The sequence below is a fragment of the Tasmannia lanceolata genome, unplaced genomic scaffold (genome assembly GCF_043159265.1).
Source record: "Tasmannia lanceolata isolate RefF3 unplaced genomic scaffold, GAP_Taslan_0.1 ptg000011l, whole genome shotgun sequence".
In the NCBI taxonomy this organism is placed as follows: Eukaryota; Viridiplantae; Streptophyta; class Magnoliopsida; order Canellales; family Winteraceae; genus Tasmannia; species Tasmannia lanceolata.
Genome location: NW_027518688.1, coordinates 1527919 through 1600007, shown reverse-complemented (window position 1 = coordinate 1600007; position 72089 = coordinate 1527919). Strand labels below are relative to the sequence as shown.

Here is a 72089-nt window from a genome sequence, read left to right as displayed (position 1 = left end):
GCATGCAACCCATCGCTGTATCCGTGATATACAAGTACAACAACAACGGCTGGCCTGGAATGACAGGTGATAGAACAGGGGGTAAGGATAGGCACTGCTTAACTTTTTCAAAGGCCTCCTGACATTCTGCATTCCACTTCTTCGAGGAATTGTTCTTCAGAAGCTTGAAAATGGGTTCACACGTCATCGTTACATGTGCTATGAACCGTCTCAGTTACTGAACTTTTCCAAGAAAACCTCGGATCTGCTTTTCTGTCTTAGGCGGCTCCATTTCTTGAATCGCCTTTATTTTTTGTGGGTCCACCTCTATTCCTCTTTCGTTGACCATAAACCCCAAGAGTTTTCCTGATGTAACGCTAAATACACATTTACTCGGGTTCAGGTGAAGCTGATACTTCTTGTCCACCCAAAGAACTTTCTTAGGGCAACAGTGTGTTCAGGCCGAGTCTTCCCCTTTACGATCATGTCATCTACGTAAACCTCGACCTCTTTGTGAATTATATCATGAAGAAGAGTCGTAGCGGCTCTCTGATATGTAGCACCGTCATTTTTCAAACCAAACGGCATCACCCTATAGCAATAAGTACCCCACTAAGTAATAAACATTGTCTTCATCATGTCTTCAGGTGCCATCTTAATCTGATTGTAACCTGAGAACCCATCCATAAAGGATAAAAGAGCATGCCCAACAGTGTTATCCACCAGGAGATCAATGTTTGGAAGAGGGAAGTCATCTTTAGGACTTACCTTGTTCAGGTCTCCAAAATCAACACACATTCTGACTTTCCCATCCTTCTTGGGCACCGCTACTATGTTTGCGAGCCATTCAGGATATTCCACCACTTGGCAGAAATCATCGTTTCTTTCCGTACTAAAATCTACGGTAACGTGTGCACCCATGGCATCATTTGCTCATAAAATGAAATAAAGTCCTCGGCAGTATTCAATTCCTAGGTTTGGAGCACACATTGAACAATCATTAAGGGGATTGACTTAAACATGGTAATCTAACTAGAAAGTTCTCTCTTTCGGCATTATGATTTGGCAAATGAAAGGTAACAATGGATAAATTTTGGGGTGGAGCATGACGTCTCCACAATTTAAGTTCTGCGTTTTAGTTCAAAACTTTCCACACCAAAATGCAGCAAATTGAACGGATTTATTTATTTTTAACAGAAAATTTAAAATTCACCGACCCCTCAGAGGGATGCAGCAAATTAAATTGATGGGTAAAACAGTTTGCATACCTTCCCTCCTAGGTCCCAAAACACAAGTTTCGTGTTCGATGCTTCAATACGACCAATGTTAAGCCCAACTGTTGGAATAATACGATCAGGGGGGAGACCGTCCAAGTTTGAGTACAATGCCTTCAACTTCTCCAACAATGTCTACAGTTTTGGAGATGTCAAAATGAGTACACATGAAGTAACATAGTGGCAAAACATATTTAATAGGGTAATCTATCACAGCAAAGCCATAAGAATATATAATTTCTTTTTTAAAATCTTTCTTGGTAATCCCCATTCAATTTGCAACAGCCTTCAAATCTTTGAGATTGCTGCATGCAGAGTCTCTTATCAATAAACTTTGCAAAAAGATATTTTTGACACCTAGCCTTGGAAGGCTCAAGCTTTTAATAGCAGCCATGCAGCCTATACTACAAATTATGAAACCCTGAGAAACTAGATTACTCCTTAAATTTCTCAACCAAACCTCAAATTACATCCTTATTTTATATGCCCACATTGATCCCAATATATACTCTCAGGACTCTAAATCATACAGAACAAGTTGCGTTGTGTACCTTTCATATAGCAACCTCTTGATGTCGAGGTGTACCATTACGATGATCTGCCTTATGAGTAGGAGATGAGAGATGAGAGATTTAACAATTTTAAACTTGATTCATACTCGTAATGCTGGCCCCAACTAGTTTGGGAAAAAGGCTTAGTTGAGTTGAGTTGTTTTCATACTTGTAATATTTATAGTTGGTATTTGGTAATATGAATGATGAGTTTTATTGATGTTTTGCATTACATTTGATATTAATTAGGCCCATCAAGAGCCAATTTCATGTCTATGGTAGATGTCTTAAGTAGTAATATGTATCGTTTTATTAAATTTGGTTGATATAATGGTTTTATGTATCGTTTTATTAAATTTGGTTGATATAATGGTTTTTATATTTTTCAATATATATATATATATATATTATTATTTTTTAATTATTAAAACATTCATCGGTCGTAGTGTCTTTTACGAAACAGTATGTTCCATTCTAGTGAGTAAAACAAAACGCCCACCGAAACAGTATTTATAATCATAACTAAGGTGTGGAAACTCAAGAAGGCGATTTATGAGATCAAATAGGACCCCAAAGTGTGGTTTTACAAATTTCATCAGGTGCTTAGACACAGTGGGTATGTGAGAAGCAAATATGACAATTCTTTGTTTGTTAAGCATACACGGTCTGGGCTTGTATAGGTTTTGGCATATGTTGACATCATTATCATAGGAAGCAATAGTGTTGGCATACAGAGTCGAAAACAACTAGAGAGAATCCTTTGACATGAAGGCATTGGGACATCTGCTAATTCCTTTGGGTAGAAATGGAGGGATCCAAAGATGGGATGTGATTGTCCCAAAGAAAGCATACACTAGATTTACTTGATTGGTTCTGCATAATGAGTTGCAAACCTATGGATATCTTTGCTGTTATAATAAAAAACTCAGTGCCAAAAAAAAAAAAACAAGGTTAAGGATCCACATACTTATCAAAGCTTAGTGGGACTTCTGCAATACCTTATTCTCATCAGTCCAAACATTACGTACACTGTGAATCAAGTCTGTCAGTACTTAAACACTACAAAGCTAGTGAAAGATATGAGAGTAAAGATATGTGGAAACTTACCATTCAAAAAAAAAAAAGATATGTGGAAACTTAGATACAGATTGAATTGGGAACCCTGACACACACGGGTCAAATACTGCATATTGATGAATCATTCTGATCTACAGATTGAGTTGGGAACCCTGACACACACAGGTCAAACAATGCATATTGATGAATCATTCCGATCTCATGTAGTACTAAAAAACAAAAGACAATGGCTCGATCAAGTAATGGTAACAACTACTGCAGAGTTTACATGGTTGAGACGCCTTCTATAGGAGCTCCATCTCATGTCAGATGCCCACGTCTTGTATTGTGACAGCTAAAGGTCCATCAAATTGTCACAAAATCTAGTCTTCCATGCTATGACTCAGCATGTCAAGATCGACAATCACTTTATTCATTAGAAGGTAGAGAGAGGTGATGTCTCTCCTAATTTGGTACAAGTCAGGAACAAACTGTATATGTTTTTACCGAATGGCAAACAATATACCACCATCGCCATCTAGTATAGAAGCTTAGCACATCTTAAGGATCATGTTAGCTTGAGGTGGTAGTGTTAGAAGTGGTCATGCTATTTTTCAGAGGTATTTTAGTCATTTTGACTTGGGGTGCAACTTGGGTCGATTTTCGGGAATTCATGTTGAGCTTTTACCTTAAAATAGGGTAAGGTTCAGGTTGATTCCAATTCATTTTTTAGCAAAAGCTCAAACAGACCCGACCCAAGTTGGACCCCTAATTTTGATGCACCCCATTCAAATATGACTTGTAATATGGATTATTGATTAATGAAGATAGAATTGAATTTACACTCCTTCAAAATGTCATATCTTCTCTCATCTCTATCTAAATTCTTCATATTAAAGATAGTTTTTACACTTTCATATGGATTTCTCCCAATGGCTTTCTCCAATGTCGAGCGATTGAGGCCGCAATGGGAGATCCTCTCTAAAATTTAGAGCAGCAAGGTTCAGACTTTATCCGGTGAGTCTGGCTGTATTCATTGTTTGTCTATGGGTTCAGTTTGTATAAGTAACGTATATTCAAAACCAACCAATTGGTCTTCTCTTCTTACCCTTTTCTTTGTCAGCACTTTCTTGATGATATTGTTGAAATGGTTCATCCCAAATGGATGGGGGTATGGGATGGTTTGTGGGGACTTTTTGGTTTGTAAAAATAAGAAATTTGCATATGTTTATTGAAAAATTGGACTTTGAAGTTTCAATGTTTTAAAAAAAGATGTATGGATGATGGGATTCTCAACAATGTCGAGCAGTTTAATTTTGAGGCATATCTAGGATTCCATGATGTCACACAGATACCACAACAAGAAACAAAGGGCCAGCAGTCTTACATGCACACAGGTAAAATGGAGGGATAAAGAACCCACAGACAATATGCATGTATTCCATTTCAAAAAAAAAAAAAAACATAACAGATCTGTGAGAATAGGCAAGCATGCTACCATGTCTGTATGCACAGGTAAAATGAAGGTCTAAAGAGCACAGCCAGTAGATACATATCTGACATAATACAGATGTCAAAATTGCAAATAAAACCAAATAAGAATGAAATAAAAATTCTAACACTTCTGACCAAAGGAATACTATGATATACAGAAAGTTTATGGATTGCATGACAAGAAAGTTAACTGAAGTAGAATTCAACACATAAATTCAAAGAACTAAGTAGAATTGCAATATAAAACTAAATAAGTAATGCATGGAGATTTGAGAGAGAAAGTAAAAGAAAAAAATAGAAAGCAGATTACTGTTTTTCCAGCTTTGTCGATTCCAAGAATAAGAACATGGAACTCTGTCTTACTGACAAGATACTTCCAAAGTCCATAAAACAATGAGAACCTTTCTTTGGCGTTTTTGTGTTCTTCTGTTATTGCTTTCTCCACTATGATCTTCAAGATGCAACATACAAGCCCTTAATAACGTGTGCCTTGATATGCTTGTGATTATAATTCCAACATCCTGGACCTCGAAAAAGAATGATTTAAGGGTCTGAAGTAAGAGATAACATAACCCCACCCCCCCCACACACACATATCATACATCTAAACAAAGAGAAGTAGTAGATTAGAATATTGCCTAGCACTGCTTTAATCAAAGTGATCCTAGCCTCGAGAGAGATCAGGTTTCACTTCCAAGATAACCTTTTCTCCATCCTCTCAATGATCGGATCCCACATCCTTCTCTTCGGCCTCCCTTCGCCCAAGGCAATCCCAAATAATTGGTGGGGAACTGCTCTACCGTGTACCCAAGCAATGCCACTAGTTTTTTCCCAGAGTAACTGCTCATTTTTCTGGTACTGGCTCAAAAAAGCACATTTGTTAAACCAAGTGTCCTACATCCATCAAATGTTTTCATGTGAAATTTAATTGTGATGTTTTTCATAGTATTAGTTCATGCCCCTAAGTACTGAAAAAAACATGTTTCCTCCACTTTTTTGCTTCTGGGAAAAAAAATAAAAGATGGTTCATGCTTACCCACCAATATAAGAGACTGTCTTGGAAGAAAGATGACCCCTCTCCTGGTTCAGACTTTAGGGTATCTAGACTGTGAAAGACATCAATCTCGATTTCTTCCAATCGCTGAGAGAATTTCTTGAACTAGGGAAAAGAGAAAAAACGTAAGAATTAAAGGAAGAAGGAAAAGAATAGGAAAAAACTGCAATAGTTATAAAGTCCTTGCATGGTCATGAAAATCAAAGGTTTCTGAGAGCATACGACGAAGCGCTTGTGGCTGGGACAAGTGTTGAGAGATTTGACCTGTCAAAAAGAACAAAAATATCATCTTACAACATAGCCCACTGTCATGTGTAACAAGATAACGGTTTAAGGTTATGGCCGAATATTTTCAATTTCGTCAGAAATTCATAGCCCACTGTCAAGTGCATAGTGGTCATTGTTAAAGGTTTCGGCCAAATCTTTGGGCCCTGTTTGGTTGCACAAATGCTTGGCATTCATTGGAATTTCAAATGCCAATGAATGTTGATTCCTTGTTTACTTGCCAATATTACATTGAAAATCTACTTAACTCCCCAACATGTTTTAGACATCATTATTACTTTTTTTCCATGCCCCCGTCCCCTCTTCTACTAATCTTCCAACCAAATTCTATCAAAATGGTAACATGCTAGTAGAAGAATAGTGGATAAGGTCTTATCTTTTCTCTCTTTCTCTCTCCTCACTATTCTTCTAGACATATCAAATGCTTGTCTCCTCCCTTTTGACATATCAAAAAGAGAGTTTAGGACCCAAAGTTAACCTACCGATTGGGAATCCCGTGTGCGGACGGGCTTACCGATGAATGTTGTAAATGACGCGTGCTGAGTGGACATGCTTCTGGTTCGACGAAAAAGGTGTTTGCCGTGTTAAAATGGGTTTTCGGGTGGTGGTGGTTTCGTCTCTTATCAATGCATTCGGTCGTCCACATCTCTTCCGATTGGACTCTGATTTGCACGCGGTCAGGTCCGTTGGATCCTTTGTGTCCAGGGCTTTCCAAAAAAATAGAAATAGGGTGCTTTCGGGAGATAGGGTGTCTTTCAGGGTGCCTAAAAGAGAGTTTCGGGCCTTAGGTTAACCTACCAATTGAATTGTCGTATGCATATGGGCTTACCGGTTTGTGCCATAAAAGGCGGGTGCTGTGTGGAAACAGGCTTGTCTGTAGTTTTTGAAATGGCTCTCAGAAATCGTTTGGTACCCTAAAGAGAGATTTGAGAGAAACACAACTGGTGCTCTGGATCTCATCATAAGGTTTTTTCTCGCGTCACCTATCATTAAAACTACCTTGACAAAATTGGGTGTCTACAGATGCCCCTCTTTGGTAGAGGGTGAAAGGCACCTAAATGCCAAAGTAAGGAGACAACAAAATTTTGTAAATGGAGACTAATGATAAGCTTGCAAGACTCACATCGGATCATAAGGTGTGCAGCCCTCACCGAGGAACCTTATTGTCAAGTCACTGAGTGGAAACCTCTCGCCGACAGGGTTTTGAAAAGACGACCGTTAGAATGAGCCCTGTGATGGATGTCATTACTAATAGCCGGGAGAGCCATCGGAAGTCAGGATCAGGACACCTGAATTGGGGAGACCTCTGGGTCATCGAAAGTCAGATACATGACACCTGACTTGGGGAGGGACCTCGGGGGATGTCATTTTGACATCCAGTGCGGACACTGATAACATGAATGCCAAATTGGCACCTGGTGAATGAAGTGATAGATCGTACACATGATCTTGATTTGATATTATGTTTTAAACAGTGCTTGATTTTGACGAGATACCGTGTACAAACGAACTTGCTCGGGCTTTGATTTGATTTGCAGGATCACTGCATGGATTTGACTTATCTTGATTTGGAGGGTTAACACGGTGAAACAGACTTGCCCCAGAGAACTAATACATCGAAAGAGGTTGGTTCAGATTAGATACCGTGTTCCAGATGGGTTTAGTCTGGTTTGGAGGGCTACAGTGTGGTAACGGGTTGACCCTGGAGAGCTAACGTGTCGAAAAGGGTTCGCTCAGATTTAGATACAGTGTTCAAGACGGGTTTAGTCTGGTTTGGAGGGCTACCATGTAGTGACAGGTTGACCTTGGAGAGCTAACGCGTCAAAACGTGTTCGCTCAGATTTAGATACCGTGTTCAAGACAGGTTTAGTCTGGTAAGGGGTGTCCCCTGCCGTAGATAAGATTTTTGATATCGAAATACCAAGGTTTTCCATCTCAACGTGCGGCTGCTATCTGAATCATGTGTACGTGTGCTGGGACGACATGTCATTTTATCGCCAAAGGACAGACCTTGACCCCAACTGGGATATCAACCATGGATGCAAGGGTGGCTAGCGCATCAGCGAACCTGTTTCTCAGTCTAGAGACGTAGGTGAAGCTGATGTTGTGGAAACTCTTCATCAGGCTGATAAGGTAAGTGTGATATGGAATCAACCTATCTTCTTTAGTGAGCCATTTTCCATTTGTTTGACAGATGATTAACAGAGACTCTCCGTATACATGGAGGTCTTGTACCTCCAAGGATAGAGCTGCTTCCAGACCGGCTATTCAAGCTTCGTACTCAGCCACATTCTTGGTGCAGTCAAAGTCTAATTTGATAGAGATCGGTATGTGCTCATCTCAAGGTGAAACAAGGACAATGCCGATCCCTTTGCCTTTCGAGTTGGATGCTCCATCAAAGTACATGGTCCAAGTAGTAAAACTAGGCACATCTCTGATCGTCATGATTCTTTTGTCTGGAAACTCACAGCTTAGTTCCGCATCTTCAGTGGGTGCATCAGCTAACTGCTCTGGAATGATTCTGCCTTTAACTAACTTCTGGGAGACATACGTGATGTCAAATTCTGACAACAACAACAACAACCAACGTGCGGTTCTGCCAATCAGGGCTGGTTTCTCGAAGAGATACTTCACCGGATCCATATGAGAGACGAGATAGATTCTTTGCGATAGCAAGTAGTGTCTAAACCTTTGAGTGGCCCACACCAATGCTAAATAGGTTTTCTCTAGTTGAGTGTAATTCAGTTTATAATCTAACATCTTCTTACTGAGATAATAAACTTGCATTTCTTTTCTTGTCTCTGGATCTTCTTGCACCAACATACATCCAAGGGACGTTTCCGTGTTTGAAAGATACAGGAGGAGTGGTCATCCTGCGACTGCTGGTGACAGGACTGGAGGTGATACCAGACAATCTTTGATCTTTTCAAATGCTTGCTGACATTTAGGGTTCCACTGTTTGGACACATTTTTCCTCAGAAGCTTGAAGATTGGCTCGCACGTACTGGTAAGTTGAGTGATGAAACGGCGTAAGTACTGAACTTTTCCCAAGAATCCTTTGACTTCTTTTTTTGTTTGCAGAGACAGCATGTCCTAGATTGCTTTGACTTTGACAGGGTCAACCTCGATTCCGCTATGGCTGACAAGGAAACGTAGTAATTTTCCTGAGGTGACTCCGAAAACGCACTTGTTAGGGTTTAGCCGGAGTTTGTAATTTGCTATCCTTATGAAGAATTTCCTCAGGATGCGGGTGTGATCTGATCAATCCTTGGCTTTGACAATCATGTCATCAACATATACCTTCACTTCCTTGTGAATTAGGTCGTGTAAGAGGGTAGTTGCGGCCCTTTGATATGTTGCACTAGGATTTTTTAGACCAAATGGCATCACTCTGTAGCAATAGGTTCCCCATTGCATAGTGAATGCTGTGTTGGCCTTGTCTTCTAGAGCCATCATTGAGTCAGAATTAGAAGAAGAGTCTGACTCAGAGGATGAGAAACCTGTATCTGAAGGGATAGCTGTAGTGACGAGTGGGACGAAGGTTTCTGTCCATTTGGAGAGCTCTCAATTGACAGCATCGGTAATCATACTCTGAGGAGAGAATAATGGAATAAATTCCTTGATCATGCAGACTGCCAGAGGGTCTTCTTGGAACATTGATCGCATCAGTACCGGTTCAAGGTAATCTGCCCAATCAAAATTCAAAGTCTCTGCACGCTTGTACTGCTTTCGCCTCCAAATATCATCTTCTTCACCTAGCCAACCCGTAGCAAAGAAAATCTGAAAATCAGGGACTCTCTCGCCTGTGATGGGATGTGTAGATCATTCTGAAAAATCATAGCAAAGGAATTCTTCTTCTTCTCGTCAAAATTGACCATTTAGAGTTTGCTCGATTTATGGCATGGCATGACCTCACCAGCTTTTCTGTATGATCTTCTTCGGGCAAAATTGACGTACATGGGTTGTTCTTCCGGATACGTGTTGTGATAGCCTAAATTGGTTGTATCGACGTTAGAAGAAAGCTGCAGATCGTCAAATTGGACTACCCCTTGTTGATATCGTCCTAATCCCATCCCGGGATGTATCCGTTAATTTTGAGCATAGTGGACACACAGGATTGATATCGTGAGGGAGGGGAACCAATTCTTTCTTAGCTTGCTCCCATCTGATATGGGTGACATCGAGGTGGAACCCATTGAGGTAGATACAACCTTCGGCTGACTTGCCATGGGGATCAGATAAGATAGCACCTACTTCTAAGTCTTCGTCGCCTCGAACTGTTATTACTCGGCTACCCTTCATGAATTTGAGCTTCTGATGCAGAGAAGAGGGGACAACTCCCACTTTGTGAAGCTAAGGTCGTCCTAATAGCAAATTGAAGGATGACTTGATATCAAGTACTTGAAATTCAACATCAAATGTTTCACCGGCCATAAAGATGGCAGTAGACAGAGTTCCAATTGCATCTCGTCGGGAATTATCATAGGCCATGATGCCTTGATCAGATGGGGTGAAGTCACTAGGACCGAAACCAATTGTTGTGGCCATGCTCAGTGGACAGATGTTCAAGGCCGAACCATTGTCCATGAGTAAGGCAGGTACCTTCTTCTGATTACAGAACACAGTAACAAGGAGAGGCTTGGAATGGTTCTTTCCTTTAAGGGTTAGATCTTGATCTAAAAATGAGAGAGCCGTAGAGGCTCTGACTACTGCAACCAGATTAGTGAGCTGCTCGAGTTTAGTGTCCTTTGACACTTGAGAAGTCTGCAAGCTTTTGAGGAGGACCTCTCTGTGCTTAAGGGAAACCATCAACAGCCCCCATAATGAGATATCTGCCTGAGTCTTGTTGAGGTGTTTGATGATGTTTGGATCCTCCTGATCAACTTCTGTGCTAACGACCTTTCATTTGACAGTGTCGACCTTGTCGTCTGTCCTGAGCTCTTGGGGTTTGTAATTCCTACCACCCCTGGTGAGATCTCCTACTTCTGAGGTCCCATGGCTACTACTTTTAAGATCTTCTAATGACAAGACGAAAGGAGTTTCGTCTATTCCAGCCTCAACTAAGTCCAGGACATAAGGTTCTTCGTCGAAGTCTGCACAAATGGCAAGTGGGTATGGGTCCTCTTCCCCGATTTCTCGTATGTAATTATTATTATCGGTTTCCCACGGATAGGGTTCGATAGTGGAAATTAGGGACGAAAAATCGATTTGTGGAGATTCGGTGAAGATGGCACTGGTAGTAGGAGACAAAGGATTATGATTCGAGAGACGATTGGTATTGATGTTTGGCCCAAACGGGAGGATGAACTTTTTTTGTCTAGAAGGTCTTGGATAGCATATTTCAGAGCGAGACATCTATCAGTTTGGTGTCCCTTACCTTGATGGTACTCACAGTATTCTCTATTGTTCTGTATTCTGGGTAGAGGATTGGGAGGTGGACGGGGTGCAAGAAGAAATATTTTCTTGGCTTGAAGAAGCAATTTCATGATAGTGGTGGGCGTAGCAGGTAAGGGAGTGAATTCCCTAGGGATTTTGTTCACAAAAGAAAGTATTGGGGGAGTATTGCCTTACTGCCACATAAATTGAGTTTTAGAAATTTCTCGAGCTGGCTTGGCCTCATTGACTTCTTTGGACACAGGAGGCTTCTTAGGTTGAGTGGTTTTGGAGTCGGGGAAGGCTTTGCTGAGCCAACCACGAGCTAGAGAGTCCTCGATTTTGTTTCCAGTATCGATGAAGTGTCTAAGACTGGTGAAACTCTGAATGGCCATGGGACACTGGAAAGACAAAGTCAGGTTCTGCTGAATCATGTCGATCTGCTCTTCCTCAGTAGGCCGCTTGAGCATTTTAGCTGTCTTATGACACCAACGTTTCACAAAATCTGAGAAGGATTCTATGGGTTCTTGTCTGGTGGTCTGAAGATCTCGACGAGAGGTTTCAGTGCCATCTTCGTAGGAGAACTGCTTAATGAATTCATTCATAATCCGCTCCCAACCCATAGTCAGTAGTTCAGGTAAACTCAAAAGCCATTTCTGTGTGACACCTTTTAAGGACATCTGGAATACAAGGGCTAATTGATCTGGGGACAAACCCTGCGATCGAAGCATACTTTCAAATACAGTGAGATGGTTCCGAGGAAAACCAGTCCCATCATACTTGTTGATATCAGGCCATTTGAAGCTGGCTGGAAGCTGTACATCAGGAAATAAAGAGACATCTCGGAAGGTGAACTTTGATGAGTTTGAGGTCTTGGTTGACCTTGGCAAACTTATCTTCCCATTGTTTTAGAATATGGAAAAGGGCTGATTCTCATCTGCATACTGATCTCCCAAAAATGGGTCCAAAAGGTGAACTGCAGACTGATTAGTGGACTGAGCTGGTGCAGTTTCTTGCATAGGAGGAGGAGGAGGCTGTTGAACTACAGGTGGTGGTACCGTAACCTGAGGGGGGGATCTTAATGTATCATTCTCCTCTGGAAGATGGCAGAGATTTTGGGTAAGTTCTGCTACTACCTGTTGCAGTTCTTGTATAACCTATGCTTGGTCCGACGGTTCTGCCATGATAACAAGCGGAGCTGAAGGACTGAAAGGTTCTGGATTTGTAATGGAAATAGCAAGGATTGGAGGGCCAGGTGGTTCCAAGGTTCTTTCTAAACGGGCTTGGATACGAGTCCAGGCTTTTGACCTCTTCGATGCAATGATTTCAAGTATAAGAAACTTTCTACCTGCAGACTGGAAGGTACACTAGTTTTAGCTTTTTATCCATGTAAGACAGATGAGTTATGCAAACAGAATGGCTGATACAAACAAAACTTTTATTTATTTATACGTCTGACCAATATTTACAACATTTATACATGAAGGCCTGTGCTGACCTGACTTCTATCATTATTTCTTTACAAGGATTTTGTAAAAAAAGAAACAAAAGAAACTTGTTATCTTTAGTATAGAAGTAGTCCATAGCCTGACAGTTCCGAGCTGAACGGGTAATATCAAAGGAGGCTACACGTCTTCAGAAGAACCCACAGATTCGGTCTCTGGAGAGATGTCCGCAATCAGTGTCGAGTAGTAGGCTGGGTGTAGTCTTTCCGCACGAGGAAACTTAGATATCACTCAGAGGGACTACTATACGGCCTTCCCAAGCTGAGTAGAGAGTCTTGCCCAAGTTTGAAATGATTCTTTTTGGCATGTAGAAGCGAGTGGGTGACTCTCAAGGATGTTGTTTTGCTCCGAATTGACGCATAATTCGGTGAGGGATGTAGAAGGAAGTGTATTCTAGACCCAAGAGACAAACATACTCAGTTTGGGATGTCCTCAAAGTGAAAGAGTTAAAACTTGGGGCTCTCCAAGCAATATCGCAATTGTCTCGGGTTTCTAACCAGTCACGCCACTCAGGTTCAGTATTGAAATGAACTTTTGGTTTCCACGACCGGAAGTTCGAAATACAAGGGGTTGTCCGTGGATTGGAAATTGCTATGTGAAGCTTTAAACAAATCCAAATGTAGAGAAAGGTCGGACATCCTGAGAAAGGCAAGTGAGGGTGTTTAGAAACTCGGTCTAACCCTTTGAAGGTTTCAGCCAGAACAGTGGGCATGGGATTGGCATCCAAGGACAACTGGTCGATAACATTGAGAAATGAGAGAGAGACTGAATTGTCTTCCTGGCATATGATGTAGCTTGCATACATACAAAGTGTATAGGCCTCACGATGACGTTGTTGAAATGTGGCGTCCTGCAGGTTTCCTTCTGAGAAGTAGGCGTCTATGAGTCTATCTATGTATAGACCATCTGTTGACATGAAATCCTCAAGGTCCTGTCCTGGCATGCAAAGGAGCCTAATACATATGAGTCTGTTAATCCCATATCTGAGCTTGGGGCGGATGATGGGTCCATTCTGCATATACTGCAAAAGTGTACAGCATTCTTCGAAAGTGGGACAGCAAAACGAAAGATATGATACAGGGGATCCCAGAATTATGTTGCTGCTTTGAGGAGATTCCAATCTATTGGAATAGACTCATAGAAAGGAAAGGTGTACTCATGATGAGTCAGGTAGGTGAAACGGGAAGAACTTATTGATTCTGCATAGCTTTGTATCCATTCAGACATCATTTCTGCAGACATGGTCTGTTCCATATAGAAGATAACAAGGAAATTTTCAGACAAACAAAAAGATTGATACAATACTTATGTACATACTTTTTATTTATTCACATTTCCTTTTTCTTTTACACAGAGGCCTTTGATAGGCTATTTACAAAGCAAAAGCGGTAAAAGAAAAGAAAAATGGTGTTCTCTGTCTTCTACGCAGCTAGATCAACGACCGAGAGTCAGCATTCTGCCTGCAATATCTCTATGCAAGGCGGGGTAGTAGCCAGGTGATGCCTCATCCGTTTGATTTCCAGAGACACAGAGGTCGGAGACAATAATCCTCTTTTCCCATCTGGTGGCGACTTTGTTTGTTGTACGCTGGTGGAAGATTATTGGAGGGTGGAATTGATAAAGGGGACAGGGAATCTCCTGTCTGGACCCGTACTGGCTCATAATACGATCTGGGATGTAAAAAGAAGTTTTTTCTAACGCCAGAATTTCGATATGGTTGGACTTATGGGTTGTTAGGGAGAAAGACGCATGCCTATATGATTTCCAAAATATATCTTCTGATGTGCGACTACCTAGCCAAGATGCCCATTCGGACTGGGTATCAAAACATGGTCCATAAGTCCAAACGTTAAAGTTGAAAATGGAGATATCATTCCGAGAGGGCGGGATGAAAACACCAAGTTTACGGGTGAGCCAGATGTATAGTAAAATGGGGGATCCAGAAAAGGGTACATCTGGGTCAGCAAAGACTGCATCTAAGCCATTAAGGATTTCTGCTAAAATAATAGAAACAGGGTTGAATCCATATGGGACCTGGTCAACAAGGTGGAGAATGCTAGGGGAAGCTATCTCGGAGTGCTGGACAGTGAGGTATCGGACACATACGCAAAATAGGAGGGCCCTATATAGGTACATTTGATAGAAAAAATCCTTCAAATTTCTATCTGGGTAAAATGCACGGATAACAAAGTTGGTTAAGATGCCTCCATTGTGTCGGAAGGTGGATGGTTAAAGATTTTCCCAACAAAATAGTTGCTGAACAGTGGCTTGGACACGACCTTCTACCGTAGGAATGACTATGGGCCCCTCAGGCGGTACTTTTAATAAAGCACAAAATTCTTCGTACGTCGGACATATTTCTTCTAAGCCGAAATGGAAGACATGGTAGTGACAGTCCCAAAATGTAGCGGCTGCCCTAAGGAAATCCATATTTATCAGTATGGTAGGTAGGAAGGGGATAAACTCTTCATTGGGGTCTAGCATCCATCCGACATGTTCAAGGCACTTGGGAGAGTAGAATCGCTGTAACCATTCGATGAGCTCATCTGGGTCCATGATCTACCTATACGGAAGACATAGAACCAAAATACGGTAATACGGTAAGACAAATGTAAAACGGTTGGTAAAATATTTCTTTTTGTATTTTTTTTATTATTATTATATTTTTTTGCTAGTCATTTTTCTTTCTGTAAGTTTTACAAATTTATGGACGGATCCTGAACTAGAAAGGGATGGAGAGTCACGTCTGCCCTAGTGATATGAGAATTGGGAGACAACCCTTTAAGGCTAAACTCAAATAGGGTTTAGATACAGATCTAATCCCGACCTCATGACAATAAATGGACAGAGGTTTGATACATGAGATATGACAAAGATTTGGCTGGAAATATCTTTTAACGAGAAGACGTATTCACAGAGACCTGACATTTTGAACGCAATGACCAAGAAATGGGTGTTCCCTTGAAAGAAGATGAAGATAACTTGGGCAGAGTTCTGCCTATGGTTTGGGTGGAAATGAGTCTTATCTTATGAAAAGACTGAAAGGAGGGGGAACAGGGCTCAGTTACAGTGACCATAACGGATGGTTTGAGCGAAGATATCTTCATGCCAGAAGAGGGGTTGAATTAGGCAGAGCTTTGCATCCACAGAACCAAAAGTGGTTTGGATATGAGGTCTAACCTTTCGGAAGGACGGATTGAAATTTTGAGCGGAGCTCGGGTACTAGGACCACAACAAATGGTTCAGACAAGGCTATCTTCTTAACTGAAGATGGGTTGAATTGGGCAGAGCTTCGCCGCCACAAAACCAAAAGTGGTTCGAAAATGAGTCTAACCTTTTAGGAAGACAGATTGGAAATTTAAGCAAGGCTCGGATACTGTGACCATGATTTGGAAGGGAGTATCTTCGCATAAGAAGATGGGTTGAATTAGGCAGAGCTTTTGCCGCCATAGACCTCGACGGAAGGTTTATCTCTGTGTGGGAATTTGGACAGAGCTTTGCCACTATAAACCGCAAGGAAGGTCTATCTCTGAGTGAAGAGATAACCTTTTAACAGGAATTTGGATAGAGCTTTGAACGGGTCTAAAGATAGGTAGACTTTATTTGAACAAGGCTTTGCCGTCTTGACTATAATACTAGTCAGGATGGATTGAAGTGAAAAATAGTAGACCTTAACATGACTGAGACCAATTTGATCTGGCTTTGAAGAGAATGACTGAGGGATTTGCAAAATTTTTGTGAGATAAGACCAGAATGAGGGCGTCTTTTGGCTAAGCGCAAACCTTAAGACGGGCGTTCTTCCAGGGTACAATGGTTTGCTTATCCAAAGAATGTGATTATATGGGTTTGCAAACATGACTCTGGACAAAATTAAAGGTTAGACATAACCTCTAATTTTGGATCAAATGAACTGTGACCGAGTGCGCATCAGACTAGGGTAATGACATCCCTAGCAAGAATTGGGGCAACCCGGGGACACCTTTCTAGACTCGCTCAACATGCCCGAGGTAGGCTGGGGGTTTAGTGTATCCCTATTTAGATGATGCTCACATCTCTCGAGAGTAACTGGTAGGCTTACCTAACTCTAAGCTCACATGTCCTAAGACAGGACATGGTAATATCTAAGTGCACAATATGCTGGGCTATGCAGGGGATGTAGGGTTGAAGGTCCCTCTTGCCAATGTGATTAAACAACACTTGTCAGGGGTAACCCAACACGGTGTGAAGTTAATACATCATCGTTTTAACACCACCACAAGGGCGACGTGCAAAGAGGTGGTGCTTTCACCTCAAATGGATGCGAGATCAGCTGCACTTCGGGTGATGAAATCCCAAGTGGTACTGAATCCGTTCCAAGGGCTAGTCACTCCCGGGTAAATAGGTATGCAAGTGGGTGATGAACTCCCATGGTGTGTCAATGAAAATTAAAAGAAATGGTAAACCTAGGGTGACTCCCGGGGCATTTTCATGAAATTTCAATTGCGAGCATTGGCTCTAACAATTTTGCGGTAATTGCGAATATTGGCTCTTAGCAATTTTACGGCAATTTTGAGTATTGGCTCGTAGCAATCCCTGTAGAAAAAGGCACAGCAAGTGTATATGTACTAGAAAGTAAATCTAACACTTGTTTTATTTTTCCTCATCTGGAGCGTTCGCAACTTGCGAAAAAGTTTGCAGCTTGCGAATACCCCTGAAGGCTACATCGGTTTAAGGAGAACTCCAAAAGAGGAGAAAAATCAAATTAGTTGATTTCAAATTCTTGAAAAATGTCGATTTAGCTATATAGAGCTAAAAACTTTTCATTTGATAACATGCTCTGCTTGAGAGAGATTATCATGTTCTTTTATTTTCCCCAGCATAGTCGTCAGTCTATGGGAGCTAGTTTTTTCTCATGTTTGTGCAGGACGACAGGGGATCACCACAATCCAATTTTCAAAGAGGGGGGTGTTATTTGATTTGCGCTACTTGTGAACTCGGGACCGTAGTCCTAACTTCGTAAGTTAGAGAAACTCAGAGTCGCCACCTAGGTTAGGGCCTAGGACTCGTGTCTATTCTTCAAAGGAAATGAGTAATGACTCAAATTTTATTTGGAAGAATAGAAATCAGGGGTTCCTTTGTTCTGGGCCTAGAACCTTATATTTTACTCTGTTTGCTTAAGGCGTGGTCCTTACAGATATCTGGGTAAGAATTGTGGTTACAATTGGGGAAGGTGTTAAGAACCCCTCTTGCTCGGATTAATCCGGTCTCTTAACTTAAATTGGCATTTTGGACGGATTTAAAATAAAAGGATTTGATTTTGTTTCCCTTGTTAGATTATGCTTAATTCCGAATGTAGTGAAAGAAACCGAAAATAAGCGATAGTTAACCTGATTGGTATTGTAAGTTGCTTATCGAAGATCCAGATATTGCAACTTACTCACAATGCGGGTTAACTTAAATCAAACGAAAAATGACTCTACATAAAGTAAATGAAAAATCAAAACAAAGGCGTGGTTCGGTTCTATCCTGTTTGTGACCATATGACACAGGCTCCAAGGGAACTCTGCAACTGATCCCAAGTAGGCCCCCACTCCGTAAATCAAAAGGAAAATGACAGTACAAAAAGTAAAAGTAAGGCAAAGGGGTTTATATCATAAGTTCAGGGGGCAATTTGTGCACCCGAGATCTTATGATGTCACCACCTCGCACCTTACCGTGCAGAAAGCTGGTGCTCTGGAACTCGTCTTAAGGTTCTTCCTCGCGTCACCTATCACTAATACTATCTTGACAAAATTGGGTGGCTACAGAGTTTAGCTGTAACTTTCTTTATTTCAGGTGTGAATACTCACTTGGCGTGTATTAATTGCTTCTAAGGACAGGCTTGCTGACCTTCTCCTTGTATGGGAAATGCCAGGGCCATACGCCCATTATGCTTAGAAAAAGGAATATCTGTACTTTACCCTAAAAGGCATAGTATTAGGACATCCGTTTGGTGCTTACTTGCACGACGGTCATCTTTCTCTCGAGTGATCGGCTTGGAGTTGACAAACCCGCCTTCCCTTAAAAGGGTTAGGGCTTTACAAGGGGAGCGTTCTAGTGTGGTTCAGGAGATAATCCCCAATTTCACCCCTTCACTTCCCATTCCCTTCTAGGCCTGTCCATGGCTTAGACCGGAGGGCAGATTCATGTTCCGTAGACCGATCCTTATGGAGACATATTTGGAGAAGATGAGATCTTATTTACTCTTAAGATGCTTACATTGTAGATGACCTGTCAAAAAGACAAAAAAGGAAAACCTCCACATACATAAAATACCACACTTACATTTTTCATTGATAGAACTTCCGTAAATTTTTCATGTTCCAACTTCGGGGGACAGAAGTGTCGTCGAGGTAATCTAGTTGATAAGCTCATGGTCAGAGTGTTCGCACCACTCGGTAAGGGCCCTCCCAACTAGGGGCAAGCTTTTCGGTATTTTAGGGGTCAGACACTTCCTCTCGTCTTAGTACCAAATCTCACGGTCGAACCGACCGATTCTTCGTCCTTAAATTATAATAGTGAGTGACCCGTTGCTGATAGGCTGCAGCCCGAACTCGAGCATGCTCCCTTTTTTCCAAAATAAGGACGAGGACATTCCTAAGAAGTTCAGAATTTTCTTTTTAATCAAAGTTTTCTACTCTGAACGACGGGATTCCAACTTCAACCGGGATAACTGCTTCAACTCCGAATGTTAAACTGAGAGGGGATTCTCCTGTGGTTGTTTGAGGTGTAGTCCTATAGGCCCATAGAACGTTTGCCAATGCATCTACCCAAGACAAAAAAGTGGTGTAACCTCACGATCGTGCCATGTGTCCCATGCCTATCCACGTAGATCTCTCATCATTCTCTATTATCACCACTTATCAACACGCATAATTTTCCTGCCGAACATGCTACGGGGCCCTTGTGGTGACCTCCACATTACCCAATTATGAGATCTTAAACTTTCCTTCAAATGATTAAGGAGGTCCACGTAGCGCATCAATCAAGAAGAATACATGCAATCGATATACAAAAAGGTAGGAAGCATGCATAAGAGAGAGATACACGCACGTAAACAAAAAACTCTTCTTCAACCTCATGAAGGCAAGGAAGAAACCAGAGAAGGCTGTACTAACAAAAGACAATCTTCTTAACTCCAGAACCCTCGTCCTAACAAAGGAAAAGGAAGAAGAAGGGGTTCACACAAGTACCCACATTCTCCTTTCCTTCGGTTTACCATTCGACCTCAATCGCCCGATACCTAGAGAAAACCCTTCGTTAAGCTTGGTAACACAGTTATCCTCTTCCGTATCTTGCTATTTCAATTATCTGGTTGGGTTAAAATCTGACTTGAGTGTCGAAGTGGTCGCCCGGGATCAAGCCCGGGACCACTGACCTCATTTTCTGTGATTGTAGACACCAAGCGGGGAGTCTCTACCAACCGCATGATCGCAGATCTAGATTTTGGCACCATCACCTGATGTGGATATATTATGGGCCAAAAACTAGACCAATAATCTAATCTTAACATCTAGCAAAAATTGTTAGAAAAATGCAAAGTTTTGGTTAAATTGTCAAGTAAGGGTATGTTCTCTTTTTTTGTGAAATAGGGGCTGTCAGGTACTTCTAGAAATCCCAAAGGACAAGAATACCCTCCCTCCTCTTTTTCCCTTCACCTTTTTAGCTCACTTCCCTATGCATTTTCACCTACCCTGTCACCTTTTCCCTCCACCTTTTCACCCTCTTCTTCCCCAAACGTGAGAAACTCCATGAAACCCCAAGGAAGCTTGCCATTGCCAAACGTTCTAAGCTCCATTTCTATTGGCTTTTGATAAAAACCTCCATTGTGAACACCCTCTTCTTCCCCAAACTTGAGATTCTTCGTGTGCGCCGGTAGGTCCTCTCTTGATTAGGTTAAAGATGTTGTTTTCATGTTTATTTTGTGTGATTTTTTGGTTTATTCTCATCCTCTCTTGCTTAGGTTTTAGATGAATCTTTTAACCCCTCTCTCTTTCTCTCTCTCAATGGTTCAATGGTTGAATGGTTGATGGTTGTAAAGTTTTTAAATGGTTCAATATTTGTAAACCCAATATCAAACCCATTACCAATCCCGTTATCAATCCCATTTGGTTGCTCTATGTAGACAATCAATTTATACAATTAGAACCATTGGAACCACAATTTAGTGGTTCCAACAGTGTAAGTAGTGGTTCCAAGAGTGTAAATAGACTTTCATGCACTTTATAAGTGATCATGAGTGTCTTGATAGGGGTTAAGGTACTCATACTCAGTATGTATATAATCGGAACCATTATGAACACCTTGGAACCATAATTTATTGGTTCCAAGAGTGTAAATAGTGCTTCCAAGAGAGTAAATAGAAGGTCATGCTTTGTAAAAGTGGTTTAATATACTGGTTACCATTATTTAGACCTTGGAACAACAATTTAGGGGTTCCAAAAGTGTAAGTAGTGGTTCCAAGAGTGTAAATTATGGTTCCAAGAGTGTAAATAGACTTTCATGCACTTTATAAGTGATCATGAGCGTATTGATAGTGATTAAGGTACTCATACTCAGTATGTATATAATTGAAACCATTATGAACACCTCAGAACCACAATTTATTGGTTCCAAGAGTGTAAATAGTGCTTCCAAGAGTGTACAGTATGATTCCAAGAGAGTAAATAGGGGTTCATGCTTTGTAAAAGTGGTTTAATACACTGGGAACCATTATTTTGACCTTAGAACCATAATTTAGTGGTTCCAAGAGTGTAAGTAGTGGTTCCACGAGTATAAATAGATATCCATGCACTTTATAAGTGATCATGAGTGTATTGATAGTGGTTAAGGTACTCATACTCAGTATGCATATAATCGGAACCATTATTAACACCTCGGAACAACAATTTATTGGTTCCAAGAGTGTAAATAGTGCTTCCAAGAGAGTAAATAGGAGGTCATGCTTTGTAAAAGTGGTTTAATACACTGGTTACCATTATTTAGACCTTGGAACCACAATTTAGTGGTTCCAAGAGTGTAAATAGACTTTCATGCACTTTATAAGTGCTTCCAAGAGTGTACATTATGCTTCCAATAGAGTAACTACGGGTTCATGATTTGTAAAAGTGGTTTAATACGCTGGGAACCATTATTTCGACCTTGGAACCACAACTTAGTGGTTCCAAGTGTGTAAGTAGTGGTTCCAAGAGTGTAAATAGACTTTCACGCACTTTATAAGTGATCATGAGTGTATTGATAGTGGTTACGGTACTCATACTCAGTCTGTATATAATCAGAACCATTATGAACACCTTGGAACCACAATTTATTCGTTCCAAGAGTGTAAATAGGGGTTCCAAGAGTGTAAATTATGGTTCCAAGAGAGTAAATAGGGGTTCATGCTTTGTAAGAGTTGTTTAATACACTGGGAACCATTATTTAGACCTTGGAACCATAATTTAGTGGTTCCAAGAGTGTAAATAGACATCCATGCACTTAATAAGTGATCATGAGTGTATTGATAGTGGTTAAGGTACTCATACTCAGTATGTATATAATTAAAACAATTATGAACACCTCGGAACCACAATTTATTTGTTCCAAGAGTGTAAATAGTGCTTCCAAGAGTGTAAATTATGGTTCGAAGAGAGTAAATAGGGGTTCATGCTTTGTAAGAGCGGTTTAATACACTGGGAACCATTATTTAGACCTTGGAACCATAATTTAGTGGTTCCAAAAGTGTAAGTAGTGGTTCCAAGAGTGTAAATAGACTTTCATGCACTTTATAAGTGATCATGAGTGTATTGATAGTGGTTAAGGTACTCATATTCAGTATGTATATAATCGGAACCATTATGAACACCTCGGAACCACAATTTATTGGTTCCAAGAGTGTAAATAGTGCTTCCAAGAGTGTAAAGTATGGTTCCAAGAGAGTAAATAGGGGTTCATGCTTTGTAAAAGTGGTTTAATATACTGGGAACAATTATGTAGACCTTGGAACCATAATTTAATGGTTCCAAGAGTGTAAGTAGTGGTTCCAAGAGTGTAATATATGGTTCCAAGAGTGTAGATAGACTTTCATGCACTTTATAAGTGATCATGAGTGTATTGATAGTGGTTAAGGTACTCATACTCAGTATGTATATAATCGAAACCATTATGAACACCTCAGAACCACAATTTAGTGGTTCCAAGAGTATAATTATTGCCTCCAAGAGAGTAAATAGGAGTTCCAAGAGTGTAAATTTTGGTTCCAAAAGTGTAATAGTATTGTTTTGGTCCAAAAGTGATCATTGTACTAATAATGGTTCTTATCGAAACAGGGTGTGCGAAAATGATGAAAAAAGGGCTTCTTTTATGTTACACGTTGATGGGTACTTGAAGGATGAAGTATCATTCCAATATATTGGTGGGACGAAAATGTGTTTAACTGTGAATCGCCATATAAAATTTTTGGAATTGCAGTCTCTAATTCACCAAAGGATAGGGACCACAGGAACCGGCGTGTCATTATCTATAAAATGTCGATATGTCATGGATCCATATCAAATCGTGTTATACGACATTCGAAATGATGATGAGCTAGGTATGGTGATGATGCTTTTTGAGAATAGAATCTTTAATTCTATCATCCTGTACATAACTAAAGAGTACAGAGTTGGAGGAATTATATCTGCACCCATCCCTATGAAGAGGTAAAATATTAACTCAGCTGGACTTTGGCATTCTTTAAATTCTCATTCCATTACAATATTATCTCATGTGGAAATTGTCATTGCTGAGAAATGTAGTTGATATAAATGAACATTATGAAGCTTCAACTCCAATCGAAGCGGCTTTGAGCCCCAAAAATAATTTCGTTCGTGTAGTGTCAGCAATACCTATTCCATCTGAAGCTCCCAGCAAACAAATATGACATGGCGAAGGACATACCAACCATAGGTACTATCCGTGTATGAAATTGTGATTCCATTGATGAAATTGTCATTCCATTATTCTTACTCTAATGTTGATCGGGTCGGCATATATTCAGTGGACTTGGATGAAGATTATGAGGATCCAATTTTTAATGATACAGAGGAAGATGCAACTCAACATAAGACCACTTCCATGTAATAAATTATAGAAATTATATTTAGATGGGAGGTTCTATTTTTGCCTCATTGAATTTCATTCTAACCTAGTCCTTACCATACAGGCACGATGCATGATTCAATAGGGATTTTCATAGTGATATGCATGTTAATGATGCCATTTACGAGGGTGGTGATGAAGACTTTGATGAGGACGATGATAGCCAAGGTGTAGAGCAGGATGGTGTAGATGATCAGGATGGTGTACATAACATTATCGGAGACTTGGATGGTGTACATAACATTATCGGCGACCCCTTCGGTAATACGTATACAAGGGAGCCGATGGAAGTAGATGAAATGGTTGTGGATGAATTAAATGTGGGGAGAATAGGACTTGAGGAGTTGAAGGTGGGGGGAATCTTCCCGAATTTAAAAGTATGTAAGAACAAAGTTAGAGAGTACGCAATTGAACGGCGTTTTGTATTCGTCCCAGTAGACTCAAAACCTACAAAGTATGCTGTTAGATGCAAGAATGGAAGTTGTCCTTTCAGAATCAGTGGGACAAATTACCTGGATTGTGTTAGGGTGAACAGGTTTGTGCCAGAGCATACATGCTCAAGTACGATGAGTGGTAATGATCATCCCCTTGCCACAGCATCTTGGGCAGCAGATACCTGCCTAGGGTTATTTCCCCATCCAGGAGACGTGACGCCTAGTTTAATAAGAGCATACATCAAGGATAAGTGGAGTATAACCATAAGCTATACAAAGACTTTCATTACGAAGGTCATTATACACAAAATTATGTGTGGAAATGCGGAATCTTATTACCGTATCCTTCCTGCATATGCTCAGGAGATGGAGAGATGTAATCCTGGCACCATTATGCGTGTATACCGAACCCGGAAGCTATGGGGTAGTGGAGATGACACATTTGGTCGTTTATTTTGGTCATTCGGCCCCAGCATCTGCTCGTTCAGTCGAACAGTTAGATCCCTGATACTAATTGTTGGGACACATTTGCGAGGGAAGTATAAAGGAATCTTATTGGCTGCGACAACTCTAGATGGTGATGGTGGATTATTTCCGTTAGCTTTTGCTATGGTTGAGAACGAGAGCTTTGACAGTTGGCTATGGTTTCTTCTTTTACTTCGCCAGAGGGTAATGCAAGTAGACAAAAACAACAATGAATTTATGATTTCCTTCGATCAGATGAAGGGTCTACCTAGGGCTGTTGCTGAAGCATTACCGGGATCATACCATAGCTACTGTATTCGTCACCTCAATGCCAATCTGTTGAAGACCTTTAAGAGTTAAAAACTTTGTAAACTATTTTCGAGAGCGGCATATGCCTTAAGGGAGAGTGACCATAAGGAGGCGATGAAACTCATAAAAGCAAAGAATGAAAAAGCAGAGAAATGGATATCTGAGATTCCTAAGGAAAATTGGGCTAATGTACATTTTAAAGGGGCCAGGTGGAATGCACTGACCACTAATGCAACAGAGTGCTTCAACAACATATTGAAGGGCGCAAGGGAGTTGCCGATTGCTGCTCTAGTCGATCACACTAGATGGAAAGTACAAGACTTCTTCCAGTTTCGCCGGAAAGCTGGGGCTACATGGAAAACGCATTTGACTCATAGAGCAGAAAAGTGGTTGGACAGATTATGTTCGTATGGCAGTAAGTTTCTACCCCGCATGTAGTTGGAATGAATATGAAGTGCTCTCATCCACTTATACCGATAGTGTGGATTTAGAGAAGAAAACATGTACGTGTGGTCTTTTCCAAATGATGGGATTGCAGTGTGGGCATGCCATAGCAACTATGGGATTAAATAAGGTGGACTGATATAAGTACTGCCAGGATTGGTTTTTGGCTTCAACATATCGGAGTACGTATGAGGAGGTGATTCATCCTACTTTAGATAAAAAATAATGGCCAGAGCCATCCCATGATTTACTAGTACTATTGTCACCGCGAGTAAGACGATAGCTCGGACGACCCAAAAAAGTACGAATAGAGAGAGGGCTGCAATTTGGACAACATCACAACTGCAAATCATGTGGGGAACCTGGACATAACAAAAAAACGTGTAAAAATCCCTCCCTCGTAAATCGTCAGTTAAATATGACTCCCATCGGTCCATCCATACCTACACAGAACATGTATGTTCCATTATTACGCACTCGATATGATTTTCATATTAAACCGATCATTTTATTGATTGTAGCAACTTTCTCTTGTAGGTCCGGGTGTCCTTCGCACATCCTTTCTTTACTTAGGGATGGAGTTGTTGGTTTTTCTGTACAAAGTGGCAATGATTTTGGGAACCTTGTTACTACACATGATACTTACTCACACGGAAATTGTAAAAATTAAGCGTTGTTGTAACCACTAGTTGGTCGGAACTGTACATTTTTTGGAACCACAATTTTGGAACAACTGGTTGAACAATTTTGTTTGGAACCACAATTTTAATTGCTATTGGAACCACAATTTTAATCTGTATCTCTCTCTCTGTGTGTGTGTGTGTGTATAGAGAGAAGCCTGATTGGAACCGAGAGGTTTGTGACACTGTAACCACTCTCTGTCCATATTAGAACCACTCTTTTAACACTGGAAATGATAGTGTTGACCTCGGAACCACCCTTATCCTAGTGGAATTAAATTTTGGAACCAATCTGGATTTATTCGGGAGTCCGAATGAACTTCGGAAATCCGATGAGGAAGTCTGAATGTTCTCCCGAAGGAATTCCAGTAGAATTAGGCTCTTTCCTCTATTCACTTCGGAGTCCGAATACACGTTCGGACTCCCGAATGATTGCCAGTAGAGTTGGTCTCCAATCTGGGTTTATTCGGGAGTCCGGAAGAACATTTGGAAGTCTTCTCGAATTAATGCTAGAACAATTGGCCTCCAATCTGGGCATCAATCGGGAGTCCGAATGAAGCTTCGAACTTCCGACTCGGACTCCCGATGGACTTCCAGTAGTTTTGGGTTCCCCTGCGTTTCAATTGGGAGTCCGAAGCTTCATTCGGACTCCCGATGGACTTCCAGTAGTTTTGGCTTCCCCCTACATTTCAATCGGGAGTCCGAACGAAGCTTCAGACTTCCAAGTAGTAGTTTTGGCTTCCCCGTGGGCATCAATCGGGAGTCCGAATGAACCTTCGGACTCCCGAATCGGAATTCTGAAGGTTCGTTCGGACTCCCGATGGAGTTCCAGTAGTTTTGGCTTCCCCTCTGAGCATCATTCGGGAGTTGGAATGAAACGTTCGGAAATCCGTTTCGGAACTCGGAAGATTCAATTCGCTGCTCGGGGGTACACCATATGATTCCACCCTGATTTTAAGCCTATTGCATAGATGGTGAGAACGAGGAGGTTATTTGGGTGTAGAATGGGAAGGCCATATGTAACGACCCGGATTCTCAGGCTAAATTTTGAGGCAATTCTGAGCCTAGCTCTTTATAAAACAGAGCAAACGAGCCCCGAAAATCCGGATTGCTACGCCTCTCAAAAAAATAAAAGAGGCACAAAACACATTCATTCTTTCATACAGCGGAAGTCTTAGTTAAAAACAAATCATTTATTTAATGAAATAGAGACAGAAATAAGGGAAGATAAATTTTATTCCATTAACCTTTAATAATAACATCCACGAATTTACCAAATAATATCTCTAAGTCCAAAGGACTTTTTAAAAGAAAATTAAAAGAAAAGAAAATAACAATCTAAACTCTAACATCTCTCCCCATCCCTTTTTGCCTAGGTCTGTTCATCAGCAAATGCTCCTTCGTTTTGATCGATTTGCTGGTTTTCCAGGTTATCACCGTTAAAGTCTGTAGAACAATTTTAAGAGTCAGGATGCAAGAATAACGGTTATGCAGTGTAATAAAACTTAACTAAGACAATTGAAAGATTTAAATATATAATCATCTCATGTTAGAGGATATCAAAGAATTTGCAGTACGAAACAAGAATATGATATTTGGCTTTTAATGTGAATCAATAATATAAAGGAATTCAAGTAATTTGAATAAATCTTCAGAATATGGGTTTTTCATGCAATTGGTAGGGTAGAACACTTTGTTCAATGTGAAATTCATTAGAGACTATTGCTCTAGAATCGTTAGAAACTACTGTTATGAAATCATTAGAGTCTATGCTCTTCCCTTTCCTTCCCCATTAATTTCTATACACAATGATACCCATGTAGAATTATAACCTTCGCACTGTTTTTGTACGAGGATACCTTTCGCACTGTTTTTGTACGAGGAGTTCACGTGGTTCTTTGACCTTCTCGTCCCTTTTCGGGTACGAGTGAGATGGTATCAAGGGTATATGAAATTATGGCCTTTAATCATCTCCATTATAGGGTTTTGGTTTTCAATGAAAAATCATGATTTGGATTCAGGAATAAGAAACAAAATCATAAGAGGTTTTATCTAAACTTTCAAGAATTCTAGTTATAGTGTAGATTACAAAACATAATCCGAAATCTTGCCTTTGCCTTTGAATGGATTGGTTTGATTGATGTGATTGATTACTTGAATTGAGAGAATTGAATGAAGCTTGATTGATCTTGGAGTTGAAAGCCCTTCCTTCTTCTCCCTTTCCTTGAATTCTCCTTTTCTTACTCTCCTTAGGTTTTAGGGTTTTGATTTATGAAGAACATTAGGTTATGATAGTGTATATATATAGTCATGAATCTTTTTAGGGTTTGTTTTGGTGTTAACTCACCCAAAAAGGACGGAAATCGGCACTTCATAGAGAGTTTGGAAACTCTCGGATTCTCAATCCGCGACATTCTCGGAGTTCCGATGCATTTTCTCGGAGTTCCGAGAAATGCTCTCGGAGTTCCGAGAACCGGATTCCAAAACTACTGTCCGATTTCTCGGAATTCCGAGGTTATTTTCTCGGAGTTCCGAGATCTCTCCAGTAGTTCTCGGAGTTCCGAGAATTATTCTCGGAATTCCGAGTTTTTTTTTTTTTTTTTTTTTTTTTTTTTTTTTTTTTTTTTAGGGTTGTTACACTCTACCCCCCTTAGAGGAATTTCGTCCTCGAAATTTGATCTCTCTCATAGGGTAAACCGAAAACAACCGATTATTATACAACAGATTATAAATGAGAAGTAAGGAATATACCTCCGAGCAAATGCGGATATTTCTTCAAGATTTCCGATTCGTGCTCCCAAGTTGCTTCTTCAACGCCATGATGTCGCCAAAGAACCTTGACCAACGAAATCGTCTTATTTCGCAAAGCTCGCTCTTCTCGATCTAAAATCTTCACAGGTCCTTCAGAAAAAGACCAATCTTCTTGAAGCTCGACATCATCCTCGGCCAAAACATGTGAAGGGTCGGGATGATACAATCGAAGCATCGATACATGAAAAACATCATGCATCCGCTCCAAATTAGAAGGCAACTCCAATTTATAAGCTCTTGCCCCAATCCTTTTCACAATTCGGTAGGGTCCAATAAAACGAGGAGTCAACTTCCCTTTCTTTCCAAAACGCATTACTGCCCTGAACGGCGAAATCTTCACAAAAACCATATCGCCTTCAGCGAATTCTAAATCTCTCCTCCGCTGATCGGCATAACTCTTCTGTCGACTCTGCGCGATCTTCAAACGATCCTTAATCAATGCAACTTTTTCAGTCGACTCTCGAACCAACTTTGGTCCAAGCAATTGCTTCTCACCAACTTCAGCCCAGCACAAAGGTGATCTGCAGGCACGGCCATATAGAGCTTCAAATGGAGCCATCTGAATACTCTGCTGGTAGCTGTTGTTGTAAGCAAATTCACATAGAGGCAAATGCTTCTCCCAATCTCCACCAAAATCTAGAACACAAGCTCTCAACAAATCTTCAAGGATCTGATTTACCCTTTCAGTCTGACCATCAGTCTGAGGATGATATGATGTACTGAAACTCAATTTCGAACCCAAAGCAGCATGTAAGCTCTTCCAGAATCCCGAAGTGAAACGAGAGTCTCGGTCAGAGATTATGGTCGAGGGCACACCATGATACCTAACGATCTGAGCCACATATGTTTCAGCAAGCTTTTCCAACTTCCAATCTTTCTTAATCGGAATGAAATGAGCCGATTTAGAAAGACGGTCCACAATCACCCAAATACCATCACAATTGCTCTTCGATTTGGGTAAACCCATGATAAAATCCATGGACAAGCTATCCCATTTCCACATGGGAATCTCCAAAGGGTCCAATGTACCTCCAGGTTTCTGATGCTCTGCCTTTACTTTCTGACAAGTTAGGCATTTAGAAACATACTCAGCAATGTCCCTTTTCATTCCACTCCACCAAAGATTCCTCTTCAAGTCTTGGTACATCTTTGTGTTACCTGGATGAATGGTGTAACGAGACTTATGTGCCTCATCCAAAATGTCCCTTCTGATTTTTTCCTTAGCTGGCACACAAATTCTGTCTTTAAAGAACAAACATCCATCCTCTCCTACTGAAAACTTTGGTTTAGAATCAACTTCAGCCTTTAATTTCAAAATTCCTTCATCATCTATCTGAGCTGCTTTAACAGTTTTTATGATATTCGACTGAACTCGAATATTAGCAATAAAGGATTTATCGCCAATTTCGCAAGTTCCCAAATCTAAATCTCTGAACCGCTCAAGCAATTCCCATTCTTCCATCATCAAACAGGCCATCATAGGGTGTTCTTGTCGGCTAAGAGCGTCAGCCACTACATTAGCCTTGCCTGGATGATAACTCAAGGTGAAGTCATAATCCTTCAAAAATTCAACCCATCTTCTCTGTCTCATATTCAGCTCTTTCTGATCAAAAAGATACTTGAGGCTCTTATGATCTGTAAAAACCTCAAACTTGACACCATACAAGTAGTGTCGCCATATCCTCAAAGCGAAAACCACTGCTGCTAATTCCAGATCATGAGTTGGGTAATTCACTTCGTGCTTCTTCAACTGCCTCGAACCATAGGCAATGACCTTGCCTGATTGCATGAGCACACAACCCAAACCTCGAAATGATGCATCATTATACACCACAAAATCTCCTTCTGCGGTAGGAAGTATCAAAACTGGAGCTGATGTCAATATTTTTTTCAATTCTTGAAAACTGTTTTCACATTCTTCATTCCAAACATATTTAACATTCTTCCTGGTCAATTTAGTCAAAGGTCCAGCTAAAATTGAAAAGCCTTCAACAAACTTCCTGTAATACCCGGCCAGACCCAAGAAACTTCTGATCTCAGTAACATTGGTAGTTTGCTTCCAGGAAGTAACTTTTTGAATCTTAGTAGGATCCACTTCAATTCCTTCTTTTGATATCACATGACCCAAAAATGTAACACGCTCGAGCCAAAACTCACATTTAGAGAATTTTGCATACAACTGATTCTTTCTCAAAGTCTCCAATGCAAGTCCCAAATGCTTAGCATGCTCCTCTTCAGATTTCGAGTAAATAAGGATGTCATCTATGAATACCACCACGAACTGATCCAAAAATGGCTTGAATACTCTATTCATCAAGTCCATAAATATGGCTGGTGCATTTGTCAATCCAAACGGCATTACGACAAATTCATAGTGACCGTATCGAGTACGAAAAGCTGACTTTGAAATGTCCTCATCTCTGATACGCAACTGATGATATCCAGATCTCAAATCAATCTTCGAGAAATGAGTAGCTCCTTGCAACTGGTCAAAGAGATCGTCTATCCGAGGAAGAGGATAACGATTCTTGATAGTCACCTTATTCAACTGCCTATAGTCAATGCACAAGCGAAGACTACCATCCTTCTTCTTCACAAATAGCACAGGAGCTCCCCATGGGGATGAACTGGGTCTAATAAGTCCCTTCTCCAACAATTCTGATAACTGCTCCTTCAATTCTTTCAATTCAGCCGGGGCCATTCTGTAAGGTGTTTTAGAAATAGGCTCGGTCCCTGGCACAAGATCGATAGTAAAGTCGATCTCTCTGTGGGGAGGTAATTCAAAGTCTTCTGGAAAGACATCCAGAAACTCCCTCACCACAGGGATGTCTGAAACAGACAACTCAATACTGACTTCTTCCTTCTCCATGAAAGCCAGAAAGCATTCACATCCTTTATTGATCAACTTCTGAGCTTTCACAGCTGCAATTACTTTAATCTTCTTCATAGGGCGCTTCACTCCCTCAAAAATGATTTCTTCTTCTCCAGGAATTGCAAATTTCACGATTTTATGAAAGCAATCCACATTAGCATGATAAGCTGCTAGCCAATCCATACCAAGGATAACTCTAAAATCGTTCATCTCCAATAGCACTAAATCAGCCAAAAGCTCTCTACCACCTATCTTTATAATACATCCCTTACACACTAAATTTGTAATTACATCATCTCCTAAAGGAGTAATAATTCTCAAAGGGAAATTTAGAGTAATAGGGGTCAAATTCAGTTCTTTCGCAAAAATTGGTGATATGAATGACAAGGTAGAGCCAGAATCTACAAGAATATGCACAGATGTATTATTAACAAAAAGCTGACCTTCAATGACTGCGTCGGAGGCATCAGCGTCTTGTTGATTAAGCGCATAGACTCAGTTGACAGGTGCTTGAGATGCACTCTTCTCCAGATTCTGCTGGCGATTCTGATACCCTTTCCACTGATTCTGCTGCTGCTGCTGCGCTGGGGGTTTCTGCTGCTGATGATTATTATTAATTCGGTTCCCCTGATTCATTGCTGGCTGAAAATTCTGCTGCTGCCTTTGAGGTCTCGTGTCCCTAAATGTAGGCTTAGGACACTCCAAAATCTTGTGACTCGGGTCTCCACAGTTGTGGCAGACATTCATCGTCTTCCAACACCTTCCAGCATGAAATTTTCCGCAAATAGCACAAGGAACCCTTGCAGGAACTCCATCTTCCATTTTCTGTCTCTTAGGCGGCGGCACTTGATTCCTGCTCCCTGATGGCGGCATTCTGGCGGCCATAATCACTTTCTCACTACGCTCAGCCATCTCGGCTTTCGCGCAAGCTTCTACCAAAGTCTGAGGTTCATGAAGAACAACTTTCGCCATAAGAGATGGGCGAAGGTTGTCAACAAACTTCGAAACTTTATCCTCCTCTGTAGAGGCATAGCCAGGTGCATACCTCGACAACTGCCTAAACTTGGCTCCATACTGAGCCACAGTCAAAGATCCCTGCTTCAGAGACGCAAACTGAGATGCCAATTCCCTCTTAACATGGTTAGGAAAGAATTGGTTGTTGAACCGTACTTTGAATTCGGTCCACGTCTCATTCTTAGCATAAGGATAATTTTGCAGTAAGGATCTCCACCACACTCCTGCTTGGTCCTTTAGTAAAAAGGTAGCCAAACGGATTTTCTGAATATCACTGCACTCCATCACTTCAAAAATTCCTTCCACTTCCAAAATCCAGTGGTCTGCAGTCAAAGGGTCTCCCACTCCGGTAAACTCCGATGGCATGTAGTCCCTGAACTGCCTGTGCAGCTTAGTCGGATCTGCGGCAGGCGCATGGCGAGCTGCTAGAGTGGTTGCAATGTTCTGCAAAGCGGCCTGATTAGCTGCTTGGTTTTGGGCTATGACTGTCTGAGTAGCAGCCTGTGCCTGAGCTTGACCTCTAAGGAGATCAGCAATCATGAGTAAAGGATCTGCTCCTTCACCAACATGGGCACCACCACGACCTCTCCTAGCATTACCTCGCAACTCTCTTTGATCCATCTGTCAAAAGAACACACAATTGTTAGTTCATGAAAATTCTAATTTACTTAATTTAATTATGATCATGTAAATTGTGGTTAGGTTGTACTTTAGTTAATTAGGTTCAACTACCCAACCTTAGACATATACCCAGACTCGCACTAGGTTCCTCACTGACTAACCTAGATAAGCTCTGATACCACCTCTGTAACGACCCGGATTCTCAGGCTAAATTTTGAGGCAATTCTGAGCCTAGCTCTTTATAAAACAGAGCAAACGAGCCCCGAAAATCCGGATTGCTACGCCTCTCAAAAAAATAAAAGAGGCACAAAACACATTCATTCTTTCATACAGCGGAAGTCTTAGTTAAAAACAAATCATTTATTTAATGAAATAGAGACAGAAATAAGGGAAGATAAATTTTATTCCATTAACCTTTAATAATAACATCCACGAATTTACCAAATAATATCTCTAAGTCCAAAGGACTTTTTAAAAGAAAACTAAAAGAAAAGAAAATAACAATCTAAACTCTAACATCTCTCCCCATCCCTTTTTGCCTAGGTCTGTTCATCAGCAAATGCTCCTTCGTTTTGATCGATTTGCTGGTTTTCCAGGTTATCACCGTTAAAGTCTGTAGAACAATTTTAAGAGTCAGGATGCAAGAATAAGGGTTATGCAGTGTAATAAAACTTAACTAAGACAATTGAAAGATTTAAATATATAATCATCTCATGTTAGAGGATATCAAAGAATTTGCAGTACGAAACAAGAATATGATATTTGGCTTTTAATGTGAATCAATAATATAAAGGAATTCAAGTAATTTGAATAAATCTTCGGAATATGGGTTTTTCATGCAATTGGTAGGGTAGAACACTTTGTTCAATGTGAAATTCATTAGAGACTATTGCTCTAGAATCGTTAGAAACTACTGTTATGAAATCATTAGAGTCTATGCTCTTCCCTTTCCTTCCCCATTAATTTCTATACACAATGATACCCATGTAGAATTATAACCTTCGCACTGTTTTTGTACGAGGATACCTTTCGCACTGTTTTTGTACGAGGAGTTCACGTGATTCTTTGACCTTCTCGTCCCTTTTCGGGTACGAGTGAGATGGTATCAAGGGTATATGAAATTATGGCCTTTAATCATCTCCATTATAGGGTTTTGGTTTTCAATGAAAAATCATGATTTGGATTCAGGAATAAGAAACAAAATCATAAGAGGTTTTATCTAAACTTTCAAGAATTCTAGTTATAGTGTAGATTACAAAACATAATCCGAAATCTTGCCTTTGCCTTTGAATGGATTGGTTTGATTGATGTGATTGATTACTTGAATTGAGAGAATTGAATGAAGCTTGATGGATCTTGGAGTTGAAAGCCCTTCCTTCTTCTCCCTTTCCTTGAATTCTCCTTTTCTTACTCTCCTTAGGTTTTAGGGTTTTGATTTATGAAGAACATTAGGTTATGATAGTGTATATATATATAGTCATGAATCTTTTTAGGGTTTGTTTTGGTGTTAACTCACCCAAAAAGGACGGAAATCGACACTTCATAGAGAGTTTGGAAACTCTCGGATTCTCAATCCGCGACATTCTCGGAGTTCCGAGGCATTTTCTCGGAGTTCCGAGAATTCTCGGAGTTCCGAGAAATGCTCTCGGAGTTCCGAGAACCGGATTCCAAAACTACTGTCCGATTTCTCGGAATTCCGAGGTTATTTTCTCGGAGTTCCGAGATCTCTCCAGTAGTTCTCGGAGTTCCGAGAATTATTCTCGGAATTCCGAGTTTTTTTTTTAGGGTTGTTACACCATAAAAAACCTACAACATGCAATTGAGAAACGTTGCCATTACAAGAAAAATGGCATAGTGGGGTCATAACTAAAAATAATGAAAGGTGTTATATAATGTTGGTTATGTATCATTTCTCCAGCCATTTTCATTACAGAACTCACAAATTACACCTGCACAAAATAACTGAAACAGCAATTACATTACAAATCATGCCCACAAAACAAGACACTATTACAGATCATGCCCAGGAAACAAAACAACAATTGCATTACAAAGTTACAACATGACTTCCTCCCAAAAGTTACACGGATACTTTCTATGGACCCCGATCTGAGAGGACTGGTGCCGAGGGACGCGAGATCCCCCTGCAATCCTCTGAGATCTCCACAACGTGAAGGAGAGCTCTACCAAGGAACTCTCGAACCGGATGCCACCCTCATAGCATAGCACGAGTGGCGCTAAAAAATGAAAGAGATACATCTTGATCCGGAACCAAGGCTCGAAACCAAGACGTACCTAAAATAAACCCAGAGTCGCTATCCATGGATACGCCATGGAACCAAAACAAATGCTCTGCTTGCAACGGATAACCAGAGAAACAAAAGGTCCGTGCCTGGTTACGAATGGAGAAGGTCCGAAGAACACCCCCAATTCACCCTAGTGCGAACACTTGGTCTCTTATGCCATTTATTTACTAACTTCGAAGAGTTTTGGGCAAAAATCATATGAAATGGGAACACGCATCTCCGAGAAAACGTCTATCTAATCATGCATGTCTCAGAGATAAAAATAAGCACACACAAAAGAACCGAAAGAAAGGTCACCTAAGAATAGTTAGGTTACTAGTGACATGCCTAATAGGTGTCTAAGTTCTGGTGGACGAACACATGCATGTTACAGCTAAAGGTATAAGATCTGCACAAGATGAGAAATCTAAAACTAGCAGTTAATCATGAAAAAGAGTTAAAATACAATAAACGAAATAAAGAATAAACAAAAATACAGGCAGATAAAAAAGAATAAGCAAAATAAAGCCTAGGGCGAACACATAGCGCCCAATATGATGTAAAATCGTAACACATCTCATCTAGAAAGCAGTAAATTACAGATAAGATAAACAGTAATGAAATAAAAACCTAGGGTGAACACATAGCGCCTATCTACATCAGGGTAAATACATAGCGCCTAATATGATATAAAATCCTAACACATCTCATCTAGAAAGCAGTAAATGACAGATAAAATAAGCAGTAAAGCGCTACAGCTAGCTGATAATCAAAGCAAGTAATTACTACAGTTAAGCATGTAGGTAAAACAAGCAAACAAGATAATGCTACAGCTAAGCATGTGAGTAAGCAAAGAAATGAACATACACTACCATGATCCTATGCAAAAATCATCATCAATATGCAAACACAAATCCTAAAGTGCTACCAATAGACTCTAAGACTCTAATGCTTAAGCCCGAGTCCTTAGATGATCTGATGTTCATCCAAAGAAGCCTATGTATCCCCGCCTCCACGAGAATCAAGGCAACATAGTTCTTCACGCCTATTCTAAGCTATGATGACTAGGACATTTAGACCTCTATCCTAGACTCGACCTAAAAGACCGAACTAGTTATTAAAGCTTCTTGTGCGATTTTTTATATTCCAGTGGATTGTGCATTTTAGGACACCCTATATGCCCTAACTAATTGCAGGTTAGCCTTAAGCTAATACAGGTGATTCCTACAACCTATGTGCAACTAGGATGCGTGTCCTAAGGAAAATAATGGGATCACTAACGCTTCCTAGACCTAGTCATCAGTAGGCGATGTGAATCACCAACTGATCGGACGGAGGCGCTCCTAGCAAGGACAAACTCCTAACTCTAACACAAACACACAACAAGCACACAACAAATCAAGGACAAACACCTAACTCTAGAACAAACTCCTAACTCTAGAGGAAGAGCTTTTTGAAAATAAGATTTTAAAGCTGTTTATTAAAAAAAAAGGATTTAAATTGCTATTTACAAAAGTTTGTGGCTGGACTTAGGATAAAGATCCCAAGCTGCACTACGTACCTCGTGGAAGAGGATCAAGCCAACGAAATTCGAAAAAGATGTTCCTAACTACTCTCCTAATGACTCATTTTTTTAGATGTTTTGAAGTTTTCTGATGCTTTTGATGTTTTTGAAATTTTCAAATGTTTTTATATTTTGGGCGACGAAAGTGAGTTTACACCCTTTTAGATAAAGGGAATCCAATAGAAGAGCCTCTATACCCACCATATCGCGGTCGAATATTACAGAGGGAAACGGGATCCATAAAGCCTAAAGGGAAAGAAATGAAAGCAGGGAACTAAAATCCCAAGGAAAAGAACAATCTCGAAGAGATGAAAACAAAACTAACGAACCCTAATCAATCTCCAAAGGAAACGATATCTAACCTGCGAGGGAAAACCCTACACAAATGAGAGATGAAAAGCTTTTTTAACCCTAAGGGTAAACTTCTAGACAGAAGGGATGGACAAAAACCCTATAAGAAGAACTATTAAACAATCAGTCGCTAAGGAAGGGTCCTAACTAGTTAAACAGTCTAAGAGGAGGGAATCACTTAACCTGTGAAAACTCTAAGGCAAGAAGGGAAGAGGTTGGCTCAAGAAACATTCCATTGTCGCCCAAAACCCGAGAGAAGTGTTTCCAAAATCGGTCGGATCCCGAAATGCAAAGGGAGTCCCAAGGAACGTGAAGAGAGTAATCCCGAAGAAATGAAGCAGACAGTGAACGATAGAGATGATCCCGAAAGAGACTAAGGAATGATGGATCTGAGAAGATTACTAAAACCCTACAAAGATCTTAAACACTAAAGAAATTTTGGACGAGAACCGAAGAGGATAAATAGTGAGGGATTTGTCGCTTGGACTGACTTGCTCCCTATGAAATGAAGTCGACTTGACTAATATGGGTCAAACATTTTGATCGACTCTCTTCACAAGAAACGAAGCCAATCCGCCAAAGTAATAAATCAAACATCTCAAGTGACTTGTTCCCCAAGGAACGAAGCTAGCTCGACCAAAGAAACACAATCGTTTTAACCAACTTGCCCTATGTGAAGCGAAATTGATGTAACCAAGATAAGAGGCTCGTCGCTGGTCAACTCGTTCCGTAGGGAGCGAAGTCGATCGAGCCCTAAGTACAAGGACGGGAAGGTTTCAAGTGTCCAACAAACATGGATCTGATCAAACCCACTAATAAACTATACTGCCATTATTAAAATGTGGTGCCCCGATGATACTATTGTTAAAATGCAGTAGTGCAAATACCTACCCCTAAAGGAAATGATGTCTTCATAGGTGTACTAGTCATGCTTCCGCCCAATAATTTGAAAAGGGTCAAGGTAAGATGAATGCTGTGATAACTAGGCAGGGGTGCAATTATCTAAGTGAATGATGCATAGTAAGACAGATTTTTAGTTCCTTTGTACTTTCAACAATAGCATTACCATACACATTGCATTCCAACAATGGCATTATAGCATTTGTTAACATACATCACTTCCTAATAGGAAGGTGAAGACAAATGGTAACTTAACTAGGAAATAGCCGACAAACATGTTGTAATATTAAGCCCGAGGCAACTACATATACTCTTTAAAGCAAACAAAGACATGAAATCCAATAACATGGGACAAGGAGGAAGGGCTTTTGGTACGAGGTATTGCTTTACTCCGATAGTTATGCAAAGGCTAAACCACTTTGTTTTTAATGCCTCGAGAGAGGGACACCAACATCACAGAAGACCATCACAATTTCAAACATTTCTAAGAGTCATTACAGCAACATGGGCAAGCCTATTTAATGTGAATGCGAATGTCTGATAATGTCAACATCTCCTGCAAAATAATGATATCCCTACCTCTATATTAGAAATAACACTACCAAATTTGACATGCCTTTGCTTACTCGAAGATTCGTCTTGAAAACTCATCACAGTTAGCATATGTGAAATAATATAATAGTGGCATCATCAAAATATGGTAGAATGGTTATCCCTTCACTTCTAACTACTGAAGGAAATGATATCAACCTTGCAATATTAGCACTGAGCAGAAGAGTCAACAAGAAATCATTTGAAATGGGTGTGCTTCCTAACAGGAATTGAAAATATAATTTAAATCTTAAAACCGCAACTGAGAATTCCAAAAAAAAAAAGACTGTAGAAAATCTCAATATAGTTTCAGAGAAATCTCATCACAGAAATCATAAATAAAGGCTAAGGCACACTTGGATAAAACCACTGATGAGTACAAGACCCAGAAAATCTCAACCAAAATCAAATCAGCAAGCCCATGTCAAGATCTGCTCTACTCCATGTCAAAATCTGCTCTACTCCTCATTTAGTACAAATCCATATCTTGATTTTCTTCATCCAATGTAACATTAGAGTCTGAAAATGACAAAAACACTCCGATGCAAAATAGAAACAAAGAGGCAAATCCCCATCTACCTTCAATTTGATCCCAAGCCTAAAATCTAAAGGTTAAAAGAATGTAGGCTCCAAGGTAAAGCTCACATTCATCTAACAAATAGAAGCTACTAATACCCTTAATCTTAGCACATGCAAATCATACATCATGTGGGGATTGAAGAAAATGGAAGAAGATTACCTGTATAACGAATGAGCAGTAGCAATTATGGAGTATCTTCCTCAATTCTTCATGCTAACCCAGCTTCCCGATGTTCTCCCATTGATGAGACTTGGAATAGATAGAAGTACGGAGGCTTGGTGATGTATTTGTGACCTGTGAGAGATCGAATATGAGGATTTATGGTCGGAATTTTGCGAGGTCACCAAGAGTACGGAGATTTCCGGAGCTCGGATCCGCCGGAGGGAAGATGTTTGGCCGGAGAAGGTGATACTCTCTCTCTCTCTCTCTGATTTTTCTCAAAAATGAAGAGCAACCACTCTCTTATAGGAGAGGTGCTGGAAATGGTGGAGGTGGTGATTGCGGTGGAGGTGGAGAAGAAGAAGAGGGCAGAGGGGGTTAGGGATGATAGGGAAGAAATGATGATAGTTGGTGGTGGTTGATTTGGGCGAAAATGGGAATGAAAATGGAGATGGGGTGAAGCAGATAAGACAAGATGGTGGTGGATGGTGGTTGGGATGGTGAAGCTCCGATGGAGGTAGAAAAGGAGGCCGGAAGTGATGGAGGAATTGCAGCGGTGAGGGTTTTGGGTTTGAAATGGAGAAGATGATGGCTGCTAACGGAAGAAAATTGAAGTCGGTTTGATGGTGGTTGTGATGGGGATTTGGGTATTGGAGAGGGTTCTATGAATCTGGGGTGTGGGACAAAGGTGGTGTTGGTGGTGGTGGAGATGGCTGTGATGGAGGGCTTAGCAGGATTCCGGCAATCCGGCCGGAGAAGATGGTGGTGCCGGAATGGTTGGGATGATCGGAAAAGGGGTCGAAAATGGAAGAGCGTTTTAAGTATAAGTGGGATGGAAAGGAGATGGTGATGGGGATGAGTGATGAGTCATGGAGCAGGAGGAAATGGGTTTGCAGAGAAATGGTCCGAGAAGAGGAGATAGGGTAGAAGAGGGTTCGGATTTGGGGAATCCAAAATTGGTTTGACGAAAATGGGTTTGGATGCTTGGGGTGAAAGTAGAGGAGGTGGGGGGTAAATGCGCAGCCAGATTCCGGCCAAAGTGGTCGGAGAAGATGGAAGTTCTTCCCCTTCTCACTTCCTCTATCTCTCTGCTGCAGCTCCCCTCTTCTCTAATTTTTTGAAATCAAAAGGCCTCCTTTTAGAAAACCCTCTTCGATGGCTTTATAAAGAAAATGATATATTTGATCCCCTCCTGTTCCCAGGACAGCCCACTTAATATGCTTTTAAACACACCCTATTGCACAAGGGTGTGCCCTAGGTAGGTCAATGGACAAAAAAAAAGAAAATGAAATATTAGCTCCTCCCTTGCATTGCCTTAGACAGCCCCTATGGAGTGTTGGTCACTACCATTTCCCAAAACAAAGGTGGTCTTGGGTAATAGCAAGGGGGGAAATATTATGGAAAATATCTCTTTAGAAACTTGATCTCAACCCTCCAAAACCTCTTTATGTTCAATGGTGGGGATTGAAGGCTTTTTAACCACTTAGGAAGCTTCCAAGGAAGCTTCATAATATTCCTTCCCAACTAATCCTAACCCTAAACGTCCATTAATCTAGATTAGGTTCTAATAGTTACTTGGAAAGGAAGAAATGAATCTTTCTTATTTACGAAACTGCCCTGCTCTCGGATAATGCACCCCCCGATTATGTAACACACTAATCTGCATGCCTGCCTATCTTCCTGGACAGCCCACAATGGCAAATTTGAACTGGTTTTCCAGATTCCAGCACAACCCCTTTTCTGGCTAAATCGCCACCCTTCTGAACTTGCATCACGACACTTTCCGGGGTTCGCTCGCTGGGCAAATCAGCTCGGATTTCGACGAAATTTTGCAGGGACCTCGGTGGGACTTTAAGCTGACCTAGGGTACAATTTGGTACTTCAGAACACTAGTTGATTAGGGTAATTATTTAAAACAAAACATAAAAGGGTTCGGTCAAAATAGGGTGTCTACACTTTCCCATACACCCCATTCAACATTTCAGAAAGTAGAGAAGTTCGCTTAGCCGTAATATCTTTCTGGGTGAAATCCAATCTAGCATCATGGCCGAGGTATTCCATCTCTTTTAAAACGATCAGCCCACAGTCATGGCTACAAAATATGAAGAATATGCAACAATAAGAATTAATCGTTTACGTAGGTTTCCCTAACTCAAGTAATTGGAAGTTACATCACTCGTTATCTTGTATGGGACGAACAACCACTTCATCAATGGGGAATGCACTTATATCAATGTCTTTCACCCTTTTGAACCATTGAACAAGGTAATCAACCTACAAATCAATAATTCTATACGTTATGGCAGTAGTAAGCAAAAATTAATATTTGGCCTACGAATCAAGTTTAGGGTAGTACTCACAAGGGGTTGCACCCTTCTAGGATCTGTGCGAGCGACTAGAGAGTCGTTAAGAGCAAAGGTACACTGACCCATATCCAAGACTAGAAGAACCCAATGAACCAAATCTATGTTGATTGGAATGAGTACTTTTCTTAGCTCTTCAAGAGGGATCTTCTCTAGACGCTTTACGAATCGGGAACATGCTTCGGGATTTTCACATCTATCGTGAATTATAAGTTGCTGCAACCACGAAAAAAAAATGTTAGAATTGCCGGCATCTTCAAATACAAAAAGCATTACTTATAAGTCACTTTAATCTCATAGCTAGATGGGTAGTAAGGCAAACGCATGCTTCCTTTTGTTCTTTTCGCAAACATTCGTCCCGCAAGTTCAAGTAGTCGGTATATACATTAACGATCTACAGAACAGACCATTGGTCAACGAGAAGGAACTTAAGAAGAAATGTGTAACAAAGCGCTCACTCTTTACGTTACTCAATGAACCTTATATAACAAATAATGTCAAATCTTACCGGAGATGATAACCACCCTCTGCGATCGGTTAGTAGAAGCAAGTCTTCTTTACACATGTAGTACCTATCACTTTCAATGACTTTGTCACTACAAATCCAGTAAAAAGTCATCTCCCTCTATGGACCTTAGCTCAGATCATTCTACTGAAACAACCCATCTATGAATTTAATTGGATAAGATAAAATTCCAAAAAAATGAAACAGGCTTTCCAACACAATCTAAGTTGTAAGGAAATTTACCAAGGTTCTAGCTCTGCCAATGCACCCACCTTGCTTGCTGCAGGCCCGGTGACTTTGCTAAGAGCATCCTTGAATTTCTGCTGGCCTATGTAATATAGTGATCTCATTGCTCTACTAGGTCTTGTTCGCCTTCGACATTGCTTTACATTGTTTTCAATGCTCCTAATAGGTCTCTTATTTTGTTTCTTATTTTGTATACTCTTCATTTCGGGAGTGTCAAGCAAGATAGCAACTATATTAGCTGCAGCCTCCCGGTCATCCTCTGTAATTTGACTATTAATATAGATCTGGTCTATTGGATCAACAACCACATCTTTGCCAACATTATACCCATACTCTACAATATCTATCGCCTTCGGATCTTCTACTAATCCACCCTCCCAACGTCCCTTATCACTCCCTATCCCAACGTCCCCATCTTTCTTTTCAGTATGTCCTGTTTTATCCAGTTGTTCATCTTCCTTTTTTGCTTCTTCTTTGTTCGAGCATCTTTCTTTTTATTCTTCACTACCTTCTCCTCCTCACTCGACAACTGTACACCATTCTTCTTCAATGAATCTGTCCCTTTCAACTGACTTTTTAGCTCCCCCACTTCACGTTCAAGTTTCACTATCCTCTCTAACAAAGAACTATGAGATGCGGATTCCTCTGCTTCTTTCAGAAGTCCCTCTCTTACTTTCATCCCTCCCCTTCTTCGTTCTATCCCCTTACATGCCACAATTGGCCCGATTGCATCCCCCACTGCAGGCACAACTGCCCCAATCGAATCCCCCACTGAATCCTCTACAATACCAACAACGCCGTCCTGAACCTCGGTGAGCAGTAGGGCTTCCTCCCTCGCCATAGCTTCAACCGTCATAAGCACCTGAAATAAATCTCATATTTTTTTATTAGAAATACAAATGTAAGAAAACAACACTCAAGACATACATACAATGACTAATTAACAGTAATCTCTCACCTCTGTTGCTTTCACCGTCCCATCACCAACACGGTCAATCAACTTTCTATGCTCTTTCTTCTTGGTATCTTCACCAATCCAATTAAATAGACATGGATAAGCATCAGGCTAATCAGGTACCCAGAATGTGGTCTGCTCAAATAGCCATACTTGAAATCACGCTACATTATTTATACATTCCTATAATTTAGAAACAAGTAATTATAAGGCATGAATGGAAAATTACCTATAAAATGATAGAGCAACCCAATATATGCCCCTTCTCACCAAGTGTAGCATGTGAATTTAAGGACCCGACCAAGAATTCATGAACGAGATAAGCCCACGCAACATCTCCTATAGTCCCCAAATCAATATAGGGGAACAGGCAAGAACATGCTTTGTGATCCCTCTATGCGAACAAGACAGTACTGCAGAATAACAAGATCACATGTTTCACTATCGACTTTATCGACTCTTCTTCATTTGAATCTATTTTCGCATGAATAACATTTACGACCTCTTGGAAGGTGGCTGTTGGAAGCCCAAACCTCCAACCATCCACCCTTGTCATGCTCTCCCAATCTAGTTGCATCCTCTCCCCTCTCATAGTTAAGCCTAATATTTTGGCTACATCGCTAACTAGAAAAGGAACTACAATGCTCCACAATCTAAATGCTTTCCGCTTAGGATCCCACTTTGTCACCAATGTCGTCAAAATCCTCTTGCGCAACTCGACATCCTCGAGGTTCTGGTGTAGTAGCAAATCTCTGAATGGGGTCTCATTTATCAAATTCTTATGTGCATCATGTAACCAAAATGTTTTTAAGGACTCCTGGAACGGGAAGGACAACATCTAGATAAGACATATTTGGCTTGCAAAAAAAGCTATTAGGAAACAATTGAGGTAGAAACTTAAGGAGATGCAAATGGAAATGGAGAAGTTAATCACCATGACGAAGCCGCAACAAAGGAAATGGAAACCTTTATATCCTTAACTTAAACACAATCTGTAGAAAGCAGCAACAACCACTTGAAACACAGTGTTAGTCCCATGAAACAACAATTAGGACAACCATAGCTAATCCCTTCAAACCTAAACCACCAAAAATCATGTAAAACAACACAGGGCTATCCAACTCACTTGAAACAACAATATCTAGAGATAATCATCAACAATAAGGCGAACCATTGGTAATACATTTCAAACAACACATGAATCCCCAACTCACTTTAAACAAGCACAGGTAAAGAGAATCAAAATTATCCATAAAGGCCTCACAAATATCCCCAACTCACTTTAGAGTTGTACTATTCATTGGATTAGTAGGACTATTGCTATTCATAACAACCATGAAAACATACCATCCATCCAAGACAGAGAAATAGAACAACCATAATAACATATCATCCATCCATCCATAATAACATATCAAACCCATATATAACATACCATCCATCCATCCATAATAACATGTCACTTCATAACAACCATAATAACATACCATCCATATACATGCCAGAAACACTAAACCAAAAAGTAAATAAATGCACAGGGATCATGTACAGCTCTCATCGGCAGCAACAACCTAATGATCTAGGGGCAGCAGGCAGCGGACCAACTCGCTGAGTGAAGAAACCTGCTCAGTGAGGAAGGTGAATGACGTCCCATACTCCTGCCGGAGGGTGGACACCTCGGTGCGTAGGGCACTCACAGCCTGCTGTGTCGTGACATGGTCCTCATGATGAGATGTAAGAAGCTGAGAAAGCGCAATAAACTTCTCGTCAAAGTACTGACAATGTTGTAGACACCCCATTTTGACCGAACCCTTTTACTTTTTGTTTTAAATAACTACCCTACTAAACTAGTGATCTGAGGTCCCAAATTGTGCCCTAGGTTAGCTTAGGGTCCCACCAAGGTCCCTATGAAATTTCGTTAAGATCCGTGCGCATTTGCCTAGTGAACGAGCTAAGGCGGTGTCGTGGTGCAAGTCTGGAAGGGTGGCGATTTAGCCAGAAAAGGGGTTGTGCTTAAATCTGGAAAACCAGTTCCAATTTGCCATTATGGGCTGTCCAGGGAGATACAGGGGCATGCTGATTAGTGTGTAACAAAATTAGTTAGGGGAATCTTAGGTGGTTAGAGAGCTTTTGATCTCAGCCCTTCATTGATAAAGGCAATTTGAAAGGCTAGGATCAAAGGAGGAGAAGATATTTTGCACAAATTTTCTTCCCCCTGTTTTCTACTTGGGCCCCCCCTGATAGGTTAAAAAAATGCATAGATAGGGGCTGTCCAAAGGGCAAGAAAGAAGTAGAATATATCATTTTTCTCAAGACCATGTCTTACCCGAGGCACCTCCCCTGCTGGTATAAAAAAAGTTTAAAAATACACTAGAATGGGTTGTCCAAGGGAGAAATAGGGGGGTCAAATTCATCATCTCTTTTCAATAAAACCCATCGAACGAGAGAAAAAGGAGGAGGGTCTCTCATTTTTCGCCAAAAATTACAGAGAGAGAGAGAGGGGAAGAAGGATTTCGGCCTTCTTCTCCGGCGATTCTGCCGGAGATCCGACGAGCCCGGCCACCACCATATCTTTCCCCTCCTTCCATCTCCACCACCACCACAATCTCAATCTCCATCTCCTTTTCCCCCAATCCGAATCCCAGATTTACCCCATCATCCGTACTTTAAAACCCACCTCCATTAAGAATCCCCATCATCTTCTCCAGGGAGAAATACCCAAATCCGGCCAGCCACCTCCATCAAAGCTACACCAAACCCACCTCCGGCCACCACTCCATCCCATTTCTCTGCAAACCCACACACAAACCCCATTTCACTCCACCATCTTCCAAACCCACTTCAAATCCCTTACCAAAACCCTTTGTGAAATTCCACTCCTGTGGCCTCTGCTCGACAACCACCACCACCACCAGGTATCTTCTCCACCACTTTCATCTTCTTCTGTTTTTTATTTATTTCTTCTTCTTAAATCCCTTTCTTCTTCTTTTTTTTACCCACCACCTTGTCTCCGGCCGATCTCCAACTCCGGCAACCATCTCCGTCTAACCAGCCACCATCTCTGCAAACCCCACCCTTATTTCAAACAGTGAAACCCATTTCCTCCGATCGACCATCACCATTTTCACCGCATCCCAAACCCATCCACCCTTATCCGACCTCCATTTCCACCATCTACCCTAGATCTGCCACTGCCTTTGAAACCCAAACCCACCTCCATCTGAGCGGAACCACCTCTTCACGGCCGCCATATCCGAGCTCCATTTGATCTTCTCCGGCTACGCCAACTCAAATCCGATCATGGCACTCCGGTCGTCATCGCAAGCCCCATCTTCTCCAATTTTGCCCGGCAATCACTGGTCTGGATCATTGCAAATCCTCGACCATCATTTCCGATACCATCGCCTAAAAGCTCCAGAGAGTCCTCAATGATTGCAATTTTGCCCAATACAGGTAATGCTATCCTATGATATTTTAACCCCAAAGATCTACAAATTGCGTGAAATGTTTCAACCATTTTCTCATAGTAATGCTGGAATTGGTAGGGCTTCATGGTTTTTTTTTTCATTTTTCCTTTCACTGTTAGCAGAATCGGAGTGAGTAGATGTGGGTATTGAAATAGATTATATGTATGTATCAGCACTAGCATTACCATGCTCTCTTAATTGTACAAACTTGGGTTTGTCTCTTCTACTTCAGTTGGTTTTCTAATTCCCTCTAACAATTCTCATTGATCCATAGAGGAAGTTCTGAAAAAGAAAAATGGGATGAACTGGGTCTAACTATTTTAAAATGGAGGTGTTGATGTCAGCTTCCATTCATTAACATCGCTATCTTTTGCTAACTGGACCAATTCAGTTTATTTTTTCTTTTCTTAGCTGATTTGAGAAAACTCTATGGATTGTGAGAGCATTTGAGGATTCCATAAGTGATAAGGGACAGGATTGGAATGTACAATTAAGTTAGCATGGTTATGCTAATGCCATTTCCCTGCGTCATAGGAGGCTGGTATTTTAATGATCTGATGAGTATACCCTGTTTCGATAAGTGCGCCAAATACAGTTGGAACTATCTTGTTTGCTAAGTGCACTAATCTCAGCTTATCATTTCTGTTAGAATGGCTGTCTTAAATTTTCTTTGAAAAAATTGTGATGATTTTTTAATGTTATATCGGATGGAAGAAGCAAGATAAGCTGGTGTATCTTTGGAAAATACGCTTGGGGTGATATTATTGCTCTAAGAGGGTGTTAAAGGGCTGATATCTATGCTACTCTATCAGGATAATAGCATTGTTATATTGTTTAATACTCATCAGGTTTAATGATTGATTCACTTACATGGCATGCCATTCATATAATCAACATTTAAACAGATGAGTGTATGGCAATGCTAACAGTGACTTTATCCAAATATTGTAGTACGGATAATGGTGTCATAGGATGATATTGGCATCGCTTCATTCTTATGATTATATCAGATTCACCTTTTGGTTAGGATATTCATGGCCCATATTATTACCTCAATGGTAGATTCCATTACCATGGACAGGTCCTAATCGCTGCCTCTCGATTTCCAGGTGTTGGCCCTTCTGTTTTTATCTTTGGTTTTTTGGAATCCTTTTCTCTTCTTTGTCCCTCGGGATCACTTTCGAAGTTTAAGATTCCATCGATCTTGAGAGCACATCTCTCGGGTTTGGAGGGCGATGATAGGGATACTTTGAGCCCTCCTTTGTATATAGGAGACTTGCCCAGTCCCATCAGAGTTCTTGTTTACGTCATTTGTGTCTCAGAGACAAGCCTTGTCTCATATAGAGAGTTTCCCTTTAGGAGGCTTACCTAGCCTCATGTTAGAGTGGCCTCCTCTTTTAGAGCGAGTCTTTGACTTCGTAGTGTTATTAGAGAGTCTCTGACTCATTTGTACTCCCTCTCTGGTGTCATTAGTTAGGAGTTTTTCCATTCAAGACTAACTCAGTCTTATTAGAGCCTTCCCTGCATGGGATCTTAGATTATTTTCTCTGTTCTTGGGACGCTATCTTTCTTGTTGTGGTTTGTCTCTTTGAGACGCTAGTTGCTTATTTGGGGTTTCCCCTTTAGATTTAGGACTTTGCCCTAGTTTGTGGTGTTACTTGCGTGTTCCCTATAAGATTGAAAACATTTAAAGGTTCAGAGCATTGGAAAAGCTTTAAAATCCAAAAACATTAGAAATTTGAAACTCAAAAAAACATTTAAAAACTTTAAAAATATCAAAAACATTAAAACCGTTAAATCATTTAAAGTGTTAGGTTTTAGTTAGGAGAGTTCATTTCGAACTACGTTGGCTTGATCCTCTTCCACGGGGTACGTAGTGCAGCTTGAGATTCTTAGCTCAGGTCCAGCCAAACTTTGTAAATAAATATATTTTAACCTTTTTTCTTTAAAACCGTGTTTTCAAAAAGCTCTTCCTTTAGAGTTAGGAGTTTCTCCTAGATAAAGAGTTTCTTTTAGAGTTAGGGGGTTTGTCTTTGATTTGTTGTGCGTGTTGTGTGTTTGTGTTAGAGTTAGGAGTCTGTCCTAGCTAGGACCGCCTCCGTCCGGTCAGTTGGCGATTCACATCGCCGACTGATGACTAGGTCTTGGATACGTTAGCGATCCCATTGTTTTCCTTAGGACGCACAGCCTAGTTACACATAGGTTGTAGGAACCACCTGCATTAGCTTAGGGCTAACTAGCATTTAGTTAGGGCATATAGGGTGTCCTAAAATTCACAATTCACTGGAATTTAAATAATCGTACAAGAAGCTTTTAATAGCTGGTCCGGTCTTTTAGATCGAGTCTAGGATAGAGGTCTAGGTGTCTCAGGCATCCTAGTTTAGAATAGGGGCGAAGAACTACGTTGCCTTGATTCTCGTTGAGGCGGGGATACGTAGGCTTCTTTGGATGAACATCAGACCATCTGAGGACTCGGGCTAAATCATTTAGAGTCTTAGGATTTGTTGTGTTATATTGTATATTTTGTTGTGTTTTCTTACTTTCTTGTGCAGACCTATACCTTTAGCTGTAGCATGCATGTGTTCGTCCAGCAGAACTTAGACACCTGTTAGGCATGTCACTCATAACCTAGTTGTCATTAGGTGACACATCTTTTATCTTACTTTATGTGTCCTTATTATTTCATCCCCGAGTCATGCATGATTAGGTAGACGTTCACTCGGGGATATTTGTTCCCATTTCACATGATTTTTACCCAAACTTCTTCGAAGTTAATGAAAAATGGCATAAGAGACCAAGTGTTCGCACTCGGGCGAATTGGGGGCGCTCTTCGGACCTTCTCCATTCGTCATCAGGCACGGAGGATGCCGCCTTTATGGAGCCGACCTTGACGTCCTCCTCTCCTTCGCCCATATATTCAGCTTCCTCGGAGGGAGGTGTGGGAGGGGAGGGCTCACGAACAGACTTCACAGGCCGTTTCCAACCCTTTCAAACCCTAACAAACCAATGCAACTAATGGGGTATAAAAACAGCAACCTATAACAGGCCGACACCTATCCAGGGGTATTATGGTAATTACCCCAGAGTAGGTAAACTCAAGCCTATAACAGGCTGACACCTGTCTTGGGGTAGGTAATCCAACCACCCTCTATAAAAAGGCTTTCAAAGCTCAAACCAAGGAATAATAACTTCTCAACCAAACTCTAAAAACTAGCTCTGCACTCCTGCTCGTACTGACTTGAGTGTCGAAGGGCCTGTCCGGAGTAACGACTCCGGGTTGGTCTTCTGACCTCGTTTGCTCTTGTGCAGGACTCATCTCCTTCATTTCGATCCCGCAGGACTCAGCTTCTTCACTTCGGCTCCTCGGGTCTTCCAGCTCAGCTCTGACGTCACTACCATATATGTTACCGATTTTTGGCATAACAGATTGGCGCCATCCGTGGGACCACGAACTAAAAGCTGTTCAAATCCCCTCACAAAATGGCAGGGCAGAAGAGTGCGCGGGTACCAACTGCACGGACTACTCGAGCCGTGCTACCTCGCAGGACCCGGAGTGAGTGAATCACCTCACAGGTAGTGGCTGCTTCTGCTACAGCAGAACAGAGCCCAGCTCGCTCAGAACACCTCAATCCTACGCCCACTCCGGATCAAGTTCAAGCTCTCTTTCAACAGATGACGGCTCTCGTCGGTCAAAACCAACAACTACTCCAAGCGCCTCCCCAACATCCGCCAGAAGCTCCACGACCTGTACAGGAAAGGTCGAATGCCCACAAGGGAGAATCAGCGCGCCACGGTGAAGACTGGACTCACCACTCAAGGCAAGTCCATCACCTCAGAGCCAGGCATGCCCATACAGAGCCACACCGCCACCGGAGGTCGCGCTCCCGCTCTGCACGAAGGCACCGAGCTCATGAAGACCGCACACAGCAAGAAAAATCCCAGCCTCGTCGAAGGAGTCCGGAAAGTCAGTCTGGCTCTGTGGCGAGCCCGTCAGTGGAGAGGAACAGATCGCTAGACCAACCAGACCGTAAAGCCGATCCGATGCTTCGAAGGATAGAAGAAATGGACCACCGCATAGAAGAGCTAGCAAAAGATCATAGCCGGCCTGCTGCGCAGGCATTCTCAAGCAGAACGCCGTTCACCGACGACGTTATGAACGCTCCTGCGCCCACAGGGTTTAAAATGCCAACCGTCCCGCAATACGATGGGACCACTGACCTGTGGATCATTTGGAGACGTTCAGAACGATGATGCTCCTCCACGGCGCATCCGATGGCTTCTTCTACAGAGCATTCCCTACCACACTGACTGGTGCGGCCCGAGACTGGTACTCCATGATCAAACCGAACTCCATCAGCAACTTTGAAGATTTTGGGGACGATCTGGTCCGCCACTTCATGAGCAGCCGTAGGCCAAGGAAAACAACAGCATCTTTAATGGCCTTGCGGCAGGAGGACAACTAACCCCTGAAGGTGTTCGTCAGCCCTTTCAACAGGGAGGCACTTCAAGTGCCGAATCTGGATCCCTCAGCCGCCATGAACGCGCTCCTCGCGGGTGCTAGATCCAACGATTTTCGCCGCTCAGTGGCTCGCCAAAATCCGCATTCACTGGCGGATCTGATGGCCGGAGCTGAGGAATACATAGCAGTGGAAGAAACGCTGGCAACCCTAGACTCAAATCGGAGGAGAACCTCTGAAGACAAGAACCCTACTAAGCAGCGTAGGGACGATAAGGCCCCCAGAAGAGAAAAGTCCCCTCAGAGGAGAGAGGAGAACTTTACCCCTCTCAACACCTCCTGGAGACACATACTGGCTGTAATCAGAGGAGAAGAGTTTGTAAGGTGGCCGACCAAAATGATCTCCAAGGGAAATAAGAGAGACCAATCAAAGTACTGTCGGTTCCACAGGGACCACGGTCACGACACAGATGAATGCTGGCAGCTCAAGGAAGAAATTGAGCTGCTGATTGGCCGGGGCTACTTGAAAAAGTATGTCCAAAGTGACGGCCCTAGAAGAGAGCGCAGAGAAAAGAGCCCCCAGGGCCAAAGCCCTCGACGGCCACAGCCGCCCCCTGCGAGGAACCAATCTCCTCTGCCATCCAGTTCGCAACCAGAGGCACACCAATCCCAGCCGAGGGGAGTCATCGGCACGATTATGGGCGAACCAGCCGCTGAGGGCACATCATCTGCAGCTCGAAAAGCATATGAACGCCGAGTAAACGCCGTACACATATGCGGCAAAAAGATGAGGACGGAGAATGAGATCTCCTTTTCAGACGCGGACCTCGACAACCTGATACTGCCACACGACGACGCCCTGCTCTTAACCATGCTCGTCGCGAACTGAGAAGTAAACAAAATCCTCGTCGACAACAGGAGTTCAGCCGACATCTTGTACTATCACGCTTTTCAGAAAATGATGATAGGTGATGACCGTTTGAGGTCGGCGAACTCGGATCTCTTCGGTTTCTCAGGGGAGGTAGTGAAAGTGGAGGGACAGATTGAACTCCCAGTTCTCGTCAGAGAGCCGCCCTGCCAAGCCTTCGCCATGGTCCACTTCCTGGTAGTGAGGGCCACTTCGGTCTATAACGCTATCTTGGGACGGCCTGGCCAGAACCTGATCCGCGCAATCGCTTCAGCATATCACCAGAAGATGAAATTCATAACGGCAAACGGCGTGAGAGAAGTCTGGGGAGAGCAGCCCCAGTCCAGGGAGTGCTATGCCATGGCACTCAAGGGCAAGAATGCGGTGGAGTCACTACCGATTGAGCTACTCGACCTGAGGGACGAAGCCCAGGGGACTCAGCCCGCTGAAGACCTCATCTCCATCTCTCTGTGCAAGGACGATAATGAGAAAGTCGTTGAGATCAACTCCTCTCTAAGCAGCAGCATCCAGCACCGCCTCACCCAGTTTCTTCAAGACAATGCAGAAGTCTTTGCGTGGGCTCCCGTTGACATGCTCGGCATAGACCCGGAGGTCAGCACACACAGACTCGGTGTTGACCCAACCTGCATGCCGGTGAAAGAGAAAAGAAGACATTTCGCCCTTGAAATGCGGCAGGCGATAAAAGAAGAAGTGGAGAGGCTCTTAAGGGCTGACTTCATTCGAGAAATCCAATACCCGGACTGGTTGGCAAACGTGGTCCTGGTAAAGAAGACAAATGGAAAGTGGAGGACCTGCGTTGATTTCACTGATCTGAACAAGGCATGTCGCAAGGACAGCTACCCGCTCCCGAAAATCAATCAGCTCATTGACGCCACCGCAGGTCACGAACTACTGAGCTTCATGGACGCCTTCTCCAGATACAACCAGATCAGAATGTATGAATCAGATATACCAAAGACTTCCTTTGTGATGGATCAGGGGACCTACTGTTACCGTGCCATGCCCTTCGGCCTCAAAAATGCCGGGGCTACCTATCAGAGGCTCGTGAATAAGCTCTTCCAGAATCAGATCGGCCATAACATGGAAGTCTATGTCGACGATATGCTGGTCAAAAGCTGAAGCGCACGAGATCATGTGTCCGACTTGAGAGAAACATTCCAAGTCCTGAGAGAGCATAACATGAAACTCAACCCCACTAAGTGCACTTTTGGCGTCAGCTCGGGAAAGTTCTTGGGGTTCATGGTAAGCCAAAGAGGGATAGAGGCCAATCCAGAGAAGATCAAGACCGTGGTGGAGCTCACTCCACCGAAAACCATCAGAGAAGTGCAGCGACTAACAGGAATGGTTGCTGCACTGGGGCGCTTCATCTCAAAGTCTACAGAGAGGTGCCTGCCCTTTTTCAACGCCGTCAAAGGACTCAAGACTGCACCCTGGACGGAGGAGTGCCAGACCGCATTCGAAGAATTGAAGCAGTACCTGTCCTCTCCACCGCTGTTAACAAAGCCGGAACCGGGTGAGGAGCTGCTCTTGTACCTGTCCGTGAGCCCCATGGCCCTAGCAGCCGTCATAGTTCGTGAGGAGCACAACCAACAAAAACCAGTCTACTATGACAGCAAGGTCCTTCATGATGCCGAGATCAGGTACCAGCGGGTCAAAAAATTGGCCTACGCCCTGATCATGGCAGCCAGGAAGTTGAGACCGTATTTTCAAGCCCACACAATAAAGGTCTTGACTGATCAGCCGCTCAGGCAAGTTCTCCATAAGCCAGACACCTCAGGACGACTCGTGAAATGGGCCGTGGAGCTGAGCGAATTCGATATCCAGTACATGCCAAGACCAGCGATCAAGGCTCAAGTGCTGGCAGACTTCGTGGCTGAGTGCACCATCCCCCAGCAGAGCACCGAATCTGAAATTGTTCAAACCCCAGCTGTGGAAAAGGCAATCACAACTGAGGAGCGAGCAGAAGATGGGACTGAAGGAGAAATCGTCCCCGTACCAGCAGAACAGGATCCATCAACCATCGAACCTCTCTGGAAAGTGTACGTGGACGGATCTTCGAGCAAGGGTGGCTGTGGAGCCAGTTTCATTCTCACCGGGCCTGACAACTTCACGATAGATTATGCCCTGAGGTTCGGATTCCGCGCGTCCAACAATAAGGCAGAGTATGAAGCCCTCCTTGCCGGAATGAATCTCGCAGTCCAGACCAGTGCCCAAAGGCTTAAAGCGTACTGCGACTCCCACCTGGTTGCAAACCAGATTCAAGGGGTCTATGAGGCCCACGGCGAACGTATGATCAAATACCTCTCCAAGGTCCGCCAGTTAGCCAGTAAGTTCAAAAGTTTCGAGGTCATCAGAATCCCCAGAACAGAAAATGCAAAAGCCGATGTGCTATCTAAACTGGTCGCATCAAGATACACCACCCTCAGAAGTATATGTATGGAGTTTCTACAAAAATCCAATATCGAAAATGAGGCCGCTGAGGTAATGCAGGTGGAGCACGAGTCCTGCTGGATGGACGAAATCATTGAATACCTGCGCAGTGGTAAACTTCCCGAAGCCAAGAAGGAAGCCCGCAAAGTGACACAGAGAGCAGCCCGGTTGTCCCTCGATGGTGAAAGCCTGTACAAAAGGTCGTACACCCTCCCATACCTAAAATGCCTCCGGCCAAGCAATGCCGCATACGCCCTGCAAGAGACGCACGAAGGGATTTGTGGAGAACACCTAGGGGGCAAGGCCCTGGCAATCAAAGTACTGCTGAGAGGTTTGTACTGGCCGACCTTAAGGCAAGACGCACTGAATCTGGTCAGAAGGTGCGAGAGATGCCAGAAATTCTCTCCCACCATCCACCAGCCTGCTGTGTCCATGGCCCCGATCATCACCCCACTCCCCTTAGCAGTATGGGGGATGGACATCTTGGGCCCCTTTCCACCGGCCTCCGGAAGACGTGCGTTCGTAGTAGTGGCAATTGACTATTTCACCAAGTGGGTGGAGGTTGAACCTCTAGCCCAGATCACAGAGCAAAACGTGCAGAACTTCTTTTGAAAATCGGTGGTTTGCAGATTCGGGATCCCCCGCGTCTTGATAACAGACAACGGTAGACAATTCGATTGCCGGTGTGGGACCCGATCACGCGAGAGGGGTGGGGCGCGAGCCGCCACGCCTTCTCTTGGTCTCTCGTACCCACGCGATTGGCGTGTGCATTTTAATTATTGATTTTAATTCATCTTTTATGTGAACTTGGGATCACTAAGGCAATCTGAATTCCACACAAAAGAGACTTACAGAGTCGCCACCTAGATGTGGGATCTAGGACTCATAATTAACCAGAAATCTAGACTGGCTACCTGGTTACAAGAATGGAAGGTATGGGGAGTTATCCACCACATGCACCATTCCACGGCTCGTCTGTTAATGTGCGAACTAAGTGACATGCATCCTATGATCTAATTTCAATGTAGATCCTAAGTGTGTATCTTGATTCCTTTATTTGTTTGAATTCAGTCTAAGTGAAAGTTCTCCTAAGATTCTAATTTCATGAAAAATCCTAAGTGATTTAATTAAGAATTTACAAGAAAATTAATATACAAAACCCCACAATTTGTAGTGGAGCCGACTTGCGGTTGGTATGCCATCAGACATCCAAGCTGCCTATGTACCCAAGCCTCACTGGGATCAGAGTCGACATAGTTCGGTGCACCTAAGCTAAGCTACTTATGCCTAACTCAACTAAGACACCGACCTAGACGGGATTGATTGTTTCAACAGTTTTAGGAGAAGTTATTTAATTCAAGTTGAGGATTTTATTATCTTAGGATTTCATTTAAGATGCTATATGATTCTTATCTAAGTGCAAGTTGTTCCTTAGACTAATGCAGGTTAGCCTACATCCTAGTTTACTAGGCTTGTCCTATGGAAAAATTTGGTGACGAGTGTAAGTAGACCTATGTCACGGTTGCTATCCATACCAAGCGTCCGTGATGAGGCTGGACTCCTAACTCTAGGACTCCCTAAAACTTAAGACTCCCTAAAACCTAAGACACGACCTGACACCAGTGTTCCTAAATTGGGCTCTAATGGTTCTTATGACGGAAACCATAATCCAATGGTTCCAAAAGACTCGAGACAAATCGATTCAAGTTCTTGAAGTTAATGAATTTCAGATTTCAAGGATTTTCAGTTTCTGGACATTTAAGGATTACCAATGGTTCTAGGGTTCACCAATTTCGGCCCAGAATAACATCCAAGGAAGGGGATCGTGTGCTCTTTCCTTGTGCAATTTAATACTTAGGTTATAGCATCTTATTGCCTGGCATATCTCAGGATTTCCGTGGACAGTAACCTCGGAGCCAACAACATGCTATAGCTTAAATATTCAAATTGTCAAAGATCGGTTGCAATTTGGATACGATTATGGATGCACTGGCCATTTTTCCAGGAAAATCTAAAGATCCTAAGATTTCTGTTTCAATGGATTAAGGAGTTAATATGTGACAGAGATTTAAGGTTCTTTAGAGATTTTCAGATGATTTTCAATTAATTTCGGATTTTCAATGAATTTTATCAATTTTAAACGTATGAGTGATTTTACAACTGAAACTGTAGCAAACGAATTCGAAATGAGTTGAAACTTCAACAGCAGCAAGATATGATGAAATTTAGTTTACTGGAAGAGTTTTGTAGATTTTTACATTAAGGTCATATTTAATTTTGAATTAACAATAATAGGACCAGATTGCAAAAATAACACAGAAACTACTATAAATAGAAATCTAAATTCATTGCAATTTATACAGTAACAATATATAAGTAAAAATAGCATGCTATGAGATCTTCATGAATTTTAGAAACTATGTATTATCAATTACGGATTTTTCAATTTTCAGACTAGATTATGAATTAACACTACATCTCATATGAAAAAAGATCCAAATCACTTGAAACTTTTACAGAAACAAGAAATTTAGAATATAAGACTACTGTCAAAATTTTATGAATTTTATCTGTGATCTGATATCAGTAAAAATTCTCCCAAAATCTGATAATTTTCAAAGAAACCATAAACTAATATACCAAAAAGATTCAATAAATTCTCAAAAATTCATGGTAGAATGTATCAGTATCATATTATTTTCCCACGAAATTTCATTAATTTTGGAATTCATTTAGTATATATTTTATTTTTCTTCATCGAAAAGATATTTTTGAAGAGTTTTCTATTTTTAAAACACAATTTTCGAGAAAATTACGACTCCGGAAAATATCCTTTAATCTTGTTCTGATATGGTGAACACAAGAAAAATCTAAAATTCCAAAAAAATAGATCATCCTGAGATGGCTATTTTTTCGAATTTCGTAATTACTCAGCCATTATTTTAAATAATATTCCACTCTTCACTCAAATTCTGAAAAACCTTTGATCCAATGTCCGATCCGATCCGATAATTATTTTACTCTATTTAGATAGATCATTGTATTAAATTTTTAGACGAAACGGAATCGAAACACTCATGCAGATCATGATTTTAAGCACACACATTTAATATTGAATTAAAATCATTTAAATATTAAAAACGATGCAAAAATACATAAAAAAATGCCAAATAATCCTGGAAAAATCTGAGAATTGAGCACCTACCTGTGATCGAGATCCTCGCCGAATCCGAGAGTCGAAAAACCCGGAAAATCTCGCCAACGCTCGATCCGAGGTCCGCTTTATGTTCTTCCTTTTCTTTCTCTCTTTTTTTTTCTTTTTGCTTTTCTGGTTTCCTCACTGTGGGGATAAGAGTGTGGGAGATGGGGAGACAGATAGAGTGAGAGAGAGATGAGAAGAGAGTGAGAGTAGTAGAGAGAGAGAGAGAGAGAGAGAGAGAGAGAAACGAGAGAGACAAAGAGAGGGAGAAGAGAAACAGAGAAAGATGGAGGGAGGGGATGCAGACACAAAGACGGAGAGAGAGAAGCCAAGAGGGAGTGAGAGTGAGGGGGAGGTGGTAGAGAGAGAGTGAGAGAGAGAGAGAGAGAAGAGAAACAGAGAAAGATGGAGGGAGGGGATGCAGACACGGAGATGGAGAGAGAGAAGCCAAGAGGGAGTGAGAGTGAGGGGGAGGTGGTAGAGAGAGAGAGAGAGAGAGAGAGAGAGAGTGTGAGAGAGAGAGAGAGAGAAAACGTGAAAAAACAGAGCATGCGATGCTCTGTTTTTTTCACGTTTTTTCCTTCTCTTTTTTTTAAAAAAAGAAAGAAAAGAAAACTAAGCGTGAAAGCTTGAGGGAGAAGAGAGAAAGAGCTAGGTGATGGGGGTGTGGGAAGAAAAAGGAGTAAGATGGTTGAAAAACAGAGAAGCAGAGTGGGAGATATGGAGGGATGAGAGAGAGAAACCTGAGCGTGAGAGATGGAGATGAGATGGCTGCCGAGAGAGGTGCTGAATCGGGGAGAGGTTGAGGGAGAGGCTGGGAAATGGAGGAGGCAGAGATATGGAGGAGACAGATGTGTAGAGAGAAACAGAGAGTGAGAGGAACAAAGAAAATGAGAGTTTGAGCGTGAAAAACAATATGATCATGAGAAAAACTGTAAGAAACAGGGCATATGAGAGAGAGCGTGAGAAACGGCTGTGCAGAGTCGAAAAACCAAGAGCCGATCCTTTGTTTTCTGCCCCAAATATCAGAGCTGCTCCCCTGGTTTTTCTTTCTTTTCTTATTTTATGCGACCCGGCTTCCTCTCCTTGAGATAGCACGATCCTCCTCCCTTTTGTGCCGAGACTCTCTTACTATATCTCCTCCCTTTCTTTCTTTTTTTGTTTCTGGTTTCTTTGAAATAATAGAAAGAAAAATCTTTCTTTCCTCACAAGCCATTTTCTTTTTAAGAAAGAGGGAGAGGGTTGCTCGGCTCATGCCTTAGAGCTTCTAATTTCAGCCAATGATCAATCTGTGCTTTCTTTTCTTTGCTAGCTCATACAATTGTAATTTTTTTTTACAGCTAGTAGATGAGCCACAATGAGCAGACAACAAGGGCAAGAGAATAATAATTAAATAGCATGTTAATGCCATGTCCAAAAATAAGTGCAACTGGGTCCCACCGAGGTGGACGATTTTAGTTCTGGGATTCAACTTCTCCATCTTTGATTGCACCTTACAAGCTAAAGACAGACTTGCCAACCTGCATTAACAATTCGATCTTTTATGAGTGGGACCCACTATTCGGCCGAACGAATATTCCTTAAAGAAATTTGATCTTTTAAACCTCGACCAATCCCATCAACTTGGATACATTCCTAACGCTGGGCGATTGCATATTGAATATTTTACGGGCCCCACTTTCAAACTTGGCCGAAAATGCACGGAAATCATCAAGAAATGGTGGGCCCCCCTGTTCGTTGAAAGACGATCTAAAACTGTCCATTTATTGGGTCACCTCTTAAATTAATCGCTCCCCATAAGTCATCTTTGTAGGATGACCCTAACCATTCATTTGATGAGCGACAATGTAATATGATAGCGTCCCAAAACCATATTCATAGAATGATCCAAACCTTCCAATTAGTGGGCCACCATGTAAATTGGTTATTAAAATGACTTTTCTGAGATCTTGACCGCTCCCTTGATAGACATTTTTATACACTGGATCGAAGTAGGTTCAAAACTCATTTTTCATTAAAACAATATGCGGACCCCCTGTTCGATTCAAATCTTAAACAAATGCTCAATGCGGGCCCACCAAATGGGTCTGAATTCTCTCTTGCTTGGATTCTTCTGAATAACCGTTCTCAACACTTAGCGAAAAGAAAAATACGAAACATTGCGGAAATGATCGGAAAGATTGAGAAAGCATAAGGGACGGACACGGGAATGGGAAACACTGAAGAAGACTAATAAGAAGAACACTAACTTCTTTGTTGATTACAGCAGAGCAAAATGGGGTGTCTACAGCCGGAACTTTTGAAAATTCTGCTCTGACTTGAAGATCGAGCAGAGATTTACTTCAGTGGCGCACCCTCAGACGAATGGGCAGACAGAAGTGACGAACATAATCCTGCTTCAGGGAATTAAAAAGAGGCTGAACGAGAAAGCTGGCCGATGGGCAGATGAGCTTTATCATGTCCTGTGGGCGTATCGTACCACCCCGCGCACATCAACGGGGGAGTCGCCATTCAACTTGTCCTTTGGGATGGAGGCCGTAATACCCGTCGATGAGGGCGTCCCGTCTCCTAGAGTCACCAACTTCAAGGAGAAACTCAATGGAGATGGGCTCCGTGCAAATCTCGACTTACTAGAAGAAGCCCGGGAAGAGTCCCGACTCAGGGTCGCCGCCTACAAGCAGAAAGTGTCTAACTATCATAATTTGAAGATACGCCCCAGGGAATTCCGAGCAGGGGATCTAGTCCTAAGGAAAGCTGCTATCTCCCAACCGAAGAAGGTCGGAAAACTCTCCCCGACCTGGGAGGGACCGTACTGAGTGAAAGAGGTCATTCGCCCGGGGAGTTATAAGCTGGAGACGCTGGAGGACCACCTACTACCCCATGCTTGGAACTCAAAGAACCTCCGCAAATACTATCAGTAGTAGACCGCCTGGCGTGAAAGTGACTTTGTAAATATATATTTAATGTGAATGATAGAAACTCTTTTGCAAATCTCCTCGCGCCACTTGGAAACCCAGTTCACTAAAACTAGGGTACTCGCAGCTTGGTTCTCCACGGCTCGTCTCCGCAAATACCGGGAGCGTACTACTGGTCCGGAACAAGCCCGGACGCATAAACCAACGCCACTTGGAAATCCAGTTCGCTAAAACTAGGGTACTCGCTGCTTGGTTCTCCACGGCTCGTCTCCGCAAAGACCAGGAGCGCACTCCTGGTCCAGAACAAGCCCGGACTCAAAAACCAACGTCACTTGGAAACCTAGTTCACTAAAACTAGGGTACTCGCTATTTGGTTCTCCACGGCTCGTCTCCACAAAAACCGGGAGCGCACTCCTGGTCCGGAACAAAGCCCGAACGAAAAAACCAACGCCACTTGGAAACCCAGTTCGCTAAAACTAGGGTACTCGCTACTTGGTTCTCCACGGCTCATCTCCGCAAAGACCAGGAGCGAACTCCTGGTCCGGAACAAGCCCGGACGCAAAAACCAACGTCACTTGGAAACCCAGTTCACTAAAACTAGGGTACTCGCTGCTTGGTTCTCCACGGGTCGTCTCAGCAAAAACCGGGAGCACACTCCTGGTCCGGAACAAAGCCCAGACGAAAAAACCAACGCCACTTGGAAACCCACTTCGCTAAAACTAGGGTACTCGCTGCTTGGTTCTCCATGGCTCGTCCCCGCAAAGACCGGGAGCGCACTCCTGGTCCAGAACAAGCCCGGACGCAAAAACCAACGTCACTTGGAAACCCAGTTCACTAAAACTAGGGTACTCACTACTTGGTTCTCCACGGCTCGTCTCCGCAAAGACCGGGAGTGCAATCCTGGTCCGGAACAAGCCCGGACGCAAAAACCAATATCACTTGGAAACCCAGTTCACTAAAACTAGGGTACTCGCTACTTGGTTCTCCACGGCTCGTCTCCGCAAATACCGGGAGCGTACTCCTGGTCCGGAACAAGCCCGGACGCATAAACCAACGCTACTTGGAAACCCAGTTCGCTAAAACTAGGGTACTCGCTGCTTGGTTCTCCACGGCTCGTCTCCGCAAAGACCAGGAGCGCACTCCTGGTCCGGAACAAGCCCGGACGCAAAAACCAACATCACTTGGAAACCTAGTTCACTAAAACTAGGGTACTCGCTGCTTGGTTCTCCACGGCTCGTCTCCGCAAAAACCGGGAGCGCACTCCTGGTCCGGAACAAGCCCGGACGCAAAAACCAACGTCACTTGGAAACCCAGTTCACTAAAACTAGGGTACTCGCTGCTTGGTTCTCCACGGCTCGTCTCCGCAAAAACCGGGAGCGCACTCCTGGTCCGGAACGAAGCCCAGACGAAAAAACCAACACCACTTGGAAACCCAGTTTGCTAAAACTAGGGTACTCGCTGCTTGGTTCTCCACGGCTCGTCTCCGCAAAGACCGGGAGCGCACTCCTGGTCCAGAACAAGCCCGGACGCAAAAACCAACGTCACTTGGAAACCCAGTTCACTAAAACTCGGGTACTCACTACTTGGTTCTCCACGGCTCGTCTCCGCAAAGACCGGGAGCGCAATCCTGGTCCGGAACAAGCCCGGACGCAAAAACCAACATCACTTGGAAACCCAGTTCACTAAAATTAGGGTACCCGCTACTTGGTTCTCCACGGCTCGTCTCCGCAAAGACCGGGAGCGCACTCCTGGTCCGGAACAAGCCCGGACGCAAAAACCAACGTCACTTGGAAACCTAGTTCACTAAAACTAAGATATTCAGTGGTTAGTTCACCTCGGTTGGCCCCCGCAAGGACTAGGTTCAACTGAAGCTCGAAACGTCTGCCCGGTGTATTATTGACCCACAGTATAGAATCAAACAGTATTATCCAGAGGTAGACAAGTGGAGAATAGGTAAACAACAAAATGTAATTTCCATTCATGGAATAGGGCCTCGAAGGGCAATTACAAAAAATGAGGCCTTAAAAGGCTATTACAAAAGTTGGGTCTCCAAGGACCATTACAAAGAAAAGAAAAGAGAGAGAAGGAGAACTCAAGGCACCCCGTGGTGGATGTGCCTCCGGGACCTCCTCTGTAGCAGGGGCAGTACCTTGCTCGTCTTCATCAAGCACTAATGGATCCAGGAGAACCAGGCCCGTCAAGGTCACGACCGGGTTGGATTCCTTAACCCGTTCAAGGCAGTCAAAGAATCCCGCCTTGTACGACTCGCTAGACAAACTGAAGAGTTCATCCTCCTTCTTCTGAACGGCCGCTATCTGTCTCTCCCGGGCTCTCTCCCTCTGTGCGTTGAGGGCCTCGGCTGCCTTCTCCTTCTGAACGGCCAACTCTTCTTTGAGCCGCGTGTTCTCGGCGTCCCTCTCTCCGATGGACCTCTGGAGCTCCTCTGCTTCCTTCATCAGCTGCCCGCTCTCCTCCTCGGACTTTGTTATTGCCGGGAGAAGATCATTATAATACAATCCAATCAACAGGCAAGCAAGTGTTAGCACAAGAAAGCGAGGCAAAAGACAGAAAACAAGCATACTCGCGGGCCATCTTAACTGATAAAGTGAAGAGAATATGGCCTCGTCGGCTGTAGCTGGAGGTTCGTGGAGAACCTAGGACTTGTCCTTGCTGAGGAGAACTTTGGTAAGGAGCTCCGCAGCTACCCGGCTCTCACCAAGGCCGGAGTCGTTTTTCTGAACGGCTCAGTTGGGCCGAAAAACATTATCTCCAGTCCTCGCCGGGGGAGGACACGCTCCAGTAGATGTCCCACCCGACTTTGAAGAGCCAGCTCCTCGGCGGTAAGCGCCAATGAGCTTCACTGTAGTCTTGCCCTTGGGGGGCGGCGTGTCCCAGGTTGGAGCGGGACTCGCCATTTCGGCGGCTTTCCTTTTCTGGCCCTGCTGGGCCCTTCCGATTGCTCCTTGCCTCACCCTCTCTATCTTTGACTGTTTCTGCATCTTTGAAAGTCAACATGAACAAAAAATTGGTTAGAAGCAAAGAGGAAGAAAAAGAGTTTAGAGCAAGACTAGCCACATACGTGCCGGGGTCGCAGTACTAAGGCCAAGCCCGACCAGGACCGCTTCCCCATGGAATTCTCCACAATGAATGAGGCCTTCCCGTTCCAGCTCCTCACAGATTAGGGTGAACGTTCTCATATCCTCGCCCTCAAGGAATGGCTTGCGGCTCAGCGCAACCGTGTCCGGGACGTCCCATCTTAGAGGGATCGGCCACGGCTGGATGGACTCCCTGTCCTCGACATAGAAGAACCTGTTCTTCCATAAGTGAATGGAAGAAGGAATGCCAGTGATCATTTTCACCTCCGGGCGCTGGCTAATGTAAATCCAGCCCCCGTCCTTATGCCTCTTCAAGTGCGCACAAGCGCGGAATAATGACACAGACAAATTTCTTTGAAGCCGGCCATGGACGAGGTACATGAACCCAGTCAGCTTCCTCCATGAGTTCGGCGCGACCTGGGCCGGAGCCAGCCCATAATATCGAAGAACCGCGGTGAAGAATGGGTGCAGAGGGAACCTAAGTCCAGCCCTTAACGACTCGTCATATATACAGACATCAGAGCTTTCGTTGCAAGCCCTATCTCCCTCTATCGCTGCCCTCAGCCCGAATCTTGGGGGAACACAGTACCTATCCCTAATGTCCCCCATCATGGACTCGTCAAGGATATTCTCCTCGTGCAAAGCTCGTATGTTGTACTTGGGATTGGCGTTCATCCGGGCCCTAGCTACGACCTCAACGGCCCGTCCCGGGAGGAATGTTGTGGACGCCTCGACGGCATCACTACCAACACTCGCCTCTACTCTGAGATAACTATCCGTTGGGAGCGGAGTGGTGTTCAGATCCAATATCACCTCGTCCATATTCACCTCGTCCTCACTATCTACGATTTCTACTCTAACATCGGGACTTGCCATTTTTGGCCCGGAAGTCCTGGCCGGATTATTTTGGGCCCTCCCTAACAAACTAGACCCTGAGCTACTGGAAGAGGACTCCCTTGAACCGGACTCAGAGCTAGAGCTACTACAGGACATGAACGCAGAAAAAGAAACGAATAAAAGACGCGCTCAAGAAGATTACCGGTCCAAGCTGAAAGCTCCCAATCCGCAGACGTTCACAACCACGAACTACGCAAGCCGAACTGGCAAAGCAAAAAGTAGAAAGGAGAAGGCGAGAGTAAAAAGTGAAAAGTAAGAAATGAAGGGTGAAAACCTCCATTTTATAAGCCTTGGCTAAGGCGGTCTGCATTTAATGAAGGGCACGCACTTTGAGAGCCGTTGTATGGTGCCACGTGTCTTTTATTAATGACGGACACACACTTCGAGGCAAGGACGTGAGTAAATACGTGCGTATCTCCAAGGAGCTAAGGGCATCCGTGACGTGCTCGTGTAAAGGATAGCTCTTAAAGCGATTGTGCCCGTCACAAAAATCAGTCCGGCCCAAGTTGGACAGGATATGGCGAATCCGCTACGCGACAAAAATCAGTCCGGCCCAAGCCGGACAGGATATGGCGCATCCGCTACGCGACAAAAATCAGTCCGGCCCAAGCCGGACAGGATATGGCGCATCCGCTACGCGACAAAAATCAGTCCGGCCCAAGCCGGACAGAATATGGTGCATTCGCTACGCGACAAAAATCAGTCCGCCCCAAGCCAGACAGAATATGGCGCGTTCGCTAAACGACAAAAATCAATCCGGCCCAAGCCGGACAGAATATGGCGCATCCACTACGCGACAAAAATCAGTCCGGCCCAAGCCGGACAAATGGCTTTGCCGGACAGATTTTCCGGACTGATTTCTAGGCCGGACTGACAAGATTTTCCGGACTAATTTCTAGGCAGAACTGACAGATTTTTCGGACTGATTTCCAGGCCAGACTGACAGATTTTCCGGACTGATTTCCAGGCCGGACAGACAGATTTTCCGGACTGATTTCTAGGCCGGACTGACAGATTTTCCAGACTGATTCCCAGGCCGGACAGACAGATTTTCCGGACTGATTCCCAGTCCGCCCTGAGAAAATTTTCGGTTCCAGGCCGGACAAACGGCTTCATCGAACTGACTCCTCCCGATCAGGAATGTGACTCACCACACTTCCCCAAATCACTACAATGACTTGGAGAACTGGGGGGGCAACTGATGGGGTATAAAAACAGCAACCTATAACAGGCCGACACCTGTCCAGGGGTATTATGGTAATTACCCCAGAGTAGGTAAACTCAAGCCTATAACAGGCCGACACCTGTCCTGGGGTAGGTAATCCAACTACCCTCTATAAAAAGGCTTTCAAAGCTCAAACCAAGGGATAATAACTTCTCAACCAAACTCTAAAAACTAGCTCTGCACTCCTGCTCATACTGACTTGAGTGTCGAAGGGCCTGTCCGGAGTAACGACTCCGGGTTGGTCTTCTGACCACATTTGCTCTTGTGCAGGACTCAGCTCCTTCATTTCGATCCCGCAGGACTCAGCTTCTTCACTTCGGCTCCTCGGGCCTTCCAGCTCAGCTCTGACGTCACTGCCATATCTATTACCGATTTTTGGCCTAACAGCAACCATTGAAACCCTAAATGAATCCTGCAAACCATTACATCCATTGAAACCATATATGAAACACTAAATGAAACCATAAATGCAACCATAAACCATTGAAACTCTTTCAAACCCTAAATGAAAGAATTGAAACCCCAACTGAAACCATTGAAACCCTAACTGAAACCATTGATAACTATTGAAATCCTAAGTAAACCCTAAATTAAACCCTAAACTATTGAAATACTTTGAAACCCTAAATGAAAACAATAAAACCCTACATGAAACCCTTTCAATCCCAAAATGCCGTTTCAAACCCTAAATAAAACTATTGAAACCCTAAATGAAACCCTTTGAAACCATTGAAAACCAAACCCTAAATTAACCCATTCAAACCACTGAAACCATTGAAACCCTAAATTAAAGCATTGAAAAACCCTACATGAAATCCTAAACCATTCAAACCCATTGAAACCCTAAATGAGATCATTGAAACCATTTAAAGCCCTAAATGAAACCCTTTCAAACCCAAAATCAAAGCCCAACCATTGAAAACCTAGAAACCCTATATCAAAATATTTTGTTTCTAACAATTAATGGTTCCAGCCCATTGAAACCCTAAAAATTCGAAAACCATCCAAATGAAACCTCTTGCAAAGCATTTCAAAGCCTTCAAAAATACATATTAATGCAAATCTGTTTCACACTAGCAAAGAGGAAGTTAAAAGAAGTTCAGAGAGCAACAAACATTGTTGGAAGTGTGTGAGATCCAACCCCTCAAGAAAAAAACCCAAAATAAACAAAACCCTAGATGAAATGTTTCAAAATAACCTTCGTAGGTCGTGCTTCAGGCGAGTAGGTCGTGCTTCCGGCGAGTAGAACGTGCTTCCGGCGTGACGTACGAGGTCGACGGCGAGAAAGTTCGTTTCTCCGGCGAGATGAAAGGCTCGTTTGGGAAGAGAGAAGGGTAGAAGTGAGAAAACGGTGAAAAACAATGGGTTAATAGTAAAAAACTAAAGAGGGGTATTTTCGTCAAATTCACTGTCCGACCGTACCTGAGAGCTCCTCTTTTACAATTTCTCCAACTCTACCTTGATTGACAATTTCACTAAATCTTTGCATTCTTTTTAACAATTTTCCCTAACATCTAATACTATGTAATTTTTGTTTTAGAGCATGAACGTCCAAAAACCACATATAAGCAATGGTTAACATTCAAGGATATATACAATACACATTATTGGAAGTTTTGATTTATGACCAGTTAATTTTTGTTGGAGATCGAAAGCAAGGGCTATCAAATGAAATGGTTCAAATCCATCAATAGTGGGACCTACTATTCTATAGTTCAATTGAAGAGATCCACAATCCCTGTTCTGCCAACCAATGGGCCCACCACCCAATGAACAAGTTAGAAATAGGGACTGTACAGATGTTATCGTAGCCGTTGGAATTCAAAACAGCCCCCCTCACCGTAGATTTTCTGTTCCCACAATGCCTCTTTCGAGTGAGAAATTCCCTCCAATTCTCCCCTCAAACCTTTTCCGTCACCATTAATACAATCCAAACATCAAATCCATGGCTCCTACAAGATGTTCCCTTCTCGGCTCCTTCTCACACTCTCTTGTTTCACGCTTCCCGAGAAAAATTGCCAAAGAGAGTAAAACATCAAACCGTTACGAAACGCCCTGCAAGGTACTACTATAACCGTGTCTGGTTTCTCCATCCTTTCCAATTTATTTGTGTTCCGAGACTTATGATTCAATATTCTATTCTCTTCAAATTGCAGTTATTTGTTCGAAATATTAGTAGACTGAATTCTTCATGTTTTAGCCACTCTGCTGTTTGTCAAGCTTTAGACGATTTTTCTGATGGAGAGACGGTACGAAATTTAGACGGAATTACAAAGAGAGATGGGTTTGATTTCCTTTATTCAATGGAAGAACGCGGACTCCGTGCTGACCGCAACACCTATGTATGGCTCTTGGAGGGATGTTTGAATTCTGGGTCTTTGGTAAATGCTAAGAAAGTTCATGGTAGGATTTTGAAATCGGGTTTTGGTGCAGAATGTGAATTAGGTAATCAGCTTATTGATGTTTATTTGTGTTTGGGGCATATAGATGATGCAGTCAAAGTGTTTGATAATATGACTCAGAGAAGTGTAGCTTCTTGTAATAATATAATTACTGGATTTCTTGCAAAAAAATTGAATAACCACGTCTTGGGTTTCTTTTCGAGAATTATAAAGGAGTGTACAAAGCCTGACTCTGTTGCTTTTGCCTGTGTTCTTAGAGCATGTAGTGGTGGTAATGTTCCTTTGCGTTATGTTGAACAACTTCATGCTAAGATTTTTCGATATGGTTTTGGTTCTGATTTGATTATTGGTAATCCTTTGGTTGACTTGTATTCAAAGAATGGGAACGTACATTTGGCTTGGTCAGTCTTTGAAGAATTATGTTCTAGGAACAGTGTAGCATGGGTTGCAATGATATCTGGTTTTTCTCAGAATGGCTATGGAGAGGAAGCTCTTCATCTCTTCTGCCAAATGATAAGTTTGGGAGTTTTACCAACTCCTTATGTGTTCTCTTGTGTCCTTGGTGCCTGCACGAAAATCGGTTCTTTTGAGCATGGAAAGCAGCTCCATGCCCAAGTTCTGAAGTGGGGTTTTAGGTCGGAAACTTTTGTGGGAAATGCTCTCATCACCTTGTACTCACGATGCGGAAACATGAGCTTTGCTGAACAGATTTTTGACGAAATGGTTCAGCATGATGCAATAACATATAATTCATTGATCTCTGGATATGCTCAATGTGGGAATAGTGATTGTGCCCTTCAATTCTTCAAGAAGATGAAATCTTCAGGCTTGAAACCTGATTGTGTAACCATTGCGAGTCTCTTGAGTGCTTGTGCCTCTATTGGAGCTCTTTACAAAGGCAAACAACTCCATTCACACATAATAAAAGTGGGGATTTCTCCTGATATCATCATCGAAGGTTCTCTGCTTGACCTGTATGTAAAATGCGCCGACATCAAAACTGCACATGATTTTTTTGACACAACGAATAGGAAAAATGTGGTTCTGTGGAATGTTATGCTTGTGGCTTATGGACAGATGGGTGACATATTAGAGTCTTTTGAACTGTTTTCCCAAATGCAAGTCACAGGTGTTAAACCTAACCAGTATACATATCCGAGTATATTGAGAACATGTACTTCTGTGGGTGCTCTTGATCTTGGGGAGCAGATCCATACCCAAATAATAAAGAGTGGTTTTGAGGCCAATGTCTATGTGTGTAGTGTATTGATAGATATGTATGCAAAATGTGGAAGACTAAAGACTGCTAGGGAAATTCTCGAGAGACAAACAGAAGAAGATGTAGTCTCATGGACTGCGATGATTGCTGGCTATGCACACCATCAGTTTTGTGTTGAAGCTCTTAGGATTTTTGAAGAGATGCAAATTCGAGGTATCCGATCAGACAACATTGGATTTTCGAGTGCTCTTAGTGCCTGTGCTGGAATTCAAGCACTCGAGCAAGGACTACAAATCCATGCTCAAGCGTTTGTTTCTGGCTATTCCAAGGATCTTTCAATTGGGAACTCACTTGTAAATCTTTACGCTAGATGTGGTAGAACAAGAGATGCATATTCAGCATTTGAGATGATTGAAGCTAAAGATGAAATTTCATGGAATGGGTTAATATCAGGATTTGCACAGAGTGGGCACTGTGAAGAAGCCTTGCTTGTGTTTTCGTGGATGAATCGAGAGGCTGTGGGTGCTAATTTATTCACGTTTGGCTCTGCCATTAGTGCTAGTGCTAATATAGCAGACATTAAACAAGGGATGCAGATTCATGCGAGAATGATAAAAGCTGGTTATGATTCAGAGGTAGAGGCTGGTAATGTTTTAATTACGCTCTACTCCAAGTGTGGGAGCATTGACGATGCAAGAAAAGAATTCTATGAGATGGCTGAGAAAAATGAGGTGTCATGGAATGCAATGATCACAGGCTCTTCTCAACATGGGCATGGTGCTGAAGCTCTGAAACTATTTGAACAGATGAAACAACAGGGTTTGAAGCCAAACCATGTAACTTTTGTGGGAGTCTTATCTGCTTGTAGTCATGTAGGTCTGGTAAATGATGGACTTAGCTACTTTAAGTCCATGAGCTTAGAGTATGATATTCATCCCAGAATAGAACATTATGCTTGTGTTGTTGATATTCTCGGACGAGCTGGGTTGTTGGACCGTGCAAGAGAATTCATAGAAGAGATGCCAATGGACCCGGACGCTATGGTGTGGAGAACCCTTCTTAGTGCTTGTAGAGTTCATAGAAACACGGGAATTGGAGAGTTTGCTGCCCAACATCTTTTTGAGTTAGAGCCACATGATTCGGCAACTTATGTTCTCTTGTCAAATATATATGCAATAGCCAGAAAATGGGATTTGAGGGATAAGATGAGACAGTCAATGAAAGATAGAGGAGTGAAAAAGGAGCCCGGGCGTAGCTGGATTGAGGTTAAAAACTCTGTTCATGCATTCTTCGTTGGTGATCGGTTGCACCCACTGACAGATAAGATCTACGAATTCTTATATGATTTGAACAAAAGGTTAGGCGGAATGGGTTATGTTCAAGATCAATACAGCCTTTTGCATGATACTGAGCAAGATCTGAAGGACCCATCTGTATATATTCACAGTGAGAAGCTGGCTGTTGCTTTTGGGCTCATTAGCTTGTCTCCTGAGATACCCATTCGTATTATTAAGAACCTGCGTGTCTGTAACGACTGTCATAATTGGATGAAGTTTGTCACAAGGATTTCTTGTCGATCTGTTATAGTTCGAGATGCATACAGATTTCATCATTTTGATGGTGGTGTTTGTTCATGCGGAGATTACTGGTGAATTCAAATTGCAGGTGGTGCTGGTAAGATCTATCTCTCTATTAAATAAATTGTGTTTTTATGATACGTTGCCATTAGTTATTGAAGAAAAATATTCTTTCATTGATTTTATCTATTGTATAAATTAGATTGGGAGTGTGTATAATCTTGCAGTTGATTAATTGTAGGATATTGTGTTTCAGTGTTTCACAGAGATTAATGTTGAACTAAACAAGAAAAGTTTCAACGGGGCTTCTTCCCTTTCTATGCCAGTAGAAAAACAAACCAGATTGCTATGTTACATCAGACTTGCTCTTTCATCGTTATTCTGTCCTTTTCATACTTCTACAGTCTGGTCCTTCTCCTGTCA

At 42.4% G+C, this 72089-nt stretch overlaps 4 protein-coding genes across 6 annotated transcripts in view; all 4 read left to right on the top strand.

Moving 5' to 3' along the window:
* The first annotated feature begins 23808 nt into the window (after window positions 1-23808).
* Window positions 23809-24966, top strand: LOC143886935 (uncharacterized). Its single transcript, XM_077391105.1, has one exon. The coding sequence runs from the start codon at window positions 23809-23811 to the stop codon at window positions 24964-24966; it is 1158 nt and encodes a 385-aa protein (XP_077247220.1).
* Window positions 24967-53046: 28080 nt separating this feature from the next.
* On the top strand, window positions 53047-53826 carry LOC143886934 (uncharacterized). Its single transcript, XM_077391104.1, has 2 exons — window positions 53047-53298; window positions 53686-53826. The coding sequence occupies exons 1-2, from the start codon at window positions 53047-53049 to the stop codon at window positions 53824-53826; spliced, it is 393 nt and encodes a 130-aa protein (XP_077247219.1).
* Window positions 53827-54048: 222 nt separating this feature from the next.
* On the top strand, window positions 54049-59697 carry LOC143886933 (uncharacterized). Its single transcript, XM_077391103.1, has 3 exons — window positions 54049-54347; window positions 54456-55509; window positions 59677-59697. Exons 1-3 carry the CDS (start codon window positions 54049-54051, stop codon window positions 59695-59697), a joined length of 1374 nt encoding a protein of 457 aa, XP_077247218.1.
* Window positions 59698-68123: 8426 nt separating this feature from the next.
* The window catches only part of LOC143886364 (Pentatricopeptide repeat (PPR) superfamily protein), a 9563-nt gene continuing 5597 nt past the window's right edge, over window positions 68124-72089 (top strand). For 2 of the 3 annotated variants that reach the window (XR_013253756.1, XM_077390303.1), the window contains exons 1-2: window positions 68124-68530; window positions 68625-71763. Coding sequence is in view for 1 of the 3 variants with exons in the window: in XM_077390303.1 (XP_077246418.1) it covers window positions 68414-68530; window positions 68625-71741 (3234 nt within the window). In the remaining 2 variants the exon portion in view is untranslated. Of the gene's footprint in view, window positions 68531-68624; window positions 71764-71922 lie in introns of all 3 variants that reach the window. The other variant, XR_013253755.1, reaches the window with a different exon arrangement.

Bases quoted from the DNA above. Each gene is read 5' to 3' on its own strand.
- LOC143886935 (XM_077391105.1), top strand. From the start codon at position 23,809: ATGCATGTTAATGATGCCATTTACGAGGGTGGTGATGAAGACTTTGAT.
- LOC143886934 (XM_077391104.1), top strand. From the start codon at position 53,047: ATGGCACTCAAGGGCAAGAATGCGGTGGAGTCACTACCGATTGAGCTA. The intron at 53,299-53,685 runs GTCAGCACACAC...GTGATGGATCAG, and splicing joins TGCTCGGCATAGACCCGGAG to GGGACCTACTGTTACCGTGC.
- LOC143886933 (XM_077391103.1), top strand. From the start codon at position 54,049: ATGGTTGCTGCACTGGGGCGCTTCATCTCAAAGTCTACAGAGAGGTGC. The intron at 54,348-54,455 runs GTACCAGCGGGT...TCAGCCGCTCAG, and splicing joins CTTCATGATGCCGAGATCAG to GCAAGTTCTCCATAAGCCAG. The intron at 55,510-59,676 runs GTCAGAAGGTGC...TTTTTTTTACAG, and splicing joins GGCAAGACGCACTGAATCTG to CTAGTAGATGAGCCACAATG.